The following is a 70,893-nucleotide window of genomic DNA, read 5'->3' on the forward strand; positions in this document are numbered from 1 at the left end:
TAAAGTCTTGAGACATCGTGTAGATTACTGTTCTCAGGGATTCCTGCCCTTTGCTTGGTGACCTCTAGTGCCTCCCTGCAGATGAATATAATTCTCAGGTCACTGATGCGAGGCTTGGACATGGCACCTTCTCTGATCAACAGAATAGGACATGACATCTGAGCAGAGGCTTTGAGAGCTGTTGTGAGATTCTGCTCTTTTCTCGATCCTGGAGGATCGAGACATTGATTGTGAGTAGGAGCAGAACTGTGGAGCCACAGCTCCCTCTAATTTGAGCAAAAAAATTAAACTTTTTTCGAGGTACTGAGATTGGGGGGTTTACTTCAGGAAACATAATCTAGGTGTGTCTGGAAAACACGTTTATATGATGCTTCCTGTTACCTAATGCAACATTCCAGAATGGAAAGAATTTTCTTTCAGAAGTGTGATGGCCTTGTTCTGTGATCTCCTGGTTTCTAGGACTGCCGCTGACATAGTCCAAAGCCATTCGTCGTCGTCTTTTTTTTTTTTTTTAAAGTTTATTTACTTAAGTAATCTCAGGACCCCAAGAGCAAGAGTCGCACGCTCTTCCAAATGAACCAGCCAGGTGCCCCAAGTCCAAAGCCATTCTAATGCCAGAGCCTCTTTAAAAACGTCTTTCTCCCTCAGGAAGCTTCTAGGATCTTTTCTTTACCCACACAGCTCTGAAATTCCAACATCACTGGTTTTCATACTTGGTTGACTTTTATGCTCTGTCCAAGGCACCAAGGTGGGGGGCCCTTCCAGTCTGGAAACTCATGTCCTTTAATTCCGCAAATATTTCTTAGGTCATCTTATTGATGATTTCCTCCACTTCATTTTCCTTTTCTTGGAAATTCCTATTATCCAAATCTTTTTTTTTTTTTTAAGATTTTATTCATTTATTTGACAGAGGGAGATCACAAGTAGGCAGAGAGGCAGGCAGAGAGAGAGAGAGAGGAGGAAGCAGGCTCCCTGCCAAGTAGGGAACCCGATGCGGGACTCGATCCCAGGACCCCGAGATCATGACCTGAGCCAAAGGCAGTGGCTTAACCCACTGAGCCACCCAGGCGCCCTCCTGTTATCCAAATCTTGAGCTACTTTTCTTATCCTTTCTCTCTCTCTCTTTTTTTCCCCTTCTCGGCTTCAATTTCTGAGCTATTTCTGTATTTTTTTCTCTTCACATTTCTGTGTTTTCATTCCAGCAATCACGTTCTTCATTTCCAAGAGCTGTTTGTTGTTGCTGCTCGAATCAAGGGTCCCCTGAAAGCAGAATGTAAGACAAGGGTTTGCATGTAAGCAGCTTATTTGGGATGTGACCCCAGGGACAGGAGTAAGGGTGAGGAGGCGAAAATGTAAGAGAGGAAAAGATGATATGAGGAGGTGTTTCCTTTTCTTTTTTGAGGAGGTGCAGAGGAAGACAGAGAATTTCAAGCAGACTCCCCTGCCGAATGCCCAGTCTGACGTGGGATTCAATCCCACCACTCTGAGATCACACCCTGAGCTGGAATCAAGAGTCAGATGCTTAACTGATTGAGCCTCCACCAGGTGCCCCACGAGGATGTGTTTTTGACTTGGCCATTGCTCCGGGCGGCTTGGCCACTGCTCTGGGCGGCCGGTGCTTGCTCCTCTGGAACCTTCTGAGGAGGTTCCGAGTCTCAGAGTTCTCCACCCAGGGGACGAAAAGTGGGGGGAACAGCTCCCATCCCTCACTGGCCCAGGGTGACCTCACAGGCTTCGGCTCCCCTGTTCGTGTGAGTTGTGTGTGCATGGATGTGAAGAAGAGTGGTCAGACCCGATCCGTAAAGGAGTGGAGGAGGACAGTGAGTGGCGACCATCCAAGGCGGTAATGTGCTTCTGACCAAAGCTTATCTGTAGCATGCTGAGCAATGGCTCCCCTGATGCCCTAATCCCCGGAGCCTGTGAATTTGCTGCCTTATGTGGAAAAGCGACTTTGCAGGTAAGACTGACATGGAGACACAATCCTGGACTAGATGCGCTGGCATTAAACATAGTCACAAGATCTTTACGAGAGGGAGGCAAGGAGGTCAGAGGAGGCAGAGGGGACGGGACAGAAAGAGGGTGGGAAGATGATGTGATGTGGAGCCATGAGCCAGGGAAGGAGGACAGCCCCCCAGGGGGCCGGCAAAGGCAAAGAACCAGACGTTCCCCTAGACGGTCCCGCAGGAGCAAACCCTACTGACACCTTCACCCCAGCTCTTGAAGACCCACTCCGGACCCGTGATCCTGTAGGAGAATACATTTGTATTGTTTCAAGCCACCGAACTTGTGGTCATTTGAGATGCAGCCACAGGAAAGGAACCAGATCTCCCACACACCAAGGCTTGGCGAAAACGGTTGTAACACACACAACAAAGGATATTCTGGCCCCACAGAGCACATTTTTTTTTTTTTTTTAAATAAACACACAGAGATTGACTGTGCCAGGCACTGGTCTAAGCACTTTCCAAATACTCACTCACTTAATCTCTGTAACAACCCCATGAGGTAAATACTACTTTTATTGCCAATTGCAGCTGAGGAAATTGAGGCGCTCTTGTTAAATACCTTGTCCAAGAACCCTTACAGAAATGACAACTCAACAGGAAAATGAGCAAAATCAGAATTCACACAACACACCTGTTGTGTGCTCCAGAAAGCACACCAAGTGGGAGTAAGAGTGAAGACGAGTGGCGGGAACCGGGAGAAGGGAGGGGGACGGAAGGAAGGCGGCTGGGAAGAGCCTCGGACACCCCTGCGGTGCTGGGATGGTGGCGGGGGCAGCCCAGGAAGAGCCGGCAGCAAATCACTCAGCTCTGGCAGCTGGAGGCTTGCAGCGAACTGCGGCGTGCTCTTGCTCGTTTTTAAGATTTTTACTTTGAGAGAGAGCAGGAGCATGCGAGGAGGAGGGGGAGGAACAGGAGAGGGACAAGCGAGCTCTGTGCTGAGCGTGGAGACTGCCGCGGGGCTCTATCTCAGGACCTTAACCCTAACCAAGTCGGGTGCTTAACCAACTGTGACACCCAGGCGCCCTCCTCCTTTTTTTTTTTTTCCCCAAAACACCTTATTGGGGGTATGATTGGCATACAATAAGCTGCAAATATTTAGAATTTCCTGTTTTGAGGTATGTGAATACTCATGGAACCATCACCAGGATGGAGTTTGGGAATATATCCATAGCCCGCAAAGTTTGCTCATGTGTCACTGCAATCCCCTCTGTTCCCTGGCCCCTTGTCCCCAAGGAAAGCACTCCTCTGCCTGCAGTCACTCTAGGTTATTTTGCAGCTTTTGCAGCTAGAAGTTCACCTACATTAAATCATTCAGGATGTTCTTATAGACCCCGTTCCTTTAAATCAGGGTTATTTCGAGATTCATCGATGTTGTCGTGTGTGTTGGTAATTATTCCTCCTTTTCATCATTGAGTGGTATTGCTATGTATGGATAGACCACAGTTTGTTTATACAAAACTTGACTTGTTGGTGGACTTTCGGTTATTCCCACTTTGGGGCTATTAACGAATAAAGCCAGGATTAACATTCATGTACAAGTTGGGGCACCTGGTTGGCTCATTCAGTAGAATATGGGACTCCTGATCTCAGGGTTGTAAGTTTAAGCCCCAGGTTGGGTGTACAGAGTATTCAAAATTAATTAATTAATTAATTAATTTTTTTTTTTGCTATTTGAGAGAGACAGTGCATGCAAGAGAGCACAAGCAGGGGTAAGGACAGAGGGAGAAGCAGACTCCCCACTGAGCAGGGAGCCCGATGCAGAGCTCAATCTCAGGACCCTGGGATCATGACCTGAGCAGATATTTAACCCGCTGAGCCACCCAGGTGCCCTAAAAATAGTATCTTTTTTTTTTTTTTTTAAAGATTTATTGTCAGAGAGAGAGAGAGAGTGAGACAGCACAAGCAGGGAGAGTGGCAGGCAGAGGCAGAGAGAGAAGCAGGCTTGCTGCTCTGCAGGACTCCATTCCAGGATCCTGGGATCATGACCTGAGCTGAAGATAGTGGCTTAACTGACTGAGCCACCCAGGAGTCCCTAAAAATAGTATCTTAAAAAAAAAGTACATCTGAAAAAAAAAATTCACGTACAAGTCTTTGTGTGGATGGTAGATTCATGTATAATTTTTAAAGAAACTGCTTGTTTTCCAAATGGTCATACCAGTTTGCGTTCCTACCAGCACTGTATGAGATTTCTGGTTGCTCCAAATCCCTATCAGCTCTTGGTACACTCAAGCTTTTAAATTTTAGCCACTCTAATAGTTGCGTAGTGTTATCTCATGATCTTAAATTGCATCTCCTAACAACTAATACTTATTGTTCAACATCTTTTCATGGGTTTATTGGCCACATGTACATCCTCAGTCAAGGTTCTTTTGCTTACTTTTTTGGGGGAGGAGGTTTGAGTTTTGAGAGACCTTTATATGAGAGTTTATACATATATATATGCACACACACGCATATGCTTTACAAATAATTTCTTTTGATATGTGGCTTGTCATTGCCTTAGTGTCTCTGGAAGAACAGATTTTAATTTTGAAGCCCAATTTTTTTTTTAATACATTGCATACAGATTAAGAAATCTCTGCCTAACCGAGGTCACAAAGATTCCCTCCTTTTCTCTTCTATAAATTTTGTGGTTTAGGGGAGAGTGGGTGGCTTAGTCGGTTAAGCATCCAACTCTTGATTTTGCCTTGGGTCATGATCTCGGGGATCCCGATTGAGCCCCGCATTGGTCTCTGTGCTTAGCGAGGAGTCTGCTTGGATTCTCCCTCTCTCCTCCACTCCAGAATAAGTAATCTTCTTAAAAAAGTTTTGTGGTTTTATATTTAGATCCATAGTTCATCTTTTAAGTTAATATCTGCATATGGTGCAAGGTAGAGGTAATGTTTGAATTTTTTAAACATAGGAATATTGAATCCCAGCACCATTCGTTAAACAGACTCTTTTCTTTTTTTTCCAATTTATTTATTTTCAGAAAAACAGTATTCATTATAACAGACTGTCTTTTCTCCATGACTTGCTTTTAAATCTTTGTAAATTAAGTTATCCATATATGTGTGGGTCTGTTTCTGGACTGTATTCTGTTCCACTGATCTCCTTTATGCTGGTGCGGTTTATGCTGGTAGCTTTGCAAGACATGAAAAAAGGCAGTTATAGCTCCACACTTTGGCACACCTTTGGCAAAGATGTTTTAGCTATTCCCACCTGCTCTTTTGCTTTCCCATGTGAATTTCAGAATCAGAATATCGATTTCTACAAAAAAGCCTGCTGGGATTTTAATTGGGGAATACATTGAACCTATACATCAATTCGGGGGAAAATGACATTTTAATATACTGATTCTTCTGACCTGTGAATAAAATAGATCACTCACTTAATTCTTCTTAATTTCTCTCAGCTATGTTTTGTAGCTTTCAGTACATATCTTTTGATATTAAAAATGTACTTTCAGTTTAATTTCCATGTTTCTTCTAAGTATATAGGAATAGATATATAGATATATATAAAGGAATAGATATAGGAATATAAAGTTGTATATATTATATGTTAAATATATTAATCTTGTAACCTACAATCTTATTAGTTTCAGCAGCTTTTTTTTGTGGATTCCATAAGATTCTCTATGTAGGCAATCAAGTTGTCTACAGATAGTTACTTCTTCCTCTTCAATTTGGATGCCTTTTATTTCTTTTTCTTGCCTTACTGCACTGGTTTGTCTCCTGTATGACAACAGTGAATGCTCTACTGCTGAGATTTATTGTAAAGAAGTTTTCTGGTCTTTATTCCAGGAAACCAAGCTTCCTAGGAATTAACCTCTAAATCTTTGCAGTCTTCTGAGTGACAGAAGTACTTTTGTTATTCATGGTGGGTCCCTGGGACCACCTCTGAGTTTATGCTAATGAAGTAACTCAGGAAGGAGGTTAGCCATGCCAGAAAGACCAACCCTGTAATTAGAGGACTGGGGCTCTAAGGAGGGTGGTTAGCCCATCCTCTGGGAAGGGTAAGGGTGGCTGGAGATCAAGCTCTAGTGCATGACCAGTGATTCAATCATTGTTACATCACAGAACATAATGGACAGCCAAAGCTTGCGTTTGTAATCATTCATGAACACACTAGGAGAGTAATAAGCCCTAAGGACATGGAAGGTTTACATTTTATATCTTTCCAGACCTTATCCATTTGATCAATCCTGATTTATAGCTTTTTTTTTTTTAAAGATTTTATTTATTTATTTGACAGAGAGAGATCACAAGTAGGCAGAGAGGCAGGCAGAGAGAGGGGAAGGGAAGCAGGCTCCCTGCTGAGCAGAGAGCCTGACGCAGGACTCGATCCCAAGACCCTGAGATCATGACCCCAGCCGAAGGCAGCAGCTCAACCCACTGAGCCACCCAGGCGTCCCTGATTTATATATTTTATAATAAACTGTTACGTAAAAGGCATATAGTTGGTTCTAGTGTTTTGTTTTTTGATTTTTGAAAATTTCTGTGTGCTTAGACTATTGGCACTTAATGTAAGTATTGATATGTTTGCCTTTAGGTCTACCATTTTATTGTTTTGTGTTTGTTTCCTATTTTGTTGTTATTCCTGATAACCCTTTCTTGCCTTTCTTGGGGTCTTTTTTTTTTCTTCAGTATTTCATTTATCTATCTACTAAAAGAACTACTTGCAGTTATTTTAGTGGCTGCTTGAGAGATGAGGGTACACATATGTAGTTTTTCAGTCTACTTGGAAACAAGATTTCATCACTTTGAGTGGACTGCAAAAACTTTACTATCACACAGTTTCCACAATCCCCCTTTGTTACTGATGTCTTATGTCTTCCATCAGTGAAAATACCATTGGTGTCTTATTTTATTTCTATCATCAAATGTATTTTAAGAACTCAAGAGAACCGTTTAATTCTTTTAACCCAGATCATGACTTTTCCCTTTGCTCTTCCTTCTTTCCTGAATGTTTCCGTTTTTGTTATGGTGTCATCTCCTTTCAGTCTGAAGAACTCCCTTTAGTGGTTTGTTTTAGACCAGGTCTGCTGGGAATGAATTCTTTGTTTTTCTTCATCTTAGTTCCTGAAGGATATATTCACTGGATATAGAATTCTGGGTTGTCAGTTCTTTCCTTTTAGCCTTTTCAAAATGTTGTGCTCCTTCCTTCTGGCCTCCATTTCTGATGAGAGATCAGTCATCCAAATCATTATTTCCCATAGATAATGCATTGCTTTTCCACCGGTTGTTTTCAAGAGTATTGTCCAGTTTTCATTACGACTCTCTTGTGAGTTTCCTGAATCCAAAGGCTTAAGTTTTTCATCAAAGTGGGTAATTTCTAGCCAGTATTTCCTCAAATATTTTTTTCCAGCATTATGCTTTCTCCTCTCCTCCAGGGAGTCAGATGGCACAAATGTTAGACCTTTTATTATTGCCCTGCAGATCTCTGAAGTTCTGCTCATGGTTTTGTCATTTCCCAACCTTTTTCTCTGGTCAGATTAAATTCTCTTGGTTTATCTTCAAGTTCATGCTTTCCTCCATTATGCTACACTATTCAGGGAGTTTTTCATTTTGGTTACTGTGTATTTCAGTTCTAAAATTTCCATTTTGTTCTTTTTATACATATATCTTCTATTTCCTTGCAGAGGTTCTTTTTCCTCCCATTGGCTATAAGAGAGTTCTTGATTATTTGCTGGAGCACTTTTATAATAGTTGCTTTAACATCTTTGTCAGGTAATTCCAACATGTGATATCTGTGTCTTTTTCTAGGAATTGAGGTTTTCCCCATTTCCTGGTGTGCCAGGTAATTCTGGATTGTATCCTTGACATTTCGAACACTGTCATTAAACTCTAACTCTTGTTCAAATCCAAAGAGTTCAAAACTCTTTGAACAAGAGTTCAATACTGAGTTTCTAAAAACTTAGTATTTTTAGAAAATACTGAGTTTTTGTTTCAGCAGGCAGTCAACCTGGCTAGGTCGTAGGCAAAAGTTTATTATTTTTTAAAAATTCTGGCAAAATGGACATAACACATTATAGAGTTTCAGGTGTGTAAGATCAGGCAAGAGTTTTTTGTGTTTTGTTTTTTTTTTTAAAGATTTAATTTATTTATTTAACAGAGATCACAAGTAGGCAGAGAGAGAGGGAAGCAGGCTCCCTGCTGAGCAGAGAACCCAATGTGGGGCTCAATCCCAGTGCCCTGGGATCATGACCCGAGCCAAAGGCAGAGGCTTTAACCCACTGAGCCACCCAGGCGTTCCAAGGCAAGGGTTTTGAAAACTAAACTGACACTGGACTCACAGCCTTCAGAAGACAGTTTGGGATGTCTGTTCAAAACTACTGCAGTGCTTTCTGGATCTATAGGATGTAAATGCCTCCTAGTTGCCAGGCTGGGATCTAGGTGGTGGTCTCTTCATTAGTCTTTGGTCTACTGAAAAGCATCAGATCCACACATATGTACAGCTTGGATACGTATACATACAGGGGTTCATCAGCAACTTACTGAGGTCCCTTTCTGAAATTCCTTCCTCTCTGTGATCTCTTTGGTACTTTGGGGTTCCTTCTATTTCTAATTCTCTGGACAGAAGACTACTTTGACACTGTATCTGCATCCAGGGCCAAGTAGATGGAGGCCAAAGAGAGAAATGCAATGGGGATTGGTTCTACCCTCTTGGAGACAAAGCTGTACGGGAGAGGAAGGATCCTCTCCCCATGTTTTGGCTCCCACAGACTCCCAATGCCAACAGCGGATGCTACCACCATGATGGGACTGCTGGAGGTCAAAGTGGTGGCATGGTAAGAGAACACAAAAGAGCAAAAAACCAAAAGATTTCTACACTCTCTTGGGTGTATTAGAAGTTCCCCTTGTACTCCCTGAGCCAGAATGAGAGGGCTTATGCGCATCTGTACTCCAATACTCACTTCCAGCTTTCCCATGTGCTGAGTTCAGGCTGTGGGATACCGGGGGCGCTGAGGGAGGGTGGACTCGTCATAGGTTCAGTAGTACTTCAAGCTCTCATCTTCTTCCCTAATCCACCTGCTGTTTTCTTCTGGAGGTCCACACACTCATAGCTGAAGCTGGTAGAAGAGCTGCGGTGGCAAGTGGCTGATCCACCTTATCGCAAACCAGTCCAACTAGTGCTTTTAAAGCTTATTCTCTCTCCCCACCGTGGGTTGCAAACTCACAACTCTGAAATCCAAGAGCCACACATTCCTCCAACTGAGCCAGCCAAGTACCCCCCAACTAGTGCTTTTAATATAAGAAAGAGGAATGAAATTATTTTGACTTTCTTCTCACATTATCATACATTTCAACTGCAGTAAAAGGAACGTTCTCCCTGTTGTTCCAAGAGAAATAATACTGAATACGATGACAAGTTACCACAAGGCCATCTTTGACAAAGATGAACAGGAGGAGCGCAACGAATATAGGGATTTGGCTTTTAGTTTTATTTTCAGTAGGCAGAAAGGATAGGACCTCTTACTGTACTTGGGCAATTAATTTCATATTTCCCTCATTTTGAATTTGTTTTAGAGTACTTTGAAGACTTTTAGCATCATACAATTGCTAATCTTAGAGTTTCCTAAGGGTAACAGAAGGTATCAACTATAAAATGCTGCCAACACTGCCTCTATCAATGACTTAAAGCTGTGGCTGAGAAAGACACTTTATACACACACACACGCTTTTTTTTTTTTTTGCGAGCCCAAGCAACCCATGTGGGACAGGGGGACAGGGAGAGGGAGAGAATCTTAAGCATGGAGCCAAATGCAGGGCTCAATCCGACAACCGAGGTCATGACCTGAGCTGAAATCAAGAGTGGGACACTTAACCAACTAAGCCACTCACGTGCCGTGAGACCTTTGATTTTTAAGACAAAGCTGGCAGACTAGGTACCCCAAGAGGTAAGTAGAGAACATATGTAGCCTAACAGCAATGTTTAATGAACTCTACGCTCCAAGGAGAGTGGGTCCTTAGAAGAACAAAATGAAACTGTCTTAACTGCTAACTACACCTAGAATCTCAATCACTACCGTGACTTCATGTGGGTTACATGAGAGTCAGCAGGGTTTGACCAAACATATCACAAACACATTTGTTAAAAATTAACCCGGGTGTGTGTGATTAGGGTGTCTAGAAATACTTCATGAGTAAAAAAAAAATTGGGAGTATAGAGCACTGCAATTTTCAGAATATATGATGATTTGGGGTTTTGTTATTTATATTTACTTTAATAAACTTGATACTTACAAATTAATTATCTTAATAGTTTTATTTTGTGCAAACACAAACAGAAGTTTTAGATTTAAGGATTTCAGTTTCTTCCCACATAAGAACACTCTCTATGGGGACAGTCCTGTTTTGTTCCCCAACTGCCAAAAATGACATTTAATAAAAGATACAGCTCTCGGCAGAAAAAGCAGATGTTATTTCTAAATAATCCTTCAATTAAAATTATGAAATAAACTTTAAGAGCCAGGTACACCTTTTCCCCTGAAAAAAATATAATTACTACTGCTAGCAGCTACTATTTATTGACGTAGATAGACTCTACCATTTGATTCTCAAGTCCTAGAAGTACTGTTGTCAGCCCAATTTCCAGAGAAGGTAACGGGCTCAGAGAAGTATCCAAAGACCACAGAGTCAGGAAGCAGCAGAGCCAATACTGTAACACAGGCTATCTGCCTTGCGCCCTCTGCTATAAGCTGTAAGTTGTAAGGACCTGAGGAATCCCAATCCCAGTCTCACCCTTCCAGGTTATTTTTATAAAGTAGTGTTAATAAGTAGAAGGCGTAAATGAAAAAGAAAAAGGCCAAAAATCCTCCAGTGATCCCACTGATTCAGGGGTGGGGGGTGGGGACACAACCCCAAACCCCAAATACCCTTTACTATTTGATGTTACTCCTCTTAATGACAAAAACAACCTTGCCATCAACATACCTCTTCAGAGAAAGTCATGTAATAAAAAGTACCAGCAAACAAAACAACAAACAAAATTTACTTACAGCATCATCAGACTCATTTTAGACTAAATGAATACAGTATATTCTCGAGAACTTAAAAACTTCAACAGAAACAATATATTCATATAATATTTTACTTAATTCTCTGAAACATGCAAAAATTTATATGGCTAACGAAATTTTCCATATTAAAATGCTGCTCAACATGACAAATTCCTAACCAAAAAATACTGTAATGTAGGAAGCAACATGTGAACATTTAGGTGGTAAAATTAAGGTTATAATATGATAAATATCAAATAATATCCTTCTGGCCTAATGGAAAACATAACAGCTGTGACAGTCAGGCTTAACACCCTGGTTAAATACAGAGAGAAACGAGTGGGGGGGGGTGGGGGCAGGCACAGACACATGCAAAGATTTAACAGTTTGAATAATCTTTAGCCCTTCCAGGAAAATGCAGATGGGAAATCTGTGACAAATACTTGTGTATACGGTGCTTTCAGTCCACTAGTGATCACTCTGTTCATGCACTTAAAGTAACTGCAGTTGTTTCCAAGCACTGAAAACTAGATTCAAAGCAAGTCTCTGCTCCACAAGCTAAGGATACTACAAATCCCTTATATTCAAAAACACAGTTCAGATTTGTAAAGTGTTAGGTAAGGAAAGCATTATCTGCTTCCATGATTATTATTATTATTTTAAAAGATTTTATTTATTTATTTGACAGAGATCACAAGGAGGCAGAGAGGCAGGCAGAGAGAGGAAGGGAAGCAGGCTCCCCACTGAGCAGAGGCCTGATGCAGCCAGATCCCAGGGCCCTGGGATCAAGATGGGAGCTGAAGGCAGAGGCTTTAACCCACTGAGCCACCCAGGCACCCTCCATGATCACTTTTAGAACAGAGACTACACACTGTATCATACAGAGTCTGGTATGCTGCTGGGCACAGATTAATTCCAGTTACCATATTTTGTTTGTAGGTCATCAACAGCACAGATTTCATGCTCCAAAAGAAATATATCAATCTGGCAAAATAGTTACATTTAATTTTCTTTCAAAGACAGATTAACTAAAATTTAATAAAGGAAGAACTGCCTTTCACTGGTATCTCATTTTCACATTACTGAAACAAACTTACCAGAGAATAATTACACATTTTGTCCCACATCAACCTGCAAAAGGTTTCCCAACATAGATGTATTTGTTCAGTTTCCAAAAATAAATAAAAGTTTCCTACCTGAAAGCATTTACATTCCTAGCTCTCTAAAGTAAACATAAAAAAAAAAAAAGTACAAAAAATCATCTCCCCATTTCTGAAGAGCTCACTTAGTTACATAAAGTATTTTCTTTCCCAATACTTTTTCAGATTCAAAAGAGATTTACTTCCTAAGAACATGACAGATCTTCTTTTCAAATCATTCAGTCCGTTTCCATGGCAACACTGCGGGATTCCTTGGCTACCATAAGTCGCATTAGTTGACTGTGGAATTTCTCAATCTTCTTTACGTCTTGGGCTTGGTCTGTTCTATACACCAAACACTGTCAGAAATGTTAAAAGTACACATTAACTACGCAAAACTAGATTATCAACAACGTAGCAAATGTAGGATTGGGTACAAATAGGAGTCTTTCCTCATACTAAGGCAGTTAAGGTTTCTATGCCCCCGACAATTCATTCCTTTAGTATCTTTTAGTATTTCCAACTCCACTGCCGTAAGCAAAAAACTAAATGAACTCTGAAGCTCCTCAAAAATGACCAATTAAGTAACATGCTAAATCCTGCTGTGGGGTCTGATGAGAACTCCAGGCTAGGAATCAGATTATTTTCTCCCTGGGATCTGGTCATGAGTAACTGAGTTATACTGGGAAAAGCACAGCAATATTAGGACTTGTTTCCCTACTTGTGAAATTGGGAGATGGGGAGGCAATAGTAATGATAATTTAAGGAAAAAAAAATCCACCATCCCTTGCTCACAGCTGGTCATGGTCTAAATTAAACCAGATAAATCTGTCCAGCTTTGATTTTTTTAAGGTATTCACAATTTTTAATCCAAACCAAATTCTTCCTTGCTCTAGGTTAAATATTTGCTCCAAGTTAAATACATGCTTAAGATCTGCCTGTGGTTTGTCAAAAACCATTTGTCTAGAGTCTTCAAAAATATCAAATTTAAGCTGCAATTTCCCCCCCTTATTTTGTATTAAAAGGTCCATTTTTCTTTAGCCTATCCTAAGGGTTCACATGAGTCTTAAAGAAACGAATGATTCTGCAATAATATTCATCAGCTTAGGGTACCTGGGTGGCTAGCTGTTAAGCAACTCCCTTCGGCTCAGGTCATGATCCTGGAGTCCCTGGATCGAACTCCGAACCACCCCCCCAAGTCGGAACTCCCCCCCAAGTCGGGCTCCCTGCTGAGTAGGGAGTCTGCTTCTCCCTTTGGCCCTCCCTCCTCTCTCAGATACACAAATAAATAAATCTTAAAAAAAAAAAAAATTTATGAACTCAAGTGACCTATTGTTCAATCTTATCATCCCCGACTGGTGTGAGTTGACTTTAAAGTTTAAAGCCTTTAAAAGGCTTTAAAAGGCTAATGTGGATAACTTTAAAACTGTTATCCACATACTGTAAAAATTTGTGTAACAATCTTATAAAGAGGCCATAATAATCTCCAACATTCCAATTTCAGTATATGTGCTGTGGGAGAATCTATCTACCTTGTCCCTATGGTTTGACAGAAAAGATTTCAAAGTCCTAGAAAATATTATAAATCATTCGTGGGATCAGAAAAAAATGAAGCATAAATGGGATTATAAAAAAGTCAAAGACACAGTGATAATAATAAATGTAGCCTAAGACTGAGTTTCTGAAGGAAGTAGTAACTATTAAGATGAACTGGCAAGGGGAGTGCACACATTTTTTAAGAGTCATTAGGAAACAGATTTTCTTCTGTCAGAGTTGAGTCGGATTATTTATTATTTAGGAGAATGGATTTGGTTGTGTCTTTGGCCCCTTCCAAACATGGACTAATTCTCAGTAGATTTAAGAAAGAACACAGAAGGCATTTTTCACATTTCGATCTTGTCACAGGAATCATCAGTGTGACATAAAGTTCCTCCCAATACCAGCATCCACGCATCCTTAATTATGTTTAATCATTACTGGAGGCAAAAAGTCATCATTTTGAGTTAAAGCCTTTTGTATTAAAATCAGTTCTGCATTTTTTCCTAACTTAAAAACAGGGCATGCCAACTTGTCTTCAGTAGATAAACCTCCCCACTCTGTGCCCACCACAACGGAGATGACAGAGACAATCATCAGTGTGAACACCCCAGACTCAAGCGCATGCGCAGATGTACTGGGAGGCAAGCACTAATGCTAGGTACCTTCCTGTGTGGGGTTTATGTCCCACCCCCGGATCAGGGGAGCAGACCACCACTACGCAGTTTACAGATAAGGAAACGGGGCCCCAGAAAGCCAAACTTTGGTCTGAACTTTTCCAAGGCTGAGACACTGGTAAATGGCTAAACTCTGATTCCAATCTCTTGACTCTAAGTCTAGCACACAACACCATTTTTCATGTTTTCAGTTACTCCCAACTTAACTGGTGCCTGGAAGACACGATAATCATTAGAAGTCTGAATTCACGCAACCTCACAACAGAACGTTGAACGCAAATATATAAAAAGCTAATATATGAGCAAAGACAAAAAGTCACTCTGAAATTTTTTAAAGAATTCATCTAAGTAACCTCCGGGTCTGGATACCATGCTAGTCACTGGACATTAGGTAAGAACTTTATTGCTCTCTACTGTCTTGAAGCTCACTATCTACTAAGAAGACAAATATGATAAAACAATTATGATACAGCACAAAAAAGAGCCAAAAAGAAAAGCAAGAGAGGAAGCATTCCTTTCAGCTAGGTTTTGAAAGATAAGCACCCATCTCACCATACTGGGGTGGCAGTGGATTCAATGCCGCAAAGATGGGAAGAGGACACCCGAAGAGGCCCAAGACAGCCCGCCCAGTCACAGGAGCCCCGCAGTAACGCAGGAAAGGCAGAAGATGGAGGGCATGTGAGGTTGCAGTCACACTAGCAGTATGATGATTTAGTTGTAAGTATACATTTTAAGCAGGTTTTAATGCAGGGTTTTAAGGTTTTAAGCAGGGTCTAATGACCAAACCTGCCTTTTAGAAATCTCTCCAGACAACTAAAGGGTGAACTGGAACAGGGACACATTTGGGAGATGGGTCTAGCCAGCCAGCCAAGTGAGGATGACACCCTAAACTCAGGGGAGGCACAGTGGAGACAGAATGCTCGTGACAGGAAATGAGACCAGGGTGCTTGAGTCAGCAATTCCCAAGTGCCTGGGAAAGCACACGGAGCACGTCAGAGGATCGAAGACAAGCTCTTCACGTGAGGGGCAGTGGACGTGAGAACGGGAAACAGAGGACTCTATTGCACTAGAAAACAGGAGGTGGCAGTTTCAGAAGTGATGAGGAGTTCCATCCTGGACAGGCTAATTCTGAGGAGCATCGAGGAAAGGATGCTGAACAGGGAGCTAGTCAGGAAGTCAAAAGAAAAATGTGACCTAAATGTACAAATCTGGAGACAGGTTTTGTCTCCAGATTGCAGCAGACTGCAGCAGTCCCGAGCACTGTGGCTGAATGGACTGCTCCAGAAGCAGTATGAAAAGCTGACCCAGGATAGAATTCTGGAGAAACCAGTATTTAGCAAAGAGCACTAAGACAAGCACAGAAAAAGAAAAAGAAGATAAAACGGAGCCACAGATGCCAAAACAATTTCCCCCAGAGTGGTTTTATGTATGAGAAGCAGCCAGGAGGTCCAGTAAGATGCAGACTGCTGAGACCATTAGGTTTGGAAGCGCAGGGCTGCTGCTGGGCTGGACAACTGCCGCTGTGTGGAGATCAGGCGGCAGAGGGTCCCGGAAGTAACGGGGTGTGCGGAAGGGACAAGACTGAGCAGGGCGGGAAGGAGGGAGGCAGCTATGAAGCCTGTAACATGTGTCCGAACACCATTTCCTTCCCATACACTCATAAGGAGACCTCTATCCCCTCATACCCAGTTTTAGTCTGTACACTCCTTTTGTTTAAGGTCTGAAGTAATTACTAAATGACACTTGACGTACTACATTATTTCCCCAAGAGTCTAAAAAAGTAGCTTCTAGAATGAGATTTCTGACTTTGGAATGAAATGCAAAATAAGCATCCTAATGGGCAATCTGCATAAATTCTATGTAAACAATTTCAAACAAATGATTAACTCAAACGAATCTGGAAATATGCAACAAATAAAAATGTATACTTACAACTAAATCATCTGTTACTTTAATACACAAACTCCCATCAGAATGCCTATATTTGAGAACCACACGGGCCTGAAATAAAAATACACATTTAGAAACAGTGAAGTCAGAAGACATTTCTCATAAATAATTAGTCTTCAGGTATGCTAAAGAGGATCCCTCTAGAATAGCCAAAACATCTACATACATCTTTACTGTAAACATCATTATTGGAATGAGGTAGAGAATAGTATTTTAGTTCCTTCCTATTGCTATAATTCATTTTTTAAAAAGACTTACTAAAAAGTTTAAAATTTATTTGCAGCCAGTTTGAAGAGATATCCTGAAAATTCCCAAAACACATCCACATTCAGGGAATATCCGTGAGACTCTTAAGGTGGTTTGGCATTAAGAATATACAGATCTCAGGGTTCCTGGGTGGCTCAGTTGGTTAAGCATCCGACTCTTGATTTTGGCTCAGGCCATGATCTCAGGGTTGTGAGACTGAGCCCCATGCTGGGCTCTGTGCTGGGAATGGAGCCTGCTTGGGATTCTCTCTCTCCCTCTGCCCACCCCCTGACACAAATATACAGATCTTCCTCAACTCATGATGGGGTTATTCCCCCAATAAACCCACTGCCAGCTCAGTGGGTAGAGCATCCGATTCTGGATCTCGGGGTTATGGGTTCAAGCCCTTCACTGGGTGTAGAAATTACTTTGTGGCCCGAGAAAAGATCAGAATTCAAATTCATAGTACAATTTCAACTGAATTTATATTGCTTTTGCAGTACCAAAAGTCAAAAAACTAAAGTCCAAGTATTGTAAGTTGGGGACCACCTATATACTGAAGGGATCACAACATGCTTCCTCAAAACATGTCACTTTGGCATAAGGACTGTTCTGAGCAGAGATTAGCTCTCTGCCCTTTCTGGCTAAAGAACAGGACATAAATTAACCTTCATAAAGGTGACATAAAATTTCTAGTAGTAAAGGTGCTCCTTTCTCCCTTCCTGGGAAAAGGAGGACTCTTATCTGCAGAACAATCCCTACTAATCACCTTCCCCTCCACAGTATCTCCAAATCCCATCCTTAGTCCACCCTCTTTCCCACACTCCATCAGCATTGCTGATCACGGTACATAGGCCCCAATTCTAACTACCTCCTCAAGTCAAATGCTTTGTAAACTCCGTGCACATTGCATACATGTGTTGAGTCTTCCTTCTTGTTACTCTGTCCCTTGTCAGTTTAATTTGCAGGGCCCCAGCTATGAAATCTAAGAAGGTAAAAGAGAAGAGTTTTTCCTTCCCTACAATATCAACCCAGCCGCGGAAGAATGAAAGGAAAAGTAGGAGGAAAAACATCAGACTACGCTGTGCAAGTCCAAATCTGTGTGGCAGGAAGTACGGCAGTCACAGTTCATGCTGTCCCCTCCCTGTGGCTCTCAGGAGGTAGAACTGGACTCAAGCATTCAGCGAAATCATGGCACCACACAATGCATTAGGAGAGAAAAACAGGATTCTGTCCTGGAAAGAAGTCTCCATCAACGACTTTTCCAAAAACAATCCCTATACTGAACACCATGCTCCACACCTTCCACTGTTCGGCATTCCACAGTTAGGGAGCCAAGAAAATGATTTACCTAGAACAGAACATCTCCCAGTAGGGTTTGGGAGCATCAATTTTATTTTTTTAAATGATGGATTCAGGGGACGCCTGGGTGGCGCAGTTGGTTGGACGACTGCCTTCGGCTCAGGGCGTGATCCTGGAGTCCCGGGATCGAGTCCCACATCGGGCTCCCAGCTCCATGGGGAGCCTGCTTCGCTCTCTGACCTTCTCCTCGCTCATTCTCTCTCACTGTCTCTCTCTCTCAAATAAATAAATTAAAAAAAAAAATGATGGATTCAAAATAGTATAGTGCGGCAGAGTCCGTTTTTTGCTGACCTACAAGAATAACCAGCTGTTTCAAAAGATGTGAAGTATCTAAAAGCCAAAACAGGAACATAATTTTAAAATGGTCACAATGTAGAACCAGAAGCCTCGAGACAATTCTGGAAACTAAAGAAAAAGGTCTTATGAAGAGCTGTACCTTCCAGCTTTCCCCACTATGTCTCTGCTCTCCCGGGATTGGGGGTGTGGGGGTGTTTTGGTAAAGGAGAAAAGGAACTCAGAAAGCACTTATATAAATTACAACTAGATTATCTTTAGACACCAGATTCTATATATTGGGTTATTTAATTCTACATGTTTAAAAAAATTCAGTTCTCCAGAAAGAAACAGCAATTTAAAAATGTGCTAATTAATCATGGGGGTGCCTGGGTGGCTCAGTCGCCTAAGCTTCTGACTTCCCCTCCGTTCAGGTCAGGATCTCAGGGTTTTGGGATGGAGCCCGCCTAAGGCTCCCTGCTCAGTGGGGAGTCTGCTTCTACCTCTGCCTCCGTTCACTTGTGCTCTCAGTCACTCCCTCTCTCGAATAAATAAATATAATCTTTTTAAAAAAATGTGTTAAGCATGACAACTACGTAAAATCTTCAGTCTCGGTTGAAAGAATAATGGCTGGCTTCATGAGGGGAAGTGGGAGTTAAAAGCTCTATGACACTGTAAGAGAGTCTATTTTGTAACTGAGGGGGCACCTATGTTATCTGATGCTACAAAAGGAGAAAAAGCAATCAAGACTCTTGCTCTCTTAGGAACTCTGAATTCCATCAACCAAAATAACCAAGCACAAGACAGCATGAATGAAGTCCTTTTATAGAGGCATACACAGGTAAAATGCTAAAAGAGAAAACAAGTCATTATAACTGGGGGAAGGGGAAGTGTAAAAAAGCTTGCTAAAGATGGCTTTGTCAATGCACGCTTTTTTCTTTTAGGGAAAAGGGTAGGAGAGAAACTGAAGGATCAGTGTGAATGAAGATTTAAATTTTCTAACTTCATGAGACTAGAGCAGACGATGGTGGATATGGTGGGAAGACAAAGCCAGAAAGACTGGAGAGGGTCAGACTGTGGACTGGGAGTCTGGATTTTACCTGGCAATCAATGAAAAGCCAGTATTTAAGTAGGAAACTGAGAGAATTCCATTTTTGTTTTAGACAGGTGTGGCATGAGTAAAAAGAGGGATTAAAAAGGCAGAAAGACTGACTGAGAGGTTATCACATGGTCCAGCAGGAACACCATCTCCAGTGAGAGCAATGCAAGAGAACAGGAAAAGGTGACAGGTGTACTCAGCAGGCTCAGAGGGTGGGAGAGAGGACAGAAAATTTTCCAAAACGGATTCCGAGGAGTCTTGACAAAAGTCCTCTTCTTTAGTTCTAGCAGAGACAGCACAGACTCGGCGTTTAGAGAATGGGGTTCAAATTCTAGCTTCATCTCTTGGAGACCAGGCAATCCATTTCAAGTATCAAAGACTATTTATTCATTTGCCTCAAGGGATTGTTTTGCCTGTTCACATGAATTATACACCTGAGGATACGTAGTGTAGAATGTCACATAGAAGGCACTCCACAAAACTGTCAGTCAAGTGCCCCTCACCTATCAAAAAATCAAGAGTTGAAAACCAGTAGACGTTTTCATGCCCTGGACTTTTCTGTAAGGTGAAGGGAGGAAAATCAATCTCCCGATCCTGTGTATTCTTGACCAGCTCTGTTCACGGGCAATATGCTGTCATTACTATCTTGTGTTCATTTCCCTATTAAATTTAACTAATTAAAATATGATTACTCTTGACATGAACTTCAATACTCTTCACTATGTTTTCAGATATTTTGTGTACCGTGTGGGTACCTCTGGACAAAAATCCTGTATCGTTCTCACAGTACACTGCACGGAGAAACAAATGTCCCAGCACACACAGGACGTCAACCAAATGGAGGAGCTAGAAATCGTGTCATACACAAAACACTCGATTTCAAAAATACCTAACTCATGTCATCACCTATTATGTTACTGTAAAGAATGGACAAACACTTTCACAGCTTCTTGTTAGGTATCTAGGTCTAAAAACCTACCGAAACTTTTAATTAACAAGGAGCGATTTAAACAGTCTCTGGATAGAACAACAAAATTAATAGAAACTCGGGAGGAAGAAAAATGAAGACCTGAATGCTCCAGTTCCCGTCATGGGGCCTTCTTTGCTCTTTAATAAGGAGCTAACCTCTGGCATCTACTCACCGTAATTTTTGTGGGGACCACGAATGAGCCCCCTAAACTGTAAATACTGTAATACTCTTAAACTACGTTTTAAGAGTATTCTCCCGAGAAAAGGGTGCAAGCCTTCTCATACACGCCACAGCGGGACATGAAAAGGGCACCGAGACCACCGAGGGTCAGGAAGCCGCAGCCCCAGTGGGAGGAGCCCTGCCCTTAGAGACACGTAAACCTACCGCGGCCACAGGGCTTGGGGGCGGGGAAGGCAGAGCAGGGCCGCTTGGGGGCCGGCGATGACCCGGTTTCCGGGACTCGTCCGGCCGTTCCTCCGGGAGGAGGCAGTGGGAGCCACGACACCTGGCAGGGTCCGTCTCCGCTCACACCCAGCACCTCCCGGCGGGGCTGGAGAAGCTCCGCAGGCCGCGCGGACCATAGGGATGACATCCTGACCCGGGGCCGATGCAGCGGTCCCGCGGGGATTTACCTTCATAGGGTCGGCGAGGTAGAGTTTCTCGGCCGCGCGACTGAACTCCTCCCAGGTCTGGTACTGCGGCATTGTGGCTCCGCCGCGGAGAGTGAGGGGACGAGGCCGGGGACCGCAGGCGGCGCGACCCAGCCGACCTACCACCTACTTCTGACGGCCAGAGACCGGTGCGGGGGTCGTAGCGGCCCGAAGATGGCGGCACCTCCTCGCACCAACGCCTCGTCCCATTGGACGGCCCGGCCCGCCCTCGCCCAATGGGAAGGAGAGATGCTGCAAGGAGGGGCGGAGCCCCGAGCGAGCGGCTCTGGGAGCGCGCAGGGAGAAGTCAAGAGCAGGGAGACAGGTGCGACATTGCCACAGTGCCCCCTTCAGGTTGGAGGAGCGAGTCGACGGTGTTGTCCCGGGGGTCCTTCCAGAGAGACTGATGCAAGGCCTGAGTCCCAGGACGCAGCGGCTGGATGGGAGGTGCTGGAGATGCAACCCTGGAGCAGGCAGGTTCCAGCTGACACGCCCGCAGCCTACCAAAGCGGGGTGGAGGGGACAGAAACGCCAGGACGCCACCGGAAAGTGTGTGCGATGGGCATTTATGTCTGTTCGCGGGACCCCATAGGAAGCCTTTGCGTCCGGAGGCTCAAGCCTAGTGTCGAGGGTCAGCCTAGTGTCGAGGGTCGCAGCGGATGTTCCGCGGAAGGGCGGGGACGGAGAGGCCCCTTCCAGGTCTCAGGGGTACGCAGTGGGCGGGTGTTTAGGGGAAGGGGAAGAGGTCCCATAATTACCTGTGCAGGGGTCAGAAATTTTAACTTGGCTCTCCAGGCACTGCGGTGACATGGAAGGGTATTTGGCTTTAATCACCTTTATTTAGGTATATTTTACATACAATCAAACACACTGGTTTTAAACGTACAGCCTGATGCATTTTGACAGGCATGTGTGTAGACCCAGCAGTCACATACCAGTATGCCCAATGCCAAAAAGTTCCCTTATGCTACTTTATATTTAATCCCCCCCCCCCCGCCCACCCCTGACCCTGGAGGATCACCCATCTAGAGTTGCTTTCTGCAACTCTAGAGTTCTGTCCACTGCCTTTTATCGGACTGAAGGAAAATAGTGCAAACCCAAAGGTAGGGGAGGCCCCTTAATGTGCTGGTGCCTAGTTACAGGTATAGGAATCTTGGATCTGAGTTAGGGCACTCACCTGGGACTGGAGAGGAGCTTACAGATTAGGGATGGAACTGGTGAGTCTGGTGGGGTATGCAGGAGAGAGTGGAGGGATTCCCAAGTCTGGTGGCAGTTGTGGTGCCACTGATGGGGGCACAGGGCAAAGAAAAGGGAGCAGCCTCGAGGGAGGCTGGGGAAGACCGTGCGGGTGGAGCCCTCTGTCTCTATGGGAAACTCCAGCAGAGGTCAGACATAGGAGTCATCAGCAGATAGGGAGGGCATGATGGAGCCTTCCTCCAGGGAGGAGGAGACTAACACAGGCCCTGGGAACAGCCACACGAACAAGGGTGAGAGAGAGGCAGACAGAAGTTATCAGAGGGATAAAAGGAGGGCAGGAGGGTCTGCGATGAGAGGGGAGGAGCAGGTTCCAAGGTGGAACCCTCCGTGATCTCAGGGGGCAGAGAGATGGGTACACAATTACAAAGAACTGAAAGGAGTCAGTAGATTGTGGTCGTTGGTGACCTGGGCCAGAAGAGCCCCACAGTTGGACTGGGATCTGGGTAGAACTGACGAAAAGAAGCAGGAGGGCCAGAAAAGCAGAGCCAGTTGCTTTATACTCTTCTTGATAGAGCTCAGCCGGAAACAGAAGAGATCAGAACACGGCCTGAAGACAATGGTGAAGCATGAATATTCTTTTTCTTTTTTTTTTTCCTGTAGGCTCTCCGCCCAGTGTAGAGCCCAGCAAGGGGCTTGAACTCACAAGCCTGAGGTTGAGACCTGAATTGAGATCAAAAGTTAGATGCTTACCCGACTGAGCCACCCAGGCGCCCCGAAAGAGAGTTATTTTTTAAGATGGAAGGAGTTTGTGCCTGTTGGTAACTTTCAGAGAAGGAATCATAAGAGCTGGAGGGATTAAAACTAGAAGGAAAGGGGAAAGCAAGATCTCAGGGAGAACATAAAGGGGACGACCAAAGGCACAGATGTGTGAATGGGAGGAGGTTCCTGGCTGCCTTGGAGGTGGTGGGGAAGGAGGAAAAGGGGAGTGATGTGGAGGTGAAAATGTCTGTAGGAGGGCAAACAGGGATTCGGAGCCTTGAGGAGAGGATGTGGAAAAGCCGGAGTGAGAAATGATGGAAAGAAGCAGACCGGAAACTCAGCATGTCAAACAGAGCCAAAGGCCCAGTTGAAGTTGGAGATCCTACTCCTGGAAGAGCCCTGATCTGTGTGTTTTGGGGTCCATGTCCAGCACCATCCCGAAGCCTGGGTCTTGCAGTGCGAAAGACAGGTAGCAGGGATTTGTAGGGTGGATGCGGCAGAAGGACAAGGGAACAGAAATGTTGAAGGTACTGGCATGGGAAGGGATACATCAGCATGGGAAGGGATACATCACAGGAGCTGGGCTAAGTAGGTGGGTCTTTAATTGGGTCAAAAGAGAGAGGTGGGGGCGCCTGGGTGGCTCAGTGGGTTAAGCCACTGCCTTTGGCTCAGGTCATGATCTCAGGGTCCTGGGATCGAGTCCCGCATCGGGCTCTCTGCTCAGCAGGGAGCCTGCTTCCTCCTCTCTCTCTGCCTGCCTCTCTGCCTACTTGTGATCTCTGTCTGTCAAATAAATAAATAAAATCTTTAAAAAAAAAAAAAAAGAGAGAGGTAAAGGGAGCAGGTGTTGAGGGTGTCTGAGGCTTATAAACCAGAAAAGAAGAGCTGATTTGAGAGGAGCGGTAGCTCCTGGGGAGGCTGACTTTGTCCGCTCTTTGTCAACGTCGTCTATGAGTCAGACAGAGGATAGGGTGAAGAAGAGGACTGAGAACCAGGGGCCCAGGTACTGAGAATGGGGTGGAGGAGCCACGCAGGACAGCATTGAGGGGATGGAGGGCAGAGTGTAGACCAAAGACCTTCTGGGAGGAGGGGTTTTTGCCTGTAGGACATGAGACAGTGCCATCTTTGCCTTCTGTCCTAGTGAGGAACATCCCTATGTCACGTGCCTCTCCGGGGCAAGAGCAAGGCTGACCTCGACCCTGCCTCCTAGAGACCCTGGCTTCATGAGCAGGGATTGTCGTGGTGAGGGGGTTCCTGCACCCTTCTGCTCAGCCCAGCTCTGGTGCCTGAAGACAGACAGCCCAGGATGAGCAAGAGATCAGGGGACCTGTGCTGGAACATTCCAGCGTCCCCAGCTATGCTCCATGCATTCTCTAAAGCAGGTGATTTTTCCAGCTGTAGAGGAATGGCTTCAGGAAGGGTCCCTGAGAGCACGCTTTCTACATTGCACTTGGCCTCCTTTTCACACACATGTGTCTTGTTTAGGCGTTTGAACAATCCCGAGAGGGTGGTTCTCAAACCCTTAGCACAATTCTGAACATCGGAGAAGCTCACAAAAACCGAAGTATCTTAGTAACTGCGTTGGTAGAAGACGACCTGACCTATTGGATGGTGGAGTCTCTGTCCCTCCTGGTGTGTTTGAAGACAGGCTGGAGCTCAGGGTACCACATGGCTGTCCTCCCTTTGTGGACTCCAGCAAGCAGTGACTTCCACAAAACACGTGGCCGCCAAGGATTTTGGACAAGGGGTCATGGATCTGTGCAACCGTCCCTTCTAGGTGACAAAGACACTGAGTCTGAGGGGCGCCTGGCCGGCTTAGGCCGTTGAGCTTGCGACTCTAGATCTAGGGTCTGGGTGCAGAGAGGACTTAAAAAATAAAATCTTTTAAAAGAAAAATCGGATAATAAATTATACCCTCCAGATAGGCACAGAACTTTGCTCCTCATTGGCTGTCAAGTGGCAGGCCAGTGGATGTGTTAATCACAACAGGAAGTTGATATGATTCGTTTTGGTTTTTAGACATTGCAACTGGTGGAAGTAGGGGAGCTGGGTTGGTGGGGCCAAGCTTGGGTGCAAGGTCAAAACCAAAAGCCTTTATCCTTTGGCCTGCTTCTGGTTGCTTCCCCAGTTGATCTCCTGTCCTGGGAGGGGGTCCCCCCATCCCCCATCGATCCCATTGGCAGCGGAGCTTGGCCCCCTGGCAGCCCGAGATGGTCCCCATCTACCTTCATGTCACACTTCCTGCAGACTCTCAAGCCTTTCTTGACTACATTACTCACCTGCAGTGACTACATTACTTACTATATTACTCACCTTGAGGCCACTGGCCACCCCATCGTCCTGAAAACAGGGCCCTGGCTTGTCTGACCTCATTCTCCCTTGTCCTCCCTCTCCCCATGTGGCTTTACTGCTCTGGCTCTGTTCTGGCCCCCAGGGCTCCCCAGCTCCTCCAGCAGCCGTCCTGAGGAGCTAGACTTCAAGCTCACCTCCCGACCACCAGTTCATCCCTGGGCCATGCTGTGCCACTCCCAGATTTCTGCTGAGTGTCACCTTCCTCCCTAAGCCTGATTCCTGTGACTAAATGCCTGCCAGGCCCTGGGCTAACCCCAGTTCCATCTGTGGAGATGAGCCTAACTTCTCGGCAAACCGAAGCAATGGATAGGCCATATGTGTGATACCTTCTTTTTTGTTTATTTTACCGTCGCTATTGGCAAATTAAGCCACTCCTGTCCTGTTACCTGGAGTTGAGGACCTGTGCTTTATAGATGAGTCCGTCATTGGTCTGGACAAAGTACTTACAAGCTAACGGGGTCTGGGCAGAAATAGTAAGGCAAATTAAGGAATCCCCGTAATCGAAGAGAGGAAGAGTGTCATGGGGAAGGAGAGAGCAGTCTGGCCTATGGTGCATGTGTGGGCTTTCCTTTCCCTTGATCTTTCCCCAAAGGAAAAGGGTTGATCATCTCAGTAACAGGCTATGGTGTGGTTGGCTTGCCAGTGACTTGGGGTGGCCTTGGTTTTCAGGCAGTATTCACGGGACCTGCAGTGTGCCAGGACTCAGGCAGCCTTGTTCACTCGTACCTTTCTTGGGGGACGGGAAGTCTCAGCAACACATCTGGGCGAGAAACCGATCAGGAGAGAGGATGCTGCTGAAAAACGGAGAAGTGGGTTAGGCTGGGAGCCGGGGACAGAACCAGGAAGGAAGGAGCCCCGAGGGCGGCCGCGCCCCTCAGTGTCCAGTGGGGGGCAGTGGTGTGCAGACAGTCACGGGAGACGTCCCTGCAGGAAGGGCCCTCCCACCCTCGGGGAGCCAGCTGGACTCCCAGCATTGCGGGGGAGTGGCGGGTGCCTCTGGGTGCCTGTTGCTCAATCGACACTTCCTTTGGGGAGACAACCCGGGCACGGAAGTGCTCGCCAGGAACTTCCAATCCAGCTGAATCTGTTAACGACACGGAGCACCTCTCCAGTGCTGCAGTGAGCCCAGAGCTCAGTGCGAGAGCAAAGGGGACGGGATGAGGCGAGTGGGCGAGTCATCCAGAGCTGAAGGCTTTCCTGGAGCCCCTGCAGTGGGGACCATGAGGCGCCCTGTGGAGCTGGGCAGGTCTAGGCGCTCCCTCCCTCCGGGGTGGGGCCAGGGCTCAGAGGTCCAGACAGAACAATAGAAGGTGTGACTGTATAAAATGCCAAGACTCCCCGGGAGTGTCCGTGGGAGGAGCCCGGGGCTGCCCTAGGGGCCCACCTTCTGCACTCTCTGAGCCTGTAGTCCGAAGTCCTGGGAGCGGCCAGGGGACAGCAGGATGACCTGCAGGCTGGGAGTGGCAAAGGTAGAGAGGTTCTCTAAGGGATGAAGCTCCTTCCCAGGAGCCAGGCTGAAGGGGCTCAGAGACTACAGACAGTGTGAGATCTGTAACCCAGTTACAGTTAAGGGTTAACAGGCCCCCGGGTCAGCTCTGGGAGTCCCAGGTGCATCCCAGTCCAAGAACGCTGACACTGCCCTTCCGTTGGGTAGGTAATGATCTCTTTCTCTAAGTAGGCTCCACGCCCAACGGTGGGGCTTGAACTTGCTACCCTGAGATCAAGAGCAGCCAGCCATGCAGAATGAAAACATCTCACAAACAACAGGGTAGAAAAGCCTTCCCCCCAACCCTGGGTGTTGAAAGGCAATGACTGAGCCCTGGGGTTGGGGAAGACCACCCTCAATGTTAAATTCTCTGGGGGAAGCTGGGTCAGGTGGGGTCAGACCTGCCCTGGCCCTCTGCTGGCTGCTCTCGAGGTGGAGGCCAAAGGCGGGTCCTCAAGATCTCCAGGATCCTGGCTGGTCAGTTGCATCTGAAATTGACTGGAATGAAATGCAAACCCAAGTAGCTGGGAAGAAAAGGTCAGAATTTTAGCCCTGTGTGCTCCCCTTGCTGGCCCGAGTCCCATCACTGCTCAGGTTCCCCTGCACTGCCCAAGGCCCAGAGAATGGCCCCATTGTCCGTGAGACAAACAGAAATAGCAGCATCTTCTGTTCTCTGCCTTAGGGAGATTCACTTGAAACCCCAAAGTCCCAGATGTGGGGGACAATGGAGGTTGTTGTTGCAAATTTGGGAGCCTGGAACAGATGAGAGGCAGGTATTGGGAAAGTGGCCAGTGTGGTGGGCTGGGCTGCCGGGAGAGCCACCACGTTAACCCAGTTAGCAAGCACTGGCAGGAGTTTGTTAATCACCAAAGAAGGGCGGTGGATAAAGGGGACGACCAGCTGGTGGGGGTGGAGGGCCCCCCCCCCAGAGGCCAGGAGGGGGACCAGCGCTGGAAAGAAAGGACGGGGAGTTATTTCTAGGCTGGTAAATGTTATTTTTATCATTTTAAAAATGTTCTGATTTTTTTTTTTTTTTTGTCTAACCATGCCCGGGAGCATTTGGATGAACTGTGTTTGCATTAATTAATAAATCAGATGACATCTCCACTCGGCAGCGAGCTGTGCCTCAGAGACTGTCTGGGTGGCCGGGGAAATGGTGGCCGCGGCCTCCTGACTGATCCCAGCTGTTGCGTCTGTCTGTCCTCAGTCCTTCCGTCCCGTCAGTCCACACTCTTGAGCGCCTACTGCTACTCACTGCCGTTTTGTGAGGAATGAGCCCGGAAACGGCAGTGTCTGGACTCAGGGCTGGCTCTAATGAGGGGTGTGTATAATCCAGTCACACAATCGTGCTGAGCAGGCAAGGCATCGGTGCGACTGGGATTCTGAAAAAGCTGACAGGGGCGCTGGAGTTCAAGGACAAAGGTCAGATGATGATAGATGGAAGGGCCAGGCTTTTGGATGTAGAGGGTGTGAGCAAAGGCACAGAGATGAGCTGTCGGGGAGCAAGTGCAGTCCTTCCCCAGGGGAAGGTCAGGGTACCTGGAGTTTAGTGAGCTTAGCAGCAGAGTCACCCAGAATGGCCACTTGGGAGAGTGTGTTGAAGCGGGTAGTGACCACTGGCGTCACAGCGGGCAACATGCTCCTGTCCCATCCCACCCCTTCTTGACTGTGTCTTGTTTTAGAGGATCTTCACATGGGGCTGCAGGATGCAGGGCACTGATAACCCCAGCCTTCACCGCAGTGAGGGGGACGAAAGAGACATCCCCCCCTGCCCCCCAAGGGCAGAGCTCCAGAGGGACAGACGGAGAAGATAAGCTCAGGCCCAGGAGAAGTTGTGCCTGTCCTGTCCCCTTCCTGGTGCAGATCTGGGAGCCGTGTCCCTCAGCTCCCTGCTCTCACTCGGGCACACTCTCCCCCCTTCCCAACCCACCCAGCCTTCCAATCCCTGCCAAAGAGGAAAGGGATGAAGTGTGCAAGGGTGAGTGTAGAATGTCCCTGCTTGTGATCAGGTGCAAAGCGGGGGTATCCGGTTGCTCAGGCTCCTGCTAAGCTTCACTGGCCTTTGTGGTCTCTCTCCAGGATGCAGGGGCTGGGCAGCAGGTGCTGACCTTCATGACCAGCGTGATGATCTCTGGAGAAACTACCACCCACCACAGTTAGTAGGAAGATTTCTGTATCCCCAGAGACCTCTCAGGCCCATGTGTCGACACAGCATGGCTAAGTTTTTGTACACAGGGGGTCAGGGCTGGGAAACATGTCCATCTTGGCTTCTAGACCTTTCTTCCAGGGATGAATCACCAGCATGTCCCAGGTGTAGATTCCCTCCTCCCATTGGGGTTTGATGGCGGGCCTCCCAGGCTGCTGGTGGGCCTCTGTCCCTCCACGCAGGGCCTGCACAGAACAGGCAGGTCCACAGAGCCCTCTGTACCCGAGCATGCAGTACCTGATGCTCTCTGAGCAATGGCCCCAAGTCACTTCCGCTGCTTCTCTGGTTTCAGAACTGCCCTGCAATGGGCACCGGGTCCGGGTCCCCTGGGCTGCAGGGTTGGGGGCTAAGGCAATGGCCACCTTCTCCCCCACTCCCTGCTCTCACCTGCCACCACATGGCCCCCAATGCCGCTGAGGTTGGAGGCCGACCCCTCTGTCAGGCCATTTGGAGGGCAACTTGGAGCAGGGTGCGGGGCCTCCTTCAGGGGTGAGCGGTCACCTGAGCTGGGCAGGAAGAGACTGACAGGGCAGAGGTGGGACAGCTGCTTTGGAAGGGCAAGGAAATGTGGCCATGCCATGGTACAGCACCCAGAGAGCTTCCCAATGTCCTCTGGAGAACACTGGCCCATCTCCCAGCCGTCTGGGGCCCCGAGGCCTAGGTGCAACCCTCGGCAGGCCCTGACCGCTGCAAGCAGAAACAGGCCTCTGAATGCCTCCTCCCTTCCTGACCATCATCACTGCTGTGTCATCCCCCCGCCCCCTGCAGTTCCAAGGGGCCAGCGCCTTCACCTCTCCTGGGGCTGGATGCAGGGGCCAAGGTGCTCGAGGGACAGAAATGAGCCCCTGTGGCCTCTCCCGCGTCAGGGAAATCTTGCAGCTGGCCTGAGCCTGCGGAGCCTTGTCTCGCCGACTTGGAAACTTTCGGATTAAGGGTATTGGTGAAGCAAAGTTTTGGCAAGAACCTTGGTGGCGGCTGCCAGAAGGAGGCAGAAGGGAGATAATTAGACCTGGTAATCGGTTGGCTTTCTGCTTCCTTACAGGGCAGCAGGGACTGTGGATGAGAGGGGAACACACAGAAGAAAGTTCTCCAGGACCAAGGCTGAGCCGTCCCCATCAGGGCCCGCCATCCTGTCCCATCTTGCCTGGCGCATGTGTCTGGTGTGACCAGTTCCTCCGTACCCCCCTCCCACCCCCCAGGCCCTGCTCACCCATGTCCTGGCCAAGCCTGGGGCCAGACAGCTTAGGGCTTCGAATCTGCGGGGTCCTCTGTAGCAGGATTTCCCCAACTCTGGCCCCCTCCCCAGAAGAGCTCCGGCAGGGTCCACAGCAGAGGGCTTGAGTGAAGGGTTCTGTCTCCGGGCAGAGCTGCCTCATCATTTCCCCCAGAGAAGTTTGCTCTTGGGGTGGTTTCCAGGCCCCTGTCCCTCCGGACCAGATGGCTCATATTAGATCTCAGTGTGCAACTCGCTGCCCTTTGTGGGAGCATGTTCTGGATTTGTCCCAGCCTGAGCAGCTGATTCACCAGGACCTTCTGGGAAGGCCTCCCCGTTTGATTACACCTCAGCTCGTCAGCATAGAAGCTGCACGTCCCATTTCCAGCTTTTGCTGGGAGCGCGTTGCTTCTAGGCCCAGACGCAGAAGTGTGTACCCCGGGGACCAAAGTCAGACCTTGGGCTGGGGCTACGGGAACCCTGCGTTAGGTCTGCAGACCTGGTACTGCTTTCTGAGGGGCTGGTCGCTCAGAGTCTGGCAGAGGCCAGACTGTTTGAGGTTTTGTTTTCTTTAGGATTTGTGTGTGTATTTTGGAAAGTGAGAACATGAAAGCATGAGTGGGAAGGGCAGAGGGAGAGGGAGAGAGAATTCCAAGCAGATTCCACACTGAGCGTGGAGTCCCTCGCAGGGGTTCAGTCTCACAACCCCAAGATCATGACCTGAGCCGAAACCAAGAGTCTGACGCTTAGCCGACTGGGCCACCCAGGCGCCCCAGAGGGTGGACTGTTCTGTGTCTGTTTCGTGTCTTGGGAAAAGCAGAGGAGGGAGTTCCTGCCGGGGTAGAGCTGGAAAGCCTTGGGTCAGCAGAGCAGCCTTCTGTGGCCTCCCTCCTTCCCGGTGTCTGATGCTTACTCACCCTGCTGAGTACATACAGAGTGCTAGACACAGTGCCTTCGAGGGACCCCCACCCATTGTACCTGGGAGCGGGATGGCCCCTGCGCCCTTTGGGGAAATCACTCGCCCCCCCACAGGCATCTGGTTTCTCCTGTGCAGAGCGAGAACAGGCTACCTTCCTTCCTGCTTTGTGAGGACCTGGCTGGCTAACAGATGCCAAGTGCCCCACCCCGGGGCTAGGAGCAGCGAGGATGGTGTACAGCGGAGAGCTTTAGGAGGATGGGTGGGAGGAAGGGCTTGAGAGGCGTCCTGGATCCTGGGACTGGATGTGCGTGGCCAGGAGCGCTGGCTCTGAGTCTGGGGTCCCCTTCTGTTAACCTTAAACAGTTACAGCCTCAGCTGGTTCCTTTGTCAAATGGAGATTGTGTTCTCCCTTCCAGCCTCAGTGGGAGAGAGCAAGAGAAAGCAACACTATCCACCGTGTTCCAGACGCAGTCGCAGGCCGACAGTGGGAAAGAATGGATGTAAAAAACCATCACCTTGTCACCTGCGCAGTGCAACCCCCAGTTAACTGTGACTTTCAGCTCTGCCGTGCTCCTGGCCACAGCACCCCCGCTCCCAGCAGGGGCGAAGGAGGTGGGCACTCTGGTCTGCTCAGACTTCAGACCCTCAGTACCCTGGGGATTCACTGCATTTCCCTGCTGTTTAGGCAGATTAATATAGCCTCTTGCCCCCTTGGGAGGCTGTCGATTGCCTCAGTGGCGGGTCTGGGACTCCCAAGGAGCAGGGAGAGCCTTGTGGAGCCTCATGGGCAGGGGATTTGGGAATGGGGTGCTCACAGAGGTTGAGGGAACACTCCCTAGAGCAGCCCCTCGGGGTGGCAGGGCCCCCTTGCCCGGTACACAGCCGGCTTGTGTAGGGGGAGGGGGAAGAGGTGGGGGGGATGGGAAGGCCCAAGCGTCAGCCCGCTGCTTGCTCACCCTCACGGGCTGCCTTAGCGCGTCCCAGAGAAGCTTCTTGGCACCGTCTGGAGCTTGCCGCTGGGTTCCAGACCAGCCGGCCTGGCAACAATGTGGGGGAGGAGGAAGTCTGCTGCGGAGCCCTGTTCGGGGAGCCGGGCCAACGCTAATGGGATCACCAGCCTCGGCCCCGAGGTCCTGGCGAGGTCGGCCAGGACATTGTGAAATGACATTTTGAAGACCCCACCGCAGAGAGTCAGAGAGCGTGTGGGTGGACTTGGCGGCAAGTAAGGACCCTTCGGGAAGTCGTCAGTTGCCCTGGCACTTGGTTAGACTCTCTGCAGAACAGAAGCTCAGGCCAGGCCAGCCCTGGGCAGCTGTGGACGGGATGAACAGTCCCTGGGCAGGACGGTGGGGTTGGTGCAGGCTTGGACCCACTGCTGGGGCCAGATTAATATGAGCTCCATAGGGGAGAAAAAAGAGGGGCGCCCGGGGGCTCAGTCAGTGAAGCGTCTGCCTCCAGCTCAGGTCATGATCTCAGGGTCTGGGGATCGAGTCCCACATCGGGCTCCCTGCTCAGTGGGGAGACTGCTTCTCCCTCTCCTGCTGCTCCCCCGCTTGTGCTCCTCCTTCTCAAAAAAATAAAATCTTAAAAAAAAAAATTAAAAATCTGCAAAGTACTTTCTAGGTGGGAGGAATTGCTGCCAGACACCAGCTCGAAGGCCCAGAGGGTAAGAGTTGTTGTCTGTCTGCTTTGGGGCCCGACTCTGGCCCCGCAAGCTAGCACTTCCCCTGTACTGAGAGGGGATCGTGTGGAGAACAAGCATACCCTTTCTCCTTGGTGGCCAGGGAAAAGGAGCTTGCAAAGCTCAGGAGAGTTCCCCTGTGGTCTCAGGACAGCTCCAAGGCTCCCCAGTGCAGGACGGGGTGGGGGTGTGTGGGCGGGGGCCTTGTTTTCCGCAGGATTTGTGTTTATAACCTGATAGTTTCTTTACCTTTTATCTAACAAGAGTGAGTAATCTATTGGGGAGATTTAACGAAAACCAGACATTACCTCACTGGTGTCTTATCCAAGGCCGCTCCTGTGACTTGGGGTCTTTTCCCGTGTTAAGCAGGATGGGGAGAACTCCATAGACTTCCGCCGAGTCAAGGGAATCACAGAACACACATGTTTGAGAAGCCCTGTTCTAGTATTTGTACTCAAGCCCTTCTCTCCACCCCCCACCCCGTAAACATCTGTTTTTTTCATTCTGGAAACATGGCAGAGGGATTCAGCCCAGCCTACCTGACGTAGTGAGCAGTCTCAGGGGCTTCTCTGGCTCCCCTCTTCCTGGAGGGGTATGAAGAGTTTCCTGCGTGAGCTCACAAGGGCCTCCTCCTCAGGTGTGGGAAAATAATAGCGGCAGGCAGACCCCTCTCTCTCTCTTTTTTAAGGTTTTTATTTGAGAGCAAGCATGAGCAGGGGGAGCGGCAGAGGGAGAGGGAGAAGCCGACTCCATGCTGAACAGGGAGCCCCATGCGGGATTCGATCCCAGGACCCCGAGATCATGACCTGAGTCGAAGATCATGACTGAGCCCCCCACCCCCAGGCGCCCCCGAGAGTTACTTTCTAACAGAAGTGTCAGACAAATAGCGACTCAAGTGGCCCACGTGTCCCTTCAGGTGTAGAAAGGCTGCTGCATCTCGGAAAAGGAGAGTCTGATGGGTCCGAGACGGAATTACCCCCCGGGGTTGTCCTCACAGAGAAGGACAGCTCTCGTCACTGCAGGCTGGGTAATGGGACATCTGGGTCTGGCAGCAAAAAATTTAAAGCCCAGTGAAAAAGGTCCACATATCCACAATCATAGCGATTGGATATACGAGGAGTAAGTGTTAACAGGTGTCATTGTGGTTTGATAACTACCAACCATCTGCTGCTCTGCTGATGGCACTGACATATGTGGGAGGGACAGGACCTACAGTCTGGGACTGACTTGAAAATACATTAGTGATGGGGCGCCTGGCCGGCTCAGTCAGAGCAGTGGAGAACTCTTCATCTCGGGGTCGTGAGTTTGAGCCCCAAGTTGGGTGTGGAGATGACTTAAAGAAAAAATTTTTTAAAAAGATTTTATTTATTTAATCACACAGTGAGAGAGGGAACACAAGCAGGGGGAGTGGGGGAGGGAGAAGCAGGCTTCCCTCCAAGCAGGGAGCTGGATTCAGGGCTTGATCCTGGGACCCTGGGATCATGACCTGAGTGGAAGGCAGAGAGTTAACCGACTGAGCCACCCAGGCGCCCCTTAAGATAAAATCTTTAAGAAAATAGTAAATATGTTAGCAGAAACGTAAGAAAAAGAAAAGAGGTAAAGCACGAGACAAAACCTTTTAACACTAGAGTCTGGGTGATGGATAATATGGTTTCATTTTACAGTTTTCTCAACTTGTGTGGTGGATTGAACATGTTCATAATTAGAAGAAAAATTAAAGACACTGTGACTAGTGTTAAAAGACAAACCACAGACGGGAGAAGATATTTAGAACACATGTAACTGACAAGGGATTTCTACCCGAAATGTATAAACAACTCCCACAAAATAGTTAAAAAAGAAAAAAAAAAAACCTTCCAACACATAGGAAAAAAGACATAGATTATAAAAAGCAATTTCAGGGGCCCCTGGGTGGCTCAGTTGGTAAAGCATCTGACTCTTGATTTTGGCTTGGGTCCTGGTGTGAAAGTCGTGAGACTGAGCCCTCCCTTGGGCTCCTTGCTATGCGTGAAGCCTGCTTAAGTTTCTCCCTCTCCCACTGCCCTCCCCAACCTCTCTCTTTCCAAAAAAAAAAAAAAAAAAAAAAAAAAAAAGTAAACAAATAAAATTTTAAAATAAGTAGACAAACCAGTTTCATTCCCCAAAGGAGAAACTTGAATGGCCAATGTTTTGCCTCCTAGGTAATCTGGAAAATACAAAGTAGAGAATAAGACAGTAACGGCCATAGATGGGCAGGCATTTGAAAGTCTGGCAATATCAAGTATGGGGGAGATGTAGAGTTTAAAACATATACTTAGGAAGCAACTTGGCAATGTCTGTTAGAAACCTGTATGTCCTACAACCTAGGAGTCTACTTCTGAGTGTACAACCCTCAAAAAATCTTGGGTGGGGTCCCTGGAGGGCTCAGTTGGAAGTGTGTGCAGCTTGTGATCTCAGGGTTGTGAGTTTGAGCCCCACGTTCGGTATAGAGATTACTAAGAATAAAGAAATAAAAAAGTCTCGGGCTGGTACCTTATACAGATTTGATCACACAGTAGATGCCCATTACTGTGTTGTTTGGAATAGCTGAAACCCCCCAAAATGGGGAAATAATTAATGACATAGTCATACATGGACATACTATATAGACATCAAGATAAATACAATACATACTAATATATATGTATAATTATGGTTGAATTTCCCAAACATAATATGAAATTGAATGAAATAAAAGAAAATTATGAAGGGATATGTATGTTATTATACAAGGTGTATAAACAATTTAAAACCCCTACATAATATTTTTGGGTCTCTATATATGACAGGGCGCCTGGGTGGCTCAGTGGGTTAAAGTCTCTGCCTTCAGCTCAGGTCATGATCCCAGGGTCCTGGGATCAAGCCCCACATTGGGCTCTCTGCTCAATAAGGAGCCTGCTTCCTTTCCTCTCTCTCTGCCTGCCTCTCTGCCTACTTGTGATCTCTGTCTATCAGATAAATAAAAAGAATCTTTTAAAAAATAATTAGAAGGGCCACAGAGCAAAAGGATGGTAGGGCTTATCTTCAGGGAAGGAGAAAAGAGAATGGGAATGACCTCAGATTTATCTGTAATGTTTGTTCTTTCTTGAGGGAACAATGTTTTTAGAAGAATCCAAAGCAAATGCCTGGGAAGAGCGACATTTGCATGTCTGACTAGCAGATACAGGGTGATTAGGCAGACCTAACTGTATTGTGTGCTTCACGGATACTGTGTTTCTTACAAACTGAGGGTTCAAGGCTTCCAGGGAGGAAGTCATTGCAGTTGGGGAGCAAAGAACAGTAGAGCTGGAATAGGAGTGGAGCCTGAAGATGGGACCGATGGGCAGCAATCCATGGTGAAACCTGAATGGAGACACAATGGTTTCTTGAGATGGGACGTACTCCTGGTGACCACGCCATGAAGACAGCTGACATGACAGTGAAGGATTTAGGACATTCCAGAAACTGAGTTGATAAGGCAGCAGCAGGGTTTGAGATGACTGACCCCAATTTTGGACGAAGTTCTCCCATGGGTCCAATGATATCAAATAGCACAGCACGTTAGAGAGAAATCTTTCAAGAAAGATTCAGGGATGCCAGAAACCTCATTGTTGTTATATTAAGAAATCGCCACAGCCCCTTACCCCCTACCTTTAGCGCCTACCACCCTGGCCAGTTGGCAGCCACCAATGTGGAGATGAGGCCCTCCAGCAACAAAAAGATTGCCACTCCCCGAAAGCTCAGATGATGGCTACCATTTGTAAGCAATAAAGTATCTTTTGATTAAGGGATGTCCATTAAAAAAATTTTTTTTGGTACATTGTTCCTTAGACGTAATGCTATTGCACACCTACCAGACTCCAGGGTCCCAGGGAAGTACCCTTTCTATGCACAGGGAAACCAGTGCATTTGCAGGACTGGCTTTGTTGATCCCCCTTTGTGGTGGCGCCCACCCACAGCTCAGGCAGTGGATGGATACGTTGTTTTCTGTACCACTCTGCATGCTTCAAATACTTGGTAGCTTAGAAAACAATTTCTTCAGGTTGTTCCCTTCTGCTTCTCAACTTTTCCCAGAACCCGGACTCCATTTTCTCCTCTGTGCCCTCCAGGAGTCCCCTATTTTCACATTTTAATGTCTCTGAAATCAGGATGCATTTCACAATCAGTGCAAGTTTTTTTGTTTTGTTTTGTTTTCCTTGGGTGATTTACAAAAATAAAGTGCTTCCTATAGAGATGGTGTCTGTAACTGGATGAAATAAGGTACAGGGGAAGGTCATTTAAAGACGGATGGGGCACCTGGGTGGTACAGTCAGTTAAGCGTCTGACTCTTGGTTTTGGCTCAGGTTGAGACCTCAGGGTTGTGAAAGCAAGCCCTCCCTGCATGGGGCTCAGCGCTCAGCCAGTGTCTGCTCGAGATTCTCACTCCCTGCCCTTTCCTGCTTGTGCACTCTCTCTCTAAAATAAGTAAATCTTTAAAAAATGCATATAAAATGCAAGTAAATAGCTCTTATTATTTGATATAAATATTAATAACCAGTATTAAAAAATCAGATCCTGGAATACTAGGCAGGCCCACTTCGATCTCTTGTCTCTTATTTTTCTTTTCCTTTTTTAAAAAAATTTTAAAAATTTTATTTTTTTCCAAGATTTTTAAAAAAATCTTTTAAAAAATTAATTATTTTATTAACATATAATGTATTATTTGCCTCCGGGATTAACAGGTCTGTGAGGCTTACACACTTCACAGCACTCACCATAGCACATACCATCCCCAAGGTCCATAACCCCACCACCCTCTCCATAATCGTCTCTTCTTTTTTTAAGTAAGCTCGACGCCCCTTGTGGGGCTCTAACTCTGGATGTGGAGATCCAGTTACACGCCCTGCTGACAAAGCCAGCCGGGGCACCCAGAGGCAGGCACACTTTGAGAGCAGGGGTCCAGCACATTCTCTCCCGGAAGCAGCACCATGTACTTGTCTTATCTGTCCTGTCAAAGTTTGTAAAGGAGAAGAGGGCAGAGACCCAGAGGGAGATGGAACTTGGTATTCTCTGCATGAAGGTAATAATGAGTGGACACGAAGCCCTGTGAGCAGGAAGTGTGAGCCAGAAGTTTCTATGGAGGCAGCGGCTGATTGATGGCGCGGAGAGAACACATGGAGGCTTAGGAATTGAGCCTGGGGCTCCCGGCCTCAGTCCTGGGGAGACGGCCGCCCTCCGATCTCACCTCCGGGACCTCTGGCCACCCGGAGGAGAAAGGCTGGCTCATCAGGCTGTCCCCCCCAGACGCGTGTTATGACAATAGGAGTTGCCTAAGAGTTTGGTCTGGAATTCATTGTTTATCCTTTTGTCCTTTCCTGATCTGAGTCCCACTTGCCTCTGCATCTCTCCCTGCGAGGAGTCTGACAGTCCGGACTCTCCCATTTTTTGGTGCTCCCGCCTCAGACTACTCTTCAGGGAGGAGAGGACCCCAACTTAGGTCGCTGTGCCTTACCCATCCCCTTATACCTGCCTTGCCCATGCCGTCTGAGGGCCTGAGGTGGCAAACGCCCTGTGACGACAATCTGGCTGGGGCTCCTCTGTAAATGATTAGCTGTGGTCGTTGTAAAAGCAAGGAGCTCTGTAACCAGAAAGGCAGAGCAGAGAGGTGTCTGCACGCACGTGCACGCACACGCACACGCACACAGGATGAGTTTTCCTAGCGATTCGTTACATGCTCTTCTCCTGGCGGGAGCGCTCGCTGTCACACGCAGGGCGGTGGCCAGCTCGGTCCCTGGACGCTTGCCTGAGCTGGGGGCTGGCTGCAGAGGACGGTTCCTGCTTATGGAAGCAGCAAGGGAATGATGGGTTCCTTCCCAGGAGCTGGTGTGTGTGCAGGGGGGGCGAGGAGAAGCGTGTGTTGGTGCAGGAAGGGCTGAGGTTCGGGAGCTGAGCCACTCTGGGTTTGCAGTCTCCTCTCCCTTCAGCAGCCTGGTGGGAGTACAATTTTGAGCGCCCTGAGAGGGCCCGGCAGCTGCTAAAACCATCAGCTGCCCGAGGGAGGCCAAGGGGACCAAAGCCCCTGGTCAAGGCTGTGCTGAGCGAGGAAGCCGCTCTGACTGCTGCCCTTGCTGCGTCACGCCTGGGGGATCTGTCTCTGCCAAAACCACACAGAGAGGAAGCTGCTGAGACAAAGAGGTAACGGTGGAGCCAACTTCTATTTTCAGCCTGCGCTTGACCCTGGCGAGTGACCTTGAGCAGGTCACTAGCCCTCTCGGGGTAATGATATGGGATTCCATCCAGGTCCAGGAACTCCTGTGAAAATGGATAAGTTAAGATTTTTAAAGGACCCTGAGATGTCAGAAGAGATAAACAATGTCTGGGGCCAGTTTTCTGGGCTGTCCTTGAAGTCTGGCTCTCCACGTACTGGCCATGTTCTCTCTTCACTCAGTGACCAAGTGTAGGACATGCTTAAGATCAGTGATGTGGGGCGCCTGGGTGGCTCAGTCAGTAATGCACCTGCCTTCAGCTCAGGTCATGATCTCAGGGTCCTGGGATCGAGCCCCTCGTTGGGCTCCCTGCTTGGCAGGGAGTCTGCTTCTCCTTCACCCTCTCCTTCTCCCCGACTTGTGTGCTCTCTCTCTCAAATAAATAAAGAAAATCTTAAAAAAAAAAAAGATTAGTGATTAAAATAGCTAACATTGATTAAATATTGACTACATGCTGGCACTTTAGTTTAATACTCACAGCAACCTAATGAGGGACAGTTGAAGAAACGGAAGTCCAGAGAAGTTAAGTAACTTTCCTCAGGTCACACAGTCAATTAGTCACAGCCAGTATTTGACTCTGGCTTCCTGAGCCCAGTGTCTGCCCTTAACCATGACACTGGAGCATTCTTAATAACCAGGCAATTTGTCTTTAGCTGTACGTTCTGCGCTGAGCTGGGTGGCGTGAGGTTCAGAACTGTACAAATAGAAGACAGGCAAAGGCTGGGTTCTAAAGTGGGGATACTGAGGGGCACCTGACTGGCTCAGTCAATGGAGCACAGACTCCTGATTTCGGGGCCCTGAGCTCAAACCTCACTTGAGGCACAGAGCTTACTTAAAACAAAAAATCAGAGGCAGAGCAGAGAGAAGAAAATGAAGAGGAAGGGAAAAAAAGCATACTTGAAATGACAGCAATTATTGGCAATTTGCAACTGATTACTTCGTTGTTAATTGCTACTCGTCAATCAGTACTCTTTGGAAGACTGATAAATTGTTTAAAATGCAAAATAATGTAGATTTTCATCTTGGTAGGAACTGGATATGCAGTTAGAGGAAGCCAGCTTGGAACACAATGTCTAAAATACCCCTCCCTGTATTAGCTTGGGCTGCCTTCTGGCGTGGGGGACTCTGGCCAGAGCCGGAGGTTTGACGCCTGGACCTGGAGTCTGATGAAGCCGGAAGACCCCTGGTCTGCAGACGCCAATGGACATGGCTTGAGAAGAGGTGTGGGGCTTCTAGGCTATAAACAGCCTAACTCCCAGTGATGTAGGAGAGACGTTAGGGTTCGAAGCTGAAGGCCAAGAAAGAGTTTGAGACATCTTCGGTGCAGAAAGGTGGTTTTATTAAAGCACAGGGACGGGACCCATGGGCAGAAAGAGTTGTACTGGGGTCATGAAGAGGGGCTTAGGGAGAGCATAAGTCTCTAAGGAATTTGGATGCAAGGTTTCCAGGACCTAGTGGGGCTAGCTGTCATTCAGAAAAGGTCATTTATTTCTGTCTAGTAAAACCCTAGTCATAAGACCCTTCAGATGTGTATTGGTGGGTCATATGCTTGGGGATGATTACTAACACGTATCTTGCCGGGGCAGAGATAAAGGAAGCCTCCAGAGGACATTTTATATGTTAAAGTAGACTCATAAGATCCTGGGGGCGGGGCTGAGATTGCCTTTTGCCCTTAGCGAAGAATTAACATCGAGGCAGCTGAGCTCCTAGAGGGTCACTCTGCCTGTCTCAAGGACTTGACAGTGGGGTCGAGGCAGTAAGGAAATTTAATAACTTTTCTTCTGCCTTTGTTTCCCACATCATAGCCCACCCGGAGTTTGGAAGCTAACCCACCCTGGGAAGGATAACGTGTAAGCATTTGTTGCTGACACTTCAAAGGGGTCCCAGGGTGAGTGGGCAGGGATGTCCCTCCCTTGGTTCCAGGGGCTCCTGATGGCAGTGGGGTCCCTGCACGGGAGGCAAGTTTTTCTGAACATCAGTAGCTTTCGCTTAAGAAAACTCTGGCTCCAGTGGAGAGTGGGGGTGGGGTGAGGTGGAGGGGTGGGGAGGGATTTCATCTTGTTGGTTCTTTTTGTTTTGGCTGAGATTCCCGTGCAGATCCTGCAGGCATTCTGTCCTCCGTGTCCGAACCTCCCAGGCTTGGTCCTCCCCGGACCGGGACTCATCTTGTCTCCGTACCCATGTAAGCTGCACAATTCGGGGCTTCGAGGTGCCTGCAGATCACCTCTGGCAGGGGATGGGGGGTTGGGGAGGAGTTCCAGGTCCGCAGCTCTTTAGAAAGGACTGGAAGGAGGGGTGGAGAGACTCCGAGCCTTGAAATCTGATCTGTGGTTGTTTTTCCTCTAAACCTGAAGGGATCCCCACCCAGCACCTGGCCCAGGGCACCCTTCCAGTCCCGCAGTGACCCAGGAAGCGCCGTGTGCCCCTCCAGTTTCCGTCCCTTGCTCCGGAAGCTCTGCTGGCCTGATCTGGAGCCTGCCCGGGTCTCGTGACCACCTGCCTGCAGCCCTGGGAGCCTGCCACGTCCGTGGCTGAGCCCCTGTAGTCGGTTTCCCAGTTCACTTCCCACGGATTCCCACCGGGCTATGCACCCAGGGCACCTGGAATGAGTGCTGCTGACATGGGGTGAGGTGGGGAGGCAGTTTCAAACCCAGTGTTATGGGGAGAGTGTCGGAATCCTCACCCTGACCCTGAATTTCTCTGATGCCTGTTAAGGAGCCTGGGTGTGCACAGCTACCCTCCCAGTGCCTGACCCCGTCACCACGGGTCACAGTCCCTGGAACAAAGGGGAGGGCTTGTGTGGGCGCCTTGGTGTGAGGCTTTGGCCTCACCCAGCTTGCCACAGGATCTCTTTCTTGTCATCCCCCCATCCCCTACCCCTCCTGACCCTCTGGTCACCCCCCTTCTATCTGGTGGGAGCAGCCTCTCCCCTGCATTAAAGCCTGAGGCTGAGCTAAAGCTTTTTTTTTTTTTTTTTAAAGTATATATATTTTTTCCAATTTATTTATTTTCAGAAAAACAGTATTCATTGAGCTAAAGCTTTTGACCGTGACCTCATCTTGGGATTCCAGCGGCTTCAGTCGGGACAGTGTAGAGAACCAATGACTTTCTCAGAGTTCCTTTGTTCCTGACGAGCACAGAGGCCTACGTTTACTGTGGTCTTTTACTGTGGTCTTCTCATGCGCCGAGATAATACGCCAAGCACTTCCTGCGTATTATCTCATTTAATCCTCACCCCTGCTTCCAGAGGGACGGTTCGGTTATTGCCCCAGTTTTACAGAGGAGTTGACTGAGAAGGGGAGTAACTTGTCTAAGATCGTACAGCAGTTCGCGGTGGAGCTGAAAGTCTGACAACCATCCCGGTGCTGTTCTGGAGCTCTGACCATCTCTTGTATGGGCTCGCGTTCCCTTGACTTGGATGAGAGCCTTTACATTGTCCCAGATCTGTGTCTTGTGTGCATTGAGCTAGCACAGGGGTCAACAAACTTTGGCATATGGGCCAAATCTAGTTGCGGCCTGGTTTTTCACAAGATTAAAAAACAGATTTATTTCACACACACTAGAATGTGAGCAGGGGTTTGGGAAGGGGGATGGAAGGTGGGGGGGAGGAAACAGTCTCCCCACTGAGCAGGGAGCCCAATGCGGGGCTCAATCCCAGGACCCTGAGATCATGACCCGAGCCAAAGGCAGACGCTTAACTGACTGAGCCAGCCAGGCACCCAGTGGTTTTTCATACCCTTAAAGGGTGGTTAACACACACACACTGCATGCTACAGTAAACATGGTTCAGATGGCAGCAGAGTTTTTTTCCGGCTGGGCCTTTGAATGCTTTAAAAAAAAAATTGTAGTGAAAACATAACAGAATTTACCATCTTAACCATCTTTAAGCATACGGTTCCATAGTGTGGTGTTTTCATGTTGTTATAAAATGGGGCTCCAGGATTTTTGTGTCTTATGAAAACTGAAACTCTATGCACCTCACATGACGATTCTCAGTCTCTCCCCAGTCCCTGGCAACCACCGTTCTATCTGTTTCTAGAAATCTACTTTAGAGGTCTCGCTCCTATGAGTGGAATCCACTGTGTTTGCCTTTTTGTGATGGGCTTATCTCCCTGAGCACGACGTCCTCGTGGTTCTCCCCAGTTCCAACGCACATAACACATGATGGGAGAGGATCATCTTCCTTTTGAGGCCTGAGTAATATTCCATTGTGTGTAGCTAGTACCTTGTGCCCATCGATCCACTGATGGACACGTGGCTTGTTTCCACCTCTTGGCTGCTGTGAGTATCGCTGTTCAGCATGTGGTTGTGCAGACATCTCTCTGAGATCACGCTTCTGTTCTTTTGGATGTGGATTAACTTTTTGAAGAACCACCACATGGTTTTCCACAGTGGCCGCCACCATTTCGGAATCCAGCCTACAGTGCTTGAGAGTCCAACTTCTCCACATCCTCGCGAGAACTCACGGTTTACTATTTTTTTGTTTGTTTGTTTCTTTCTGATTGGGATCCTCCTAGTGGGTGTGTGAGGTGATACCTCACTGTGGTTTTTTATTTCTGTTTCTCTGATAATTAGTGATAGTGAGCATATCCGTGTTTGCTGTGTATACCGTCTTAGGAGAAATGTCATCTATGCAAATCCTTGGCCTCTTTTTTAATTGGGTTCTTCGATTTTTTTATGTTGTTGAGTTGTGGGAGCTCTTTGCATAGTCTGGACCCTAAACCGTCATCAGACAAGTGACTTGCAAATGTTTTCTCTCATTTCAAAGCTTGCTTTTTAAATCTGCCGATGGTGTCCTTTGACGCACAAAAGTTTTAAAGTGTGATGTCATCGCATTTGTGTACTTCTGTTCTTGTCTCCAGTGCTCTTGGTGTCATGTCCAAGAAATCTTTATAAATCCAACGTCTTGAAGCTTTTCTCTGTGTTTTCTTCCAGGGGCTTTATAGTTTGGGATCTTATGTTTAGGTTTTAAATCTATTTTGAGTTAATTTCTGGGAGCGTAAGGTAAGGGTCCACTTTGATTTTTTGGCATGCGGATATACAGGTACTGGGGACAATCCTTTCCCTTGGCTGGGAGAGATGGTAAATTTTATGTTATGTGTACTTTAACACAATTTTTTTTTCAAAAGTAAAGATGAAGAAGAAGAGGGAGGAGAAGAAGGAGCAACAGAGATGACACCTGGCCTGTAAATCCTAAACGATTTGCTATTTGGGACCTGGCCCTTTCCGGAGAAGACTGTTGCCCCAAGCTGGTACCCACAGCATCCTTCTGAGCCCCACAATGTTGTGTTACATTCTGACCGTATCCACAGTAAGCCCCGGCATGGTCTCTGACTCTCTTTGAGCTAGGCCTCTTCTAAGAGTGCACTTCTCAATTAAACACTCAGTGAATCCATCCTGTGCATGAAGACGGGGATGCTAGTGGGGATTGGAAGATCCTTGGCTGAACCTTCGGGGCTGAGGAAACCTTGGGCCAGCTGCCCGGCAGGCGGGCCCGTGGCCTGCTTCCTCACTTTCCTGGCTGTGAAGGGAGGATGAGCAATTCGGGCCTCAGAATGGAGAAAAACGAAAGAGGGGAATCTGACCAGGGTTCCTGAGATGCTGGCAGGGAGTTCTGAGACTTCTTCGAAGGAAGAACCAGTGTGAATCCCAGACAACACGAGCATCTTCGCAAGTCCCAGAGCTCCCGGTCTTAAGCTCAGGGAAATACCCCTTCTCTTGAAGTCACACCAGACGTGTGAATGCACGGCCAGCATCTAATCTAACGTCTTTCGTGTCTCAGTTCTCTACCCGGGCGGTGAACTCCCTGACGCCGGGTCTGGAGCTCCTGTTTCCCTAGAACCTTCTCTGAGCATCTGGTGGCACCTGGCATTTCTTCGGATTTGCTTCCTGTCTGACTCGAATGTTAAGAAAAGACCCTGAAAGGAAAGAGGCTTCTGGAAGAGTCTCCTAGGGAGGAAGGGCCTTCTCTCTGCCCCCAGAACAATCTCGGGGCCCCAGCTAGCTGGGAGGGCCACACCGCCTCAGATGGGGTACAGGGGGTCGGGGGGTGGGGGACCCAGGCCTGACTGCTCAGGTGTTCTCTCCCCTCCTTCTAGAAGTCAAACATTTCTTCACTGCACCTGCATCTTCAGCCTGGGACCCTGTTCAGTGCTCCCGAAAACAGCCCGAGTGGTCATTCCTTCTGGACAACTCAGAGAATTCTGTCAGCCAACCTGTGTTGCCATTATGCCCCTGAGGGAAGGCTTGGATGTGATCCTGGAGGCAGCCCCAGGGGGCAGGGAGGCTCAGAGGGCTGGGGCTGGGGCTGGGGTTGGCTCTGGGTGAGAAGCCCAGCTCTAGGACATTCTCACCATCACGCTGCCTTTCAGCCAGTCTCCTGGGGCCACCCCCACCCCCTTTCATTTTGTTGATTGGAGATTGTGTCCCTGAATAGAGCTTAATGTCCTTTGGAAATTATCTGTTCTTTCTCTTTCTTTAAAAAATGTTTCCTGCTTCTTCCCTTTGGTTTAGGTCACTGAGTCCCCAACTGCTGAAGGTGCATGGGGGCCCCCCGGGAGGATGGGAATGACCATCACCATCACCAACAATCTGCTCTGAGGCCAAACTGGGGCTGGGAGGGAGGGTGGAGGGCAGCCTCTGGGGGAAGGGCCCTGGGACACATTTTCTCCCCTGTTGGAGACAGAGCTTGGAGAGGGGAGCCTGAGGAGAGGTGGTGGGGGCAGGGCATCCCAGAGCAGATCAGTAGAGGGGGCAAGGCTGAAGGAGCTGGGAATAGATCTGGGGTTGGGACGGCTGGGGAGGGGAGGAGGGAGGCATAGGGTTGGGACGGCTGGGGAGGAGGAAGAAGGAGGCATAGGGCCATTCAAAGAGGCCCACCTGGGCTGGAGGGCCAGGGACAGAACCCAGGTTGGGAGGAGGCCTGGAGGCAGCGGGGCCCAAGGCTCACTCCTCCCTGGGCAGCCACGCATTTCAGCTTGCCCTCTGACACAGGACACAACAGGAGACAGGATCACTTCGCCGTCCTGCAATAGAGAGGAACCAGAGGGCCCAGGAGAAGGCAGGGCTCCTCTTGTGTGAGACAGTCAATGTGCTGGTGACTTCCGTGCCCTCGAAGAGCCCCAGGCCTGTAGGAAGGGAAGGGACGGGCACCCTGGTCTGCCCCCACCTCCTGCCAAACAGCAGAACACCCAGCCCTGTTTCGCAAGAGTGAATAAATATTTATACACCTATACAAGGAAGTGCGTAACGTATTATACCGTTTAATCTCAATAACTCCGAGTCTATGTACCGATAAGGAAACAAAGACCAGGAGGGGCCCCAAGGTAGCCAGGTATCCCAGGGCCAGAGAGGGGCCAACAGCCCAGTAGGGCTTAGTGTCCAGGGACTGAGGCCTCGTGGGACTAAGTGATTGTGCCTGCAGGCTCCCAGACAGGGCTTGTCCTTGCTCCCTAATTCTGAATATGAATCCCTAAAATGAATATGCCTCAGGAGTGTTTTCTGCTGCCGCTGGCATCCCTCTCCAGTGCCTTTCCCTCCCCTGCTGCCCCCCCGCCCCCTTCCCTCTCCAAGAAAGCATGGATTCATTCTCTGCTGTACTGGGTATCTGCGTGCCTACCATGAGCGTTATTCAGACGCTGAATTATCTGTGAGGATCACTTTGGAGGCTGGGCTCGAGATGCAGAGAGCCGACAGAACTTTCCACCTCCATGGAACTGGTCCTCCCTCCAGCCAGGGCATGGACGCTGGTCTGAGACACCAAGTTCTCATGGGATCTTGTCAGTGCTGTGCAGGTCGGAGGGTGTGGGGGAGACCGGTGTAGACCCTCCTCCCCAGCTTTGCCAGCTCGTGCATGCCTGTGGCTGCCGGCGTGGGCTCGACAGCCGTCAGCCGGAGCCTCCTGCCCTGCCCGTGGCTTGCACACGAGGAGGAGCTTCTCAACCAAGCTGGACCAGCTGGTGTCTTTGCCACAGGACCTGGCACTGAGACTGAAAGTCTCTTTTGGACCGGTCTTCTGACCACGTGGGAACCAGGAAATCATTATTTGATTTGGCTTTGTGACTCTGTACACAGAAGGCACAGAAAGCCCATCATAGAGCAAGAAAAGTAGCACGGACGTGAATGCAGAGACGAGACGTGTAGAGACACTCCCCAGACCTTCCAGCACCCGATTCTGTCACATTCCGTGGCCACGGCGCCAGTGACTTGTTTTGGTGCATGAGCTGGGTCGAGTTGGCTTCTGCTACTTACAACCATTTCATTCTCACCTCCAATGTGAACAGAAACTTTCTGTTAGGGGCAGAAGCAGCAGGCCTCGAGCCACCTCGATATTGTCCGGTCTGGGAGAGGCAGGCAAATGGGGCCAGGACCAGGGCTCCCTGGGGGCGCCCTCTGCTTCCTACCACCTCTCCTGCCAGGCCAAGGCCCCGGAATGCAAATGGATCAGGATAAACATGGAGTGTGACCTTCCCCTAAATCTCCTCTTTGTATCAGATCGGACTGTCTGGCCCACGTGCACTTTCCCCCTTGCTCTCAGCCCTAGGAGGGAGTGAACCCTGTTGCAAAAGCAAAAGAAGGAACAAGGTGAACTCTCTTCTAAACTTGTACACGTGACCAGACGTTCTGTGCATTGTCACACCATGAGGGAGACTCACGTATACGTTTAAAAGGCAGAGAGAGCAGGTAGGACTGAGGGGCCCTAGTCTAGAAAGACATTCTGGCACCTTCAGTCAAATTAGACCCACTGTCTAGGATTGAGTGAGACTTTATACAACAGATACAAGGGCATGTTCTCTGGTGTCAAAGGAGTCCAGAAGGATGCCGTTCTGGGCAGGCATGGTGTCTCCATGAAGTTATCGGGAACCCCAAGGTGCTCTGGCTTTCTCCAGCACTATCTGTAGCCTGGGCTTCCATCCCCAGCGTCAGTTACCTCATGGTTCAAAAGGGCTACAGCGTGTCATCCATCACATCTGCATTCTAGGCATCAGGAGAGACGCAGAACGGCAAATAGCAAAGGGCAAAAGAAAGGCGACCTGCCGTCCCAGTCTAAGCAGATGTCCTGAAAGTTGCCTGTACCTCCTCCCCTGCTATGTCACTGGCCAGGAAAGCTTGCACATGCAGACTGCAGCGGAGCCCAGTGCTGCCACAGATAAACATGGAGTTTTACAATTAGGGGGAAAAGGAGAATGGGCATCAGGCAGGAACCTGCAGTCTCTGTCCCGGTCTCTAGGAAAAGCTGTCAGAAAGGGCCTCTTTTTTAATAAGTGAAAAAAAAAAAAATCCACAGATCTGTTGGCAGGTCAGCTTTGCTGTACATCTCAGTGCCTTTGATAGAGAGGCCAGTGATAAATACTTTTATCTCTGTGCGAGGAACTGCGAGAAGCGTGGAGGGGTGACCCCCGTTCTCTGTTTCTGGCTGGCGCTCCTCACTTGCCCTTTACCACAAGACAGGGCTTCGTGAAGAGTCGGTGGCGGACAAGCTGTGGGAAGTCTCCTCAGCCAGTGGGCACTTGTGAGGTGGGCTGACTTAGCCCCAGTGGGTACTGACCACAGTGGCCCACGAAGCATAGGACATCGGGGCCCTGCTGTGGGATCAGAAGCCTGGGTCCACGCGCTGGTGTCCAGGATGGAGGAGGAGGACGCCACACCTGGTCCTCGTCCCCCAGGGCACAGGACCCCTCACAGCCACACTTACAGCATCTCTCCCCACGCCGTGGGCAGAACCTCTAATCGACCCCTCAGCCAACGGCGACTCGCTCTCCTCTGAGACTGGGAATGTCGGAATGTAGGGCAAACGCGATAATGCACTCTGGGCTGGAACCCCGCCCCTGCCCCTGTCTTCTGTGTCGCTTCACTAACTTGACTCCCTCAGGTGTCTGTTTCCCGCATAAAATGGGAACGCGGTGACACCCACCTCGGCGAGTCAACAAGCTGGTGTCAGTGGATGGGTTTGGCATAGTGACTGGAATATAATAAGGACTCCCTAAAAGCTAGTGAAGTTTACAGCTGAGAAAACAGAATGGAGAGAGAGGGCCACAGCCATTGTGAGCGCTCAAGCCGGGAACAAAGCTTCCTGTGAAAGGAGAGAAATTTGCAACCGTGGCATCTTGGCTGGGATCCCAGGAAGGGATGGGCACTCGGGGCGGCGCAGCGGGGCCCGGCCCCAGACGGCAGGCTCCGGGAGGCTGGCCAGGTGCAGGGAGCAGACCCACAGCTCGTCCCAGGGCTGCTGCACTCGGAATAACGTTCCTGATGCTGTGGGTCGGGTTGCCCAAGGGAGGACAGAGGACCGAGTTTCATCGCGGAAAGCATTTATGCCCATTTTACTTTTTATTTGGCGATTTTCTCATCGTCTCTCCTTAAAACAGTCTCGGTGCTAGCTTATCTCCAGTTCATGGAAGGACCTGGCTGAAGACTGGGGAGCCGAAGAGCGAAATTAAGGGCGTGTGACTCCTGAATGTCTAGGCTTCCCAGCCTGCTTCAGGTGTGCCTGCCCTGGGCCTCTCCACTCACAGATGCTCACAACCACCATGTGACTGTTGGTCCTCTCAGCTTAGGGCAGGAGATGAAAAATGACCTTTCCCACCCAAATCACGAGGGGATCTGCTGCCAGCAAGTTCTGGAGCGGGGATATTGGCGCTCATCCGGGGTGCATGTCACCCCACGAAGTCCTGGAGAGGGGCCTTGGGTGGGCACAGGGAGCACAGCCAGAGGCAGCCTCTGTGCTCAGCACCCAAAAGAAATCATTGTGGGAGCATGGCAGCACAGAGATAGATCCAGGGGTCCAAGTTAAGGGCCTCCCACTTCAATTGCACCTGCTGTGTGCGGGACCCTGGTCTGATCATTATCCCCCGTTACAGAGGCTGGGGGTTGAGCTCGGACAGTCCTACTTTCAGCTCCCGGACCTTCACTCTTCTCCCCACACTGCCTCTCAGGATGATACCAAGTGGGGACTCTGGCTCTGGGGACCAGCACCCCTCATCTGGGAAACTCATGCCTTTGACCACAAGAGCATTACAATCTGTCCCAGATTCCAGAAAAGAAACACTCTTGGCATGTGCCCTGCTGGGTGGGTCCATTTTCTGAGGACAGGATGTTTAGTGAGCTCCTGAATTGCACCGAGAACATGGTGAACCTTCTAGGCCTGGTTGGCGTGGGGAATTAGGAGGACAGGGCTGGTTGCTTTTCCTCCTTCTCTAAAGCCAGCAGGTGCCTGAAATCAGCCCTCAACTTGGGCCTGATCTCATGCCTACCTTGGCCTGGGAACAGTTTATCAATTGCAAAGAATGCATTTCATTTCATAGACTTCCAATACCAGAGCTGCTCCCTCTGGTCTCCCTTCTGGGGCTGAGCCCCTCCTCTCCTCCAGAAAAAAATCCCAAGTCAGCAACTGTCTTGCGTTAAGGAGCTGACCCAGAATGGAGGCTGCTCGTGTGGCCCTGCCCGGACCTGAGGTTTTAGGAGGAATCCCAGGGAACATGCGTACGCACCTGCTGCGGGCTTATCAGTGGCTGGCTAGGCATGACCGTCTCCTGTTAGCTTACCAGAGGGTCCTCCGCAGGCAAGCTCCTTGGTGGGGGGCTGGGGGGTGCCCTCAGCTGGGCAGGAAAGCAGACATGTCGTCCGACCTACATAAAACACATGTTGCCCTTTTTCCATTCCCTGGTTCTCCCCAAGGCATTTACCCAAGCAGGTGCGTTGTGTGATGCCCACAGCAAGTGGGGTGGTGGCAGGACAGCCACTGAGTGGGGCTGGCACTGGTCCCTCAGCCCCCTGGTGCTGCTTGCTGGTTTCCCCGCCGGGACGCAGGTGCTTGGCCCTCCCATTGGGGCGCTGCCAAGTCTCTTGTAATATTCTAAAGCAGCCATTGAAACGCCAGATGACAAAACTTGCCGTGGAGATGGAGACATTGCTATTTGGATGATGGCGGAATTCTGGAACCTGATTGGCTTTCCAGGGGCTGGGAGGGGGCGGGTCAGGGCTCCAGTCCCCATCTAAGCTCAGCCACGGGACCTCTTCTCTTTTTTGTTTCGTATACGGACAGTGGGTACAGATTTCATTTGAAAGAGAACTTTTTTAAAAAAAGATTTATTATTTATCATTTATTTATTTGAGAGCGTGAGAGCTGGGGGAGGGGCAGAGGCAGAGGGAGAAGCAGACTCTCCGCTGAGCGGGGAGCCCGATGAAGGGCTCAATCCCAGGACCCTGAGCCACCCAGGTACTTAAGAATGTTAGCTGGGGGCGGGGCGGGGGGGAACAGTGCCTGGGTGGCTCAGTGGGTTAAGCCTCTACCTTCGGCTCAGGTCATGATCTCAGGGTCCTGGGATTGAGCCCCGCATTGGGTACTCTGCTCAGCAGGGATCCTGGTCCCCCTCTCTCTCTGCCTGCCTCTCTGCCTACTTGTGATCTCTCTCTCTCTCTCTCTCTGTCCAATAAATTAAAAAAAAAAAAAAAAAGAATGTTTTAAAAAAAAAAAAAAGGGTTGCTCAATGGGTTAAAGCCTCTGCCTTTGGCTCAGGTCATGATCTCAGGGTCCTGGGATCAAGCCCCGCATCCGGCTCTCTGCTCAGGAGGCAGCCTGCTTCCCCCTCTCTCTCTGCCTGCCTCTCTGCCTACTTGTGATCTCTGTCTGTCAAAAAAAAAAAAAAAGTCCACAGAGGCCTTGACCTGCTTTATCCCTATGCTACCCATTAGTAGCTATACAGAGTTTTGAAAGGGGAAAACGCAGAGGGAGAGGAAGTGAGCCCTTGGGGCTGAGGAAAAGCTATAAAAGTTACCTGGGTGTTCAGATGCAGGGCAACCCTGAACCCACCTAAATGGGGAAAAATTTACAGGAAAATGTGAGCCAGGGGTCCAACCTGCCAGGGTCCCAAGAGGTCCTGGGAAGACTTTTGTGCCCTAACCTGGTGGCCCAGCCTCCCCCCCAACCCCCGACTGAGGGTCCTGTGGCTGTCCGCTGACTGCTCACACACCCTTCCAGCCCTTTCTCCAGCTCTGCACGGTTCATTCACCCCGGGGCTGGGAACTCTGCGGCAATGTGGGAAGGTTCCGTGTTTGCAAATCAGCGTGGTAAGGGCAGAGTGACTTGGAAGCCACTCTGTTTCTCGGTTCATCAAACTCCCACTCACTGGGAAACTCTCAACCAGCGATACGAAACCTTTCTGGAGTTGTGACACTCTGGTGTCATTCACTTGATTTCATCAAACACCCACCCCTCGGAAAAATGCCACGAGGCATGTATTTACTTTTAAGATTAAGGTGAATTGAAATTGGAAAATTACCTGAGACTTTTCTGGCACTCGAGCAAAAATGAGATTTACCGGCGGTGATTGGGAATCAGAGCTGGGGATCAGTACTCTACGTAGGGAACACGGTCGTCCCAGGAAGTCCCAGGGAAGTTTCCTTTGCTGTCTCCCCGCCAGCGCATGCGTCCTTCCTGCATGGGCACCCCTGTCCCCTTGCTCCCCTGTACCTCCGTCCACGGTGCCCCATGCAGGACGGGCCCTTCCTGCCTGCTCACCCCTGCCCGCACCTGTCTCCCTGCAATGCTGATGAACACGCGCCAGACTCCAGGCCCTCCTGCACGTGGCTCTTGTAGGCTGCTTGTCGCTTCAGACAGGAGCTAATACCTTCTAGTTAGTAGGGTTAACAGTGGTGAAAATCGATTCTTCCCAAGGATGTTAGTAATGGAATTGGAGGTAATATCACACCCGGAAGAAGTAATTTCCGCTGGAATTTCACAGGTAAGGGAAATGGCTGGCAGGGAGTTGAGAGAGGCATCCTCTCCACCTTTTTTTGATCATGTGCATGCTTGCTTTGCAGGCCTTCGAAAAGGCACTGGGTAAGGGTCAGGTGCCCTGAATCTGGTTCTGGGTCAACCTGGTTTGGCCAGGATTTACTACGCACCTGCTGCATGCCTGGCATTGGTGTCCAGTGAGGAAAGAGGCATACCATTTGCACGGAACTCGGCATCTAGCAGGAAGCAACCAACACCACGGAAACTTCTCCCCCAGCAGAAGAGAGGGTAATAATTTCTGTCCAGAGAAAGCTCCAGAGAATTCATGTTTGCACCAGGCCTCCAGGGATGAAACAGTCTTCGGCAGACTGAGAGAGTGAGGGAGGACAGCACGGGGCAAGACTGGAACAGAAGCACAGGAGATGGTGGTTTTGGGCGGGGAGTCCCATCACCTGGAGCCTGCGAGAGAGGGGGCCGGGCCGGAACAGAAATGCAAGGGGCGGGAGTCCAGATTCTGCACGGCTGTCCACGCCTCACTCAGCAGTAGCAACGGTAGCCTGCACACCGTGGGGAGCCATAAACCAGAGGCCAAGCTGGATGGAAGCTTCCGGAAACTCTGTTCCCCCTTGGGTACAGACCTAACTCTTCACTTTCTACAAGTTCAGCTGCCTCCCTCTATTTAGCTCTTCCTTTCTCTTTTTCTCAAGTCCTATCCTTGCCTGGGAAAGTATTCTTCCAAAGAGAACTTGTGACTTCCTTCTTGCTTATTTCATCGCAAACTTGTTGGACAAAAACCTATGTTCATGTGTGAATTAGATCTGTGTTGTGGAGATACAGTAGTTCAGCAACTAGGAGTCCATCTCAAAAACCCTAGAAATGTGCACTCTCTCTGACCCTGTAGCCCCATTCCTTAGACATCATCCTAGAGTAAGAGCGTGTGGGCACACAGATCCGTGTCCACAGTGTTGCTGATCTGGCTTATTGTAGTAAAACACTAAGAAATAACCTCAAAGTCCCTAAGTAAGAGATTATGTGTAATCATGAAAATCATCCACGTAATTGTATTTTAGGAAAGTTAACTCATTATAAATGACAACGTAGATCAACTGACAATGGAAAGTGAGAGAGATGTTCAAGATTTATTACCTGAAAATAATAGATTGCATCAATGTATCATATGAAAATTTTAATAACACTCTCTAGAAACCCACATCAACTAGACGTAAATATCAATTATCTGAGAGCACAGGGGAGCGCAGGGGGAGGAATTTCTGTTGGTTTAACTGTTTTTCATTCTGTAACACCTGTTCACGATCTCTCAGAAAAACTGTTGACTCTGCACTGTCACCCTGGTCTGAGCCGCTGTCCTGGCTGCCGTGGGTCACTAACGTACCCTCCCAGTCAGCCTCCTGGAGACCATCCTCACTCCAAATACAGCAGCCTGAACAATTCCTTTACATAGTAGGTTAGACTTTGGAGTGGTGCAACTGAGAGAATCCCGGGGATGATTTTCGGGGTGACTTTCTAGGTCCCGCATGGTCCTGCGTGGGGTCCATGTGATCCATCTTGTCTTCTGGTCCCACTAGGCCCCTTTGCTCCCTTCCCTGCAGTCAGTCCGGCTTCTGCTGTTCTGACTACACAGACACTCTTGTCTGAGGGCCTTTGGACCATCTGTCCCTTTGCCTGAAGGGTCTTCCTTCTTGTTCCCCTCCGATCCGCTCAGATGTCACTGTCACAGGTGGGCTCCCAGAGGCCACCCTGGAGCTGGCATTGGCCAGCATCGAGGAGTGCTCTGGGGTCCGATCCCACAGTGGGGACCGAAGCTGTCGGCCAAGTTCGAGGGGAGCCTGTCAGAACTAATCTGCCTTCGGGTGTGGGGCCAGGCCGTTCCACCCCGTTCCACGGGGCATGGGATGTGGTGGCCCTCGGGAAGGGACCAGGCTGTGCACTGGTGACCCCACAAGTAGTTGTGGGAACAAGGGCATTCGTCCCGATGGGATCACAGCATCCGTGATAACCTATTCTGGTGCACTCAGATCTGCTCCTTCCTAGAAGTCTGGGGAGTGGCTCCCCCAAATCCCAGGGGGCTTTTCTTGGAGAACTTCTAAGGAAGGCTCTGGGGAGGAGCCCCAACCCCTGGCATTGCTGACCTTCTGTCCATTCTCGATTCCCCTCACCCACAAGCGGCATGTCTACCAGCCTAGGCAGTTACCTGGTGGGGGGATTTGGAACCTTCTTTCTTTCTTTTTTTAATTATTATTATTTTTTTAAATATTTTTATTTATTTATTTGACAGACAGAGATCACAAGTAGGCAGAGAAGCAGAGAGAGAGAGAGGAGGAAGCAGGGTCCCGCTGAGCAGAGAGCCTGATGTGGGGCTCGATTCCAGGACCCTGGGATCACGACCTGAGCGGAAGGCAGAGGCTTAACCCACTGAGCCACCCAGGTGGCCCCGGAACCTTCTTTCTGAGGGGTCTGTCCCCGGGGCCACCATGCCCTTCTCGGCCAGAACTGCTGTGTTTGTCCATTAGCTGTCAAAAAGGGGCGAGGGAAAACCAAGGGTCACCCAAATGGGTCGCCCGCGTGCCAGACATGTTCCCTCTTTCCCCTCCCGTGAGGGAGTGTCCTGCCTTCTCCTTCTGATACAGGTGCATTTCTGCAGCTAACGTGACCCCTGCGGGTCACCCAGCATGAGGAGCCTGGCCTAGCCCAGCCACAGCAGCCAGAGCTCTGTGTGTCCCTGGGTGGAAGTGTTTCTTCTTTTGAAACCAGCCCCTCTGACCCTGAGGAGCCTGGCATTACAGAGACCAGAAGCACAGATCCCTTGAGTGGGTCATGAAGTGGGTGGCAAGCAGGGTTGCTGTCGCTCCCTCCTCTCGGGCCCCAGACTACAAGGGTCTATCACCGTCCTCACAGTGCCCCATGGTGATGCTTCACCCCTCCCTCTGATGAGGTGGTCCAGGGCAGGTGTCAAGTTCACGGGCCTGCTCTGGTGCCTCCTTCGTGGTCACGTGGGCCCTGGGGTGTGGGACAGCAGTCTGTGGGCACCTGTGCTGGGGCCCTGAACATGGAGCCCTTGGAGGTAGGTGTCCATTGAGGCCCCACGTGGAGTGAAGGCAAAGCCCTCCCTGGAGGGACTGTCTAATTCTTACAGAGTTAATTACTGAGACAGAAAAAAAAAGAAAAAGGGAACTTAATTAAGTAAAACAGGGCAGTGTCTCTTCGCCTGTGAAATCCGTCCCAGCCACTGAAAGGCAGGTTTGAGAACACAGTCCGCGCGGTGACATGAGAACGCTTCGGTACCCGAAACCATCCGCTAGACCCAACGTTGTTAAGTCGCTGCGGGCAGCGAATGCTGTTTGGTCCGCGCTGCTTGCGCGAGTCTGGGTGTGTGTTAGGGTCCCGGCCGGTTTCGCACACATCGGGTTGGCTGTGCGTCGAGGTCCTCACACCCACGAACCACGCCTACGTCGCACACGGAACGCACACGTCCCCAGTCTGGGGTCTCCTCCTCTGCACGCAAGTGTGAGATGTTGACATATTCAGCTCTGGTCATCTTTGCCTCGCTGGTTGCTTCTCTGGCTTTAAAGCCGCGAATGTATTCATTCCCGCACACACCTAATAGGTACTCCGTTTTCTGCTAGTCTTATCTAAAAAAAAAAAAAAAAAAAATCCAATGGCTACACCTTGTAAGACATCTGGGGCGGGTGGCGGGGGCTCCTCTCAAGAGTAGAGACCAAAGAGAGAGCTCAGGGTTGGTCTCTTTGGTGGCAGGCTGGACACACGGCGGCGGTGGCTGGGTCAGTGGCGGTCCCACACCTGACCTCCGTCCCTACTGCGGCTGCTCGGCTCACGCACGCGCTGTGCTAACCCGCCTGGCTATTAGCACTTCTCTGGCGGGTGCTATCTCAGATCTCAGGGGCACGAACATGCAAACCCAGGACCTTTCCACAGCACACCCACTCCCATATGTCTATCCAGCTGCTTCTACTGCAGACTTCCTAGTCCCCAGCTTCAAGTGTTTCTCTTTCAAGGTCCTTGGCTGAACTCCTCACCGCTACTCTGGAGCTCTTGTTTACTCTAAACCAGACACTTCTTCTTTCCCAGCAGGGGGAATGACATCTACTGCCGGAGAGCCTGGCCTTGAGAGGATCTCCGCCTTGCATTGTCTCTCAAGGTCACCTCTGACTTACAAGCTGGTGTAGCTGGCAGCCATTGGCCGTGTGTACCCCGGTATGGAGCCAAGCCATCCAGGAACCGTGCTCTGGATCTTTCCTTCTCTGAGAACCAGCTGTCCAGGGAGGCACACGGAGCCATGGAGGGAGAGGGCCCTGGTCAGTAGCGAGGGGTGTCAGGCCTACCAGCTGGTTTAGATCACATGCGCCCTTCAGCCCTGCTGGCAGGCAATCCTTACTGTACCAATTCTGTTTCCTGATGCACCGTTTTAGGACAGCCTGATGGCTTGGACAGAACCTAGCTCACGAGGAGCCATTCTGGCTGCCTGGCCATGAGGCCGTGGTCTCTATGACGGCCTAAGAGCACGCCCAGAGCTCTCCAGAAAGGGCAACAGTCTCTGCTGCAGATGGGGTGGCCTTGCTTCAGGACCCTGGGAATGCGTATTGTGACTGTCCCATGGGGACGGGTCAGCACTCTCGCCGATACCTCTCATGACAGAGGGCCAGCCGGGTCACATGGCCCCAGAGTAGGACCGTTGGCGCTACAGCCTAGAGCTTCTCTGCTGGGCCCCCTTCTGCCCTTGGCTTTGGTTAAAGTGGACAGGCTTCCATGTCCCCCGGAGTGCGGTTTGGAAGATGCGACCTGCAGGTCTCAGAGGCCAGGGGCTGTGCTTCCTTCCTTGTGCTGGGAGGTCCAAGAGCCAGCAACATATCCTTCACTTTGGGGGGATATCTCAGCATGACCTAGACCATCAGGCCCCTGAAAGTGTTGCTGACATGACAGACCCCTGAATCTTTGATGTTTTCCTCCCGTTCTTTGGAGTTACGTGCTATGAAGATCTTTGATGTACTAGTCACTGCTTGCCTGGCTGGTGTGGTGAGCATGGTGTCTTCAATCCCCTGCCAGGCCAGGTCCCTCAGGACTGTATTATTCCAAGAGTGGGAGCATGAATGTAGCCCTGGGAGGCTACAGGACTGTATTATTCCAAGAGTGGGAGCATGAATGTAGCCCTGGGGCAAGACCATAAAGGTATATGTTGTCTTCTCCAAATGAATCAACTGTTCTGGGAAAGAATACACTTGTTGGCTCGGTGCCCACCTATTACGTGCAATTATGGTAATTTGTTCTAACTGAGGTCACGTGTGGCTTAGCAGCTGCAGAGGGGGCCCCTGCCTGGTGGACCGCAGGAATCCCTTGTCATCATCTGGGGTCCACCTGACTTGTGCTGGATGCAGACTGGTGATGAGCAGAGGCGTGATGGGAACCACTAGCCCTGTACCCGCTTAGGATCCTTGATTAGTTTTGTGGTTACTTTGCATGAATTGCACTCAAGCTTCCCCCAACTCCCCTGAATGCACTTTTTTTTTTTTTTTTCACTATTGTTTTTAATTTACTAGGTTGGCTCACACAGGGCCAGGTGTGTCCCAAGAGCGCCTCGGGGGACTCCGTCAGTAAAACTTCTGCCTCTGGCTCAGGTCACGATCCCAGAGCCCTGAGATCGAGTCCCTGTTTTGGGCTCTCTGCCGCCTGCTTCTCCCTCTCCTTCTGCCCCTCAACTCACTTATGTGCTCTCTCTCTCTCTCTCATTCACTCTCCCTTTCTGAAATAAATAAATAACTAAAAGCTTTAAACACCTGTTCTGGCCTGTCTCCTATCTGTCAAATGGTAACAAGTACTTGAGTATTAACAGATGATAAATATTCCTGTTAGTGACCTCACCAAAAGTCACTAGAGATGACTCCAATGCTATCACTACCAAATCCCAGCTGCCTTTTTTGCAGAAATCGACAGCGGATCCAAATTCATATAGAAATCCCAGAAGAGTCCAAATCACCACCAGCACCACCAAGCGAAAAGGCAGCATGCTTTCACACTTCTGGGTTTCCAAACCTACTACAAAGGGACAAGACTCGAGACAGGGTGGTGCTGGCCTACGGATAGAGGTATAGGTCAAGGGCATGTAGTCCAGAGTGCAGAAATCCACCCTGATGTATGGTTAGTGGATTTTCAAGAAGGGCATTGGGAATTCAAGAGGGAAAAAAATAGTCTTTCCAACAAATGGTATTGGGAACAACTGGGCATCCTTATGCAAGAGAACAAAGTTGATGCCCTCTATCAAACCATATAAAAAGGAGCTCGAAGCCGACCTAAATATAACAGCTAAACCATGAAAGTCTAAGAAGAAAAGACAGGAGCAAATCTTTGGGAGGCTGGATCAGGACGTGGGTTTTTTTTTTTTTTTTTTTAAGTTTTTTTATTTGACAGAGACAGTGAGAGAGGGAACACAAGCACGGGGAGTGGGAGAGGGAGAAGCAGGCCTCCTGTTGAGCAGCGAGCCCAATGCAGGGCTTGATCCCAGGACCCTGAGATCACGACCTGAGCCAAAGGCCAACACTTAACTGACTGAGCCATCCAGGTGCCCCAGGCAGTGGGTTCTTTTTTTTTTTTTTTCTTAAAGATTTTATTTATTTATTTGACAGACAGAGATCACAAGTAGGCTGAGAGGTAGGCAGAGAGAGAGGAGGAAGCAGGCTCCCCGCCGAGCAGAGAGCCCGATGCAGGGCTTGATCCTAGGACCCCAGGACCACGACCTGAGCCGAAGGTAGAGGCCTTAACCCACTGAGCCAACCAGGCGCCCCCAGGCAGTGGGTTCTTAAATATACCACCACAGGCACCAATGACCAAGGAAAAAATACATTGGCGTCACCAAGATTAAAAACTTTTATGCCTCTAAGGATGTCATTAAGAAAGTGAAAAGGCACCCCACAGAATGGGAGAAAATATTTACAAATCATATGTCTGATAAGGGACTCCTATTTATTACGTCTAAGGACCTTTTACAACTTGACAGTAAAAACAAAACGCAGTTTAAAGGTGGATATAGGCTGGTGCACCTGGGTGGTTCATTCAGTCAAGCGTCCAACTCTTGGTTTCAGCTCAGGGTGTCAGGGTGGTGGGAGCCTCCGTGCTGGGTGTGAAGTCTGCTTAAGATTCTCTCTCTCTCTCTCTCTCTGCTGGCCCTCCCCCCACCCCCACTCCCACATGCTCTCTCTCTCAAAATAAAATACAATAAAAAATAAAAGTCTGAACCTTTCAAAAGAGATGGGCATATGCTTTGAGTCGACACTTCTCCAAAGAAGATAAGCACACAGCCAAGAAGCACGTGGAAAGATGCTGAACATCATTAGTCATAAAGGAAATGCAAATCGGGACCACAGTGAGGTACCACTTCACCCACGAGGATGGCTATGTTGAAAACAAGGACTGCCAGCAAGTCGGGGAGGGTGTGGAGAAGCCAGAAGTCTCACACACTCCTGGTGGGAACATGAAGGGGAGTAACTGCTTCGGAAAGCAATGTGGCTCTTCCTCAAGATGTTAAACATGACCTTTCCAGATGACCCAGAAATTCTGCTCCTACATGTACGCCTGGGAGAACTGAAAGCCTGTGTTTAAGAAAAAATCTTGTGCCTTAGTGTGCATAGTAGCGTTAGTCCTAAGACCCAAAAGGGGAGACAACCCAGATGTCCATCAGCTGACAAACGGGTACACGAGTCCATGTGATGGAACATTCTTCAGCAATCAAAGGGGACGGATATATACAACGTGGATGGACCTTGAAAACATGCTGAGTGGGAGCAGCCAGACACGAAGACCACATACTTGTGACCCCATGTGTGTGAAGTGTCCAGAACAGACAGGTGTCTAGAGAGAGAAAGTAGCCGGGGCGGGGGGCAGTCTCTGGAAGAGGGGAAGGGAGGGGGAAGGGTGGGGAGGGGAGATACTCCTCCCGGGCTCAAGTTTCTTTCTTAAAGTGACAAAAATGTTCTGAAATTATTATAGAGTGGTGATGGGGGCACAACTCAAAATATAGTAAGACCCACTGAATCGTACACTTCTTAAAGAAAGAATTTTATGGCATGGGAATTACATCGAAATAAAACTGGTTTTTTATTTTTATACTTTAAAAAAGATTTTATTTATTTGGCAGAGAGAGAGAGAGAGAGGGCACAAGTAGACAGAGCGGCAGGCAGAGGGACAGGGAGAAGCAGGCTCCCTGTCAAGCAGGGAGTCTGATGCAGTGTTCGACCCCAGGATCCTTGGGTTCATGACCCGACTCAACTGACTGAGCCACCCAGGTGCCCTAAAACTGGTTTTTTAAAGGTGAATGACACAATGAGCTGTCTCATGAACTAAGAAGTGGAGGCGGGACTTGTCGCTGCCTGCCCCATGGGGACAGAAAGCCAAAGCCGCAGGAGGCAGGGCAGCCTGCACCCGCGTGCATCACCTAGAGGCTCTCTGTCCCTGAGTCCTGCCGGCTAAGGTCCCCCTTCTCCTGCCCCACAGGATGCCTCGTTCCTGCAGGGTCTCTATCCCCTACTGGTCACAAAGGGCAACCACGTCACCAAATCTGGTGGATCAAAAACCCCCCTGGGGTGTTTTTTTTTTTTTTTAAGGTGGATTCCTGAGGCTCAACCCACTGAAATTCTGAGTCAGTATGTCTGGGTGGGTCTGGGATTCTCAAAGCTCCCCCAGGTGATTCTCATGATCAGCCAGATCTGGGCCCCTTTGATCCAGTCCCTTCGCCCTTCCACCCAGGGCTACAGCACCTCTGCCAAGAGCTTGACTCAGCCTTTCCAAGGAGCGTTCCCTGGCTTGCCTAGCCCGAGTGGGCTGCCCCACCCGCCAGCACATCATCACCTTCCTTAGTGTGCATTGGGGACCGCCATCACCTGGGTGGCCAGTCAACCCCCTCCCTCTCCCCTGTCTAGACTAAAAGCTCTTTGAAGAAGGGACTGCGTGTTAGTTAATGTCTTATCCCCAGGGCCTGAATTATGGTAAGGGCTCAATATATTTGTGGAAGGGAGGGAGAGAGAAGGGAAGGAAGGAACAAGGGAGAGGAGGAGAGAAGGAATGAGAGAAAGGAGGAGGGATGAGCATCGCCGGAAATCTACGGAGAGTCATTGCTTAAGGTGGGATGACTGTGCTTACAAATCATTGGTTACAAAGACTTGGGCAGTGACAATATTTATCTGGTTATTGTACAAAGGCAATTAGAATTGGATGGTTGGATCGCTTCTGAAGCTCTGACTGGAAGCTAGCTGCTCTTCTCACCAGAGCAACATGAGGAAGATGGACCGTTTACCGGAAGGGTTTGATGTATGTCTGAGGACCAAGCATAAACCTTGAACCAGACTTTGTGGGCTGTAAGCGCCAAAGAAAAGTAGGGACTGACTGTCTCTCAAGGCAGGGAGGACTTAGATCTGCCCATTGATCCAGCTAAGGGGGGGTTTCTGGTTTTGGGGGGCCCCAAGCGCCAACAACTTTGGAGACCTTGTTTAAGAGAGATCTTGTTTCTCTAATGTCCATAAACTTCCAGTGTCAGGAGCCTAGGACACCCTCAGTTTTGTGACACCACATCTGACCCTGGTCCTCTGTGACACACCCTGTGAGTGTCTACAGTGGAGGGCGGAAGTACTCCTGGAAGTCATTCCCATACTGGATGACTAACAACAATTCAGCTACATACCTTGAAGGATGCATAACACACAAATAGGTCTCCATGGCCCACACTAAGTGTATTCCTAACATCACTTCCTCTTAGCTGGGTCTCCGAATGCCCGTGGCCACTCAAGTGTCACTTGACTTCAGGGGAAGGTGATAGGGGGAAACTGGGCTAGAGACAGAGGTTTCAACTACTTAAAATAGCTTTTGAAATTTTTTATAAAAATATGAAACCAGGGGTGCCTGTGTAGAGTTAAGTGTCTGCTTTCAGTTCAAGTCATGGTCTTGGGGTCCTGGGATCGAGTACTGCATTGGGCTTTCTGCTTGGTGGGGAGTCTGCTTCTCCCTTTGCCTCTCCCCCACTTGTGCTCACTCACTCTCTCTCTCAAATAAATAGAATCTTAAAAACAAAACAAAAACAAAAACAAAACACATCACCATGACAGCCCATAGTAGGGCCTTTCCCAGAGCCCCGGAAGGGGCTGGTGTAAACAGGGTCTCAAAAGTGAGGGCTAAAGCTTAAACCCCTGGGGCTTCATGGTCAATGCCTTGTGTGGCCAGCAAACATTTGCCGAGCACCTATGATGGCCAGGCACTGTTTCAGGCTCCAGGAATGGAGCAATGAACAAAATCATCAAAGTCCTTAATTCATGGTGCTTCCATTCTGGTCCAACCAAAGTAGATGTGCTCCCCCTGGCTCTGGAGGGGCCGCTGCCTGATGCGGAATAAACATTTGTGGAATGAATGAATGAATGAATAGACATTTTAGGACAAAAAACGTCACGCTACAGAGGTTTGGAAGGTCAAAAAGAACGTTAGGACAAATTACAAGGTGGATCCAAAAGCCCATGCAAAGTTCTGAGAGTGTTAATGAAATGGGCGTGGCCCTCTGTTCTCCAAGACTCGGTAAGACTGTTGTTCTGACCTGTGCTGGTCCTGGCGGGGAGCCAGCCTGCCTCCTTCTTTCTGGAACTAAATTGGTACTCTAGCGAGGGCACCTCCAAGGCAGGCCCACCCTCAGTTCTGAGAGGTGAAAACAGACTGGTGGCCGTCGTTGCCACGTGGCTGCCTTGTCCTCGGCTTCTGTCCCCTGGCTGTCAAGTGTCCCTGACCCAGGCAGCGAGGTGCCCCCCTCCTGGACTGCCAGGAGCCATGCGTGGGCCCTGCCAGGTGCTCATCTGTCCCACTACTCAGTGTGTGGGCAACCTTGCTCTCCCCATTGACCCCTCCGCTAACCTCCCACCCCCGCTTCACAGAGAGGACACAAGGTGACAGCGGCCACTGTTGCCTGTTCCCAGGCAATTGACATTGAGCGACTGGGGCAACTGTGTGGGCCACAGTTGAAAATCGGCCCCATTTTGAAATGGGGGTAACAGGGGCATGTCGTTTAGTGGGTTGTTGTGGGCATGATAGAGGAACCTGAGGGTTAAAGAGTCCTTCCTGTGCTGGACACAGATCCTTTCTGCTGGGGTGAGTGTTACTGCTGTCCTACTGCCCAGTGCAGGGGCAACCCTCAGGGTCCTGTGGGAGGCCCCCTCCTCTGCAGGGAGGGCGTGCATGCCTGCTGGGGCCTCATTCACCCCACCCTCCTTCATCCCAGCGACTCTGTGGCTTGTCACCCCCCCAGAGCTGAAGGCAGGTGACCCATCTCTCACGGGGCCCCAGACGCAGCATCCAAGCACCTACTGTAGTTCCTACTCCCCACGGGCCCTCAAAGTCCACACGTTTAAAAACAAGCTCATCATTTTATCCCACAGGCTGGTTCTTCCTCCTGCTGCCCCTTGGGATGAACCGGTAGCCCTCCTGATCCAGCCCCCAGCTAGAAACAGGGGTGGCCCTCCCGACCCAGCCCCCCAGCTAAAAACGGGATGCCTTCACATCCCCTTTGCCAGTGGATGACAGGCCTCGGTGGCTGTGCCTCAAGTGTCTTCCCATCTGTTCGCCTCCAGCATTATCCCTCCAGGCCCTTGTTTCCAAACTCCTTCCCTCCCATAGGATGAAACCCAGACTCCAGAGATTTGGAGGCCAGGCTCCATGCTCATCTGCCCCCTGGCGGTCCCCCTCCTGCCCCCAGGCATGTCACCCCACTGCCAGTCCCCGGAAATGCTGGTCTCTTTCTTGCTCCTGCCGCTCGTCCTGCCTGGGACAGTCTTGTGGCCAGTGGCTCTCTGTGAGGATGGGACCTGGCTTCCCATAGCCCTGCACTCAGCCTGCTGGGACAGATCCCCTTGTGGGCTCCCAGAGCCTGCCTGCCTGGCTCCTGCTAGCCCCCCACACCCCTGGAGGTGGAGTGGGAGTCTCTCCTGTCGGCTCTGCCTCCCCAAAGCACAAGGCTCTGAGGGACATAATGGCCGGTGGACTTAGTGGTCTGCTGGGTCAGCTGTGGCTCCATGCTAGCCAGGAAAGCAGGTGCCAGAGTGCTTAGAACCTTCTAGAACACTCTTCGTTGGTATCTCAGCAGCAGCTGCACACATTCTTTCCATGACCAATCCTGAGCCTCGGGATCTGGGAAGGAGGTGGGAAGAGGTGGCAGGCTTTCCCAGGAGGAGACCCAGGTTCTTGCTTCTCTGAGTCACCAGAGAAGCACCCCCCATTTCTTTCCCACTGCTCTGTCTCTGTGTCCTCACCCACTTTTCCTTCCTTCTGTCCTGGCAGAGGAGGGGTCCTTCCTGCCAGCCGAGTTTAGCCCCTCTTCCTCTGGTGACCCTTGATCCCAGGCCTCTTGGGAACCATGATTCTCCACCTCTCCCCTCTGTCTTTACCTGTAACCGTATCCCCCACCCCTAACCCACAGCCTGTTCCCTGCATGGCCTCTTCCAGTCTGGAACACCGCCTCCCCCTTTCAGCCGCACCCCGTCCCCCCACACTTGCCTCTCTTCACCCACAGACTCTTTTCAAAAAGGACTTCATTGCATCAAAATGAAAGAGACAAATGTTGGCAAGGACATAAAGCAAAGGGACCCAGTCTCCTTGCTTGCAGGGATGCGAGTTGTACCTCAAAACATGAGGAAGAGGACTACCGTATGATCCACCAATTCCACTCGTGGGGGTTTATGCAAAGGAAACAAAATCCCTGTGTCCAAGAGATGTCTGCATCTGAGTGAACCTGAGTTCATGGCAGATTCACAAGCTCCAGCCATGCAGACAACCTAAGGGGCTGAGGTCGGGGTTTGGCACTGTGGAAGGTCCTCCTGCCGCACACACACGTCGTGGCGGGCCCATTATGCCTCGAGCAAACGGAAAGAAAACGATTGTAAGGAAGAAGAAGGAAAAAAGAGAAGAAACAGGATTTCCTTGTGTACTTCCTGCCTGCCCTGTTCTCACCGCCCCCTTCCTCCTTTCTCCTCGCCCTCCAGTGCGGTTGCCCCCACCCCCAAAAATGCCCTCTTCAGGTCACCAATGAATGGCCGTCCCCAGCCCCGACCCCACTGACACAGGTGCATGGGGTTCTCTGCCTCACCTTCTCCATCACCCCGTGGGAATCCACTGAACACCAGTCCTGTGTGCAGCTCTGTACCAGGCAGGGGAGGGAGGAATGGAAAGTGTGAGGGGTGGTCCCTGAACGCAGAGATGTGATTGAGATGAACACACGTGGAGTGGAGCAGTGGATCGCGGAATGTAAATATGTGCTGAGTTTCATGGCACTGTCTGTCCGTCTGTCTGTCCTGGCATGGAAGGGAGGGGAACAGCAAGGCTGGAGGCCCCAGAGGCGATCTGAAGCCTAAAGTACGCTGAGCTGAATATGATGGGCAGGATTTGCAAGGGCAGAGTGGGGTTAGAGGAGTGAGTGAGCAACAGGCTCCCTCAAATGTGTTCTTCATACTAAAGTGTAAATGACTGACCAGACTTTCATAAGAAACCTGTAAGTCATCCTTGCATTTTACATTAAAGCCTTCAACTAAGAAGATGCAGCCTTCCAGCTAGATGTCAGGCCTCTACTCCGAGCTGGAGAAAAATCTCAGAGCAAAACCCAGATCCTCCTCCATCCCTACCTCTCTGCAAGTTCTCCAACATAAGAACTCTGCACAAATTTGCCAGCTCTGCCGTGCAAATATTTTCCTTGCTATGAGGTCAGAGCCAGGTCTCGGCCTGCCTCAGGCGCACACGGCCTCCCGTCCTCCTAGTGGGCTGTTTGTTCTCTGTGTCCTTTGATATCAATCTCTGTTCCCTGGGCTTTTATAGCCCAAGTGTTATTTTAATCAAAACCATGTTTTATTTTTAAAAAACCCTTTCTTCTTTTATATGGCCCGGTGCTCCCCTGTATTGCCGAATAATATCAGATACTCCTATAATGTTTCCAAATGCTCTGCGTGGCATCGGCCGGCTCAGTGTTTTTTACAACGATACTGTCATCATCATCCCCAGTTACGGGTTAGGACATAGAGGTGCAGTCACATTCCTTGCCTTTTATTAGTGCAATGAACGTTAAACTATCTGTGTTGAAGGACTAGTTTTATTCTATGTTTTTTTTAAATTTTCAAACCATTGAGTGACACTTTAAAAATTGCTATAGAAATTTCTTTCTTTCTTTTTCAAAGATTCTTATTTATTTAGCAGAGAGAGAGAGAGAGCACAAGCAGGGGGAGAAGCAGAGCAAGAAGCAGGCTCTCCGCTGAGCAAGAAGCCCAACATGGGACTCAGTCCCAGGCCCTGGGATCATGACCCAAGCCAAAGGCAGACGCTTAACCAACTGAGCCACCTAGGAATCCTGCTATAGAAGTTTCTAAACACTGGTGTTCAGTGTCCATCCTTGTTGCAGATGACCCGTCAATGTCTTACAGACTGGCATCGGTTTGCGGACCAAACTTTGAATAGCGCAAATGCCTATTACCAGCAAAATCCATCTCATGGGTTTAAAACTTCTCCATTCATCCAGTAGTATTTGTTAAGTGCTTACTGTATGGCGGACGATAAACCAGGTGCAGGAAACTAGAACATTAGGGCCTCCACAAAACTAACATTCTCACAGGGAAGCCGACTTGAAACAATTCACTGCCAAATAGTATTTAGGTAAGTGCTAAGAAGATTAGAGTACTTGGAATTCATATCACAGTGCCTCAAGCTAGACAGACAGGTCAGGGAATGCTTCCCAGGGAACCTTTCATCTTAGAGCTAAAGAATAAGCAGGGGATGCCAGGGCCAGAGGGGGAAAAGAGGCTTCTGAGTAGAAGGGCAGGTGCAAAGGCCCTGAGGCTGAGAGGCAGGTAAAGGGCTGCTGAAATGAATAGCAGACTATGTCCTGCCGGCCTCTAGGGTAGTCAAAAGAAATTTGCATTTGATCTTAAAAGCTATGGAGGGGCACCTGGGTGATTCAGTCAGTGAAGCATTTGCTTTAGCACAGGTCATGATCTCGATCCTGGGATCAGACCCCACATCGGGCTCTCTGCTCAATGGGGAATCTTCTCCCTCTCTGCCCCTCTGCCCCTCTGCCCCTCTGCCCCTCTGCCCCTCTGCCCCACTCTCTCTCAAATAAATAAAAAAAAAATCTTAAAAAAAAAACGTTATGGAAAGCTACCAAAGTATTTTAAGGTGGGGGGGGGCGCGTGTGGAGTTAAGATGGTCAGACTGAGTTTTTAAATAAGTCTTACTTTTCCATTAATTTAAACCCAATGCATTTTCATAATAATGATCATAGGGAATTAACCTGTTACAATTTCAGCTATGCACAGAACTCTGGGACTGCTGTCCCATAAGCAACGGTGCTTTGCAATGTCCACGCCTCTGAGAACACGGGTCACAGCCGTCGACATCTGTCAGGAACCCAGCCTGTGGCGTGTGGCCACATAACCCAGCTCTGGTCACAGAGAAAACAGCAGAATCGGCCCTGGGCTCATGGAAATGTCTAACGTCCCAGATGCCCAGAGAGCACCCGCCTGGCATGGCCCTGTCCCCATCCTCCTGCCTTAAAAATTGGATCCCAGAGGCACAGCCACTATCTGGCCACTATGAGGGGACAAGCACCAGGGCAGAATCCAGCATGGTAAGGCTGGTGGGACAGGCAGAAGCAGCTAAGTCTTGCGTGGACCAGCCTGGTCCGCCCCCTTCCTGTCTCCTCGTTACATGAGAAAAAGTCCTGTCCCTGCAATGGAGGCCCTGTGAGTCTGGTTTCCTGACTCTGGTTGTTGAAAGGAGTTGAACTTTCCGATTAGAAATAGACGATCTGTAAAATCAGATCAAAGACCGCTGTGCGGCATTCTCTCCTGGTGGCTGTTCCCATCTTTGGACGTTTGGATGATTCAAAAGGAGGAAGGCTTTGCTTTTATTGCTGACGTCCTGTCCCCCTTCTCACCAGGAGCTGTAACAGAACTAGTCGCTCTGCCTTGTGTCTTTTGTCTCCTGAACAGGAAAGGGCAGGCATCGAGGCTTCGGGTAGAAAATGCGGCTACACTACACATCAGAATGTGGAATGTGCTGTTCTCATTTATTTTTTTAGTGCAAGCCCATCTTTGCATATGTGCACAGGCAAAAAAAAAAAATTGGTGGTTACGAAATATTGACGAAGGAGTTAACACAGGAGGTGAGTGACACATGGCAAAGGAATCTTGTCTTCAAATTACACAGAACGCCACCATTGTGGTCCGTGACACAGCTCCCACATTCTTTCCATCTTTGGCCCACAGAGCTCTGGCAAAATAGAGCGTCCATCCCGTTCATTAAGCGGACACATAGCCACGTGGAAAAGCCGCCAGAAGGTTCCTGCCACTGACCTGGCCCTGCAGCCTACCAATTGGGTCCCTCAGCACCATCGAGCACCTTTGAGAAGCAATAAAAAGGGTTTCTACCACACTCAGGGATGAAGCATTCTCTATTCTGGGTCTCTACATGATACATGCTCTTATTAGATTCAGGGCCAAAACAGTTCATGGATCTATTATGCACACACACACGGGGGTGGGGGTGGGGGGAGTCAAAGCTATACTTCTGGGCAGAGAAGACGTTGCAATTCTAGACGCACTCTCCGGAAGCCTGTAAGTCTGCAGCGTCAAGGACTTTTTAGGATTATAGGCCGTCTTCCAAGCAAAGCAGCCTCTACCACCAGTAAATCCATTTTATCAGACAAAGCAGGAGAAAGGCTACTGGTTAGTGTCTCTGCAGCGAAGATAGATTCAGAACAGAGCATAAACTCTCGTGCCCATGAAAGAATCCCACCAAGGGCTATCAGACTGAGGACTGACCTTTCAAAGGAACATATGCAGCTTTCTGGGAGGCTTACCCAAAACATCAAATGCTGAACTGTATGCATAGTGAGGGCTCCTTGGCTTATAAAGGAGGTGAAATCCCTCTGATGGCGTCTGACTGAAGCTCTAAATTAAGAGAACGCAGATATAACCCCCATGACCTTGAGCCGGCAGGGGAAGGCTTTAATGTATGTCCATTTTCAGTCGCTAAATTTTTGTAACATCTGGAACAAGATTAATGCCCAAAGAGGTTTAAGAACTTTTAAAGATGCTAATAGCCACCAGTTACACTGAGAAGTGGTCCAACTGCAAGAAAAACAAATCATCGGGCACTTAAAACCTCCATCGGGAGGGAAACAGGCGTTTTGCCAAGTTTGGTCCCCTCTTAGAAACCGCCTGGTCAGCTCTCTGAACTATACTTGAACTTGAGAAGTCCGTGGTTGCTTCTCTGGGTAAAACAGGCTTGCTGGTATCTTAAGTCGATTTGTAAGTCTACGTTAAGTCTAAAAAGTTTCCAGTTCCCAATTTTGGGGGAAAAAAGAAAAAGGAATATTATAAATAGATACACAGAAAAATATCTTACAAGAAACTTGGAAAGTTCTATGGGGGTAGTAGAAAGACTACGTTTTAATGCACTTCACGTTTTCCACATTTTCTGACATGAACGGGCGTTACTCTAATAACCAGGAAACTTTATGAACTATATTTAAGAAGGAAAAAATGCTTTGAGATACTCCTTAAGAACCCAGGAGGCCTTCTGTCGGCAGGTGGGGGGGAAGGAAGGTAAGCGAATTCTGCCAAGACCCCTCAGGAACCAGAATACTGGGGATCTGCTCTGTGAGAGGAAGAGCAGTGGTGTGTACAGGGCCTTCAACACTGCAAGGTGCATAGTAGATGCCCAGGAAAAGCCCATTAGCCTCATGAGTCCTCCTCCGGTGATGTTCAGTGCTCCGGAGCCTTTCAGAGGGCCCCAGGGGTCCGATTCCTTTTGAGGAAAAATTTACTTGAATTTCAAAGTGGAAAAAGACCAGACTGTCCTGAAAACAGAATTAAAGAAGAGTCCTCTCATTGCTCCAAAGAAGGGGGAGCCTCCCTCCCCCTCAAACTCCACAACTTCCGTTGGGAGGAGAGGGATGGCGGGAGGGTGCCAGTGGCAGCGGCAGAGTCTGGCTTCCTCCTCCCTCCACCACCTACCCCCACACCCCGCCAGCACCTCCCCAGAGCCATTGGCTTCCAGACAGAGAACAAATGTGAGGCTCTCACGACCACTTGTTAGGGATTCCCCAGGCCCCGGGACAGATGCATGACCCAGGACACCACAACTGCCTTCGCTGGGGACTATTTCAAGTGTCATCC

The 70,893-nt window shown here is 49.2% G+C and overlaps 1 protein-coding gene across 2 annotated transcripts; it reads right to left on the reverse strand.

Annotated features, from left to right (window-relative positions):
- Positions 1 to 1,008: 1,008 nt before the first annotated feature.
- Positions 1,009 to 21,099, reverse strand: SRP9 (signal recognition particle 9). Of its 2 annotated transcripts, none has more exons than XM_044267408.1 (3): positions 20,874 to 21,099; positions 16,274 to 16,342; positions 1,009 to 1,260 (listed from the first exon to the last, which is right to left on the reverse strand). In XM_044267408.1, exons 1-3 carry the CDS (start codon positions 20,943 to 20,945, stop codon positions 1,156 to 1,158), a joined length of 246 nt encoding a protein of 81 aa, XP_044123343.1. In that variant the 5' UTR covers positions 20,946 to 21,099; the 3' UTR covers positions 1,009 to 1,155. The 2 variants fall into 2 exon arrangements, with proteins under 2 accessions (XP_044123343.1, XP_044123342.1); XM_044267407.1 differs by lacking the exon at positions 1,009 to 1,260 and adding an exon at positions 11,973 to 12,487 and having other exon boundaries at positions 20,874 to 21,096.
- Between the last annotated feature and the right edge of the window lie 49,794 nt (positions 21,100 to 70,893).

The sequence above is a fragment of the Neovison vison genome, chromosome 10, assembly GCF_020171115.1.
Source record: "Neovison vison isolate M4711 chromosome 10, ASM_NN_V1, whole genome shotgun sequence".
Lineage (NCBI taxonomy): Eukaryota > Metazoa > Chordata > Mammalia > Carnivora > Mustelidae > Neogale > Neogale vison.

Coding starts and splice junctions, on each gene's coding strand:
- SRP9 (XM_044267407.1), bottom strand. CDS start 20,945: ATGCCGCAGTACCAGACCTGGGAGGAGTTCAGTCGCGCGGCCGAGAAA. Junction 16,343..20,873: donor ACCTCGCCGACCCTATGAAG/GTAAATCCCCGC, acceptor TTTTTATTTCAG/GCCCGTGTGGTTCTCAAATA. Junction 12,488..16,273: donor AAGTAACAGATGATTTAGTT/GTAAGTATACAT, acceptor CATTTCTGACAG/TGTTTGGTGTATAGAACAGA.